Source organism: Miscanthus floridulus, chromosome 14 (genome assembly GCF_019320115.1).
Source record: "Miscanthus floridulus cultivar M001 chromosome 14, ASM1932011v1, whole genome shotgun sequence".
Taxonomy (NCBI): domain Eukaryota; kingdom Viridiplantae; phylum Streptophyta; class Magnoliopsida; order Poales; family Poaceae; genus Miscanthus; species Miscanthus floridulus.
This window is the reverse complement of record NC_089593.1, coordinates 91,970,421-92,029,551: the sequence shown is the minus strand read 5'-3', so window position 1 is coordinate 92,029,551 and position 59,131 is coordinate 91,970,421. Positions and strand designations below refer to the sequence as shown.

At 47.0% G+C, this 59,131-nt stretch overlaps 3 protein-coding genes and 1 pseudogene across 3 annotated transcripts; all 4 read left to right on the top strand.

The window, feature by feature from the left end:
• Positions 1–5,387: 5,387 nt before the first annotated feature.
• On the top strand, positions 5,388–5,744 carry LOC136504000 (uncharacterized). The gene has a single exon (XM_066498898.1). The coding sequence runs from the start codon at positions 5,388–5,390 to the stop codon at positions 5,742–5,744; it is 357 nt and encodes a 118-aa protein (XP_066354995.1).
• Positions 5,745–7,468: 1,724 nt separating this feature from the next.
• On the top strand, positions 7,469–8,227 carry LOC136505251 (thaumatin-like pathogenesis-related protein 4). The gene has a single exon (XM_066500401.1). The coding sequence runs from the start codon at positions 7,492–7,494 to the stop codon at positions 8,017–8,019; it is 528 nt and encodes a 175-aa protein (XP_066356498.1). The 5' UTR covers positions 7,469–7,491; the 3' UTR covers positions 8,020–8,227.
• Positions 8,228–18,937: 10,710 nt separating this feature from the next.
• LOC136505487 (thaumatin-like pathogenesis-related protein 4) lies at positions 18,938–19,861 on the top strand. The gene has a single exon (XM_066500646.1). The coding sequence runs from the start codon at positions 19,009–19,011 to the stop codon at positions 19,525–19,527; it is 519 nt and encodes a 172-aa protein (XP_066356743.1). The 5' UTR covers positions 18,938–19,008; the 3' UTR covers positions 19,528–19,861.
• Positions 19,862–35,436: 15,575 nt separating this feature from the next.
• Positions 35,437–47,718, top strand: LOC136503999 (uncharacterized; annotated as a pseudogene).
• The last annotated feature ends 11,413 nt before the right edge of the window (positions 47,719–59,131 follow it).

The following is a 59,131-nucleotide window of genomic DNA, read 5'->3' as shown; positions in this document are numbered from 1 at the left end:
GTTTCTGAAGGGACTTTTGTTCCAAGAAGACAAGTCCACTACGGACCTTTTAAAAGGGATCTAGTGGGTTTCTTGGCAGATAAAATTAGATGGATCAGGGTCTCCCATCGGCCCGAGGAAGTAAGCATTAGGGACAACAGCTGATGGAATCAAGATCTCGTTCTTCATTTCCTAGAAATCGGATAAAATAAATTCAAAAAGAGCAGAAATACGGGGTAACGGCTGACACCTAGAGAATGGAAACTGGAAACATACCTCAAGAACATGATCATAGGTCGCCATCACAGCCAGAGCAAGTTCAGATCTAGCAAAGATACCTCGAATAAACGGTTTGATGGAACGACGGATTTGCTAGGGTTTGGGTCCTCGATAACGGCGGCGGCGGCTGTTGAAGTTGGCTCCAGAAAATAGGGGAAAACAAAAAGGCAGAGTGCATCGAAAGAAGCACTATTGATGTTATGTGAGGCTCAGGCCGAAAAGTCAGGAGTTATGCGTATTTCTCGGATAAGGACGGTTGCGGCACGGTAAACCGATGATTCGGAATTTTGGGATAAAACCATTTTATCCCAAAATTGGGGTAATGTGTTTACACCAAAATTTGGGAGAAAGAACGTGGGAACTCGTAGGCTTTCAAGGTTGTGCCAGTCAAGAAAGATCGATGTCAGCCGATTCAAATACAACTCTAGAATCAGATATATATTAGGGTGACGTCAGCAGACAGCAATGACGAACTACGGTTGGCACCAGGAAATTACATGTCGGACTCTATAAAAAGGGAAAAATTAGAGTCCAAGTTATCTTAAATTAGGAATGTTTTCATTTTATGCCAAAGGTTGTAACAAATCGTGCTCGGGTAGCACTCGTGTTTAGGCTCCGGGTATAAATACCAAACCCCGGCTATTGTAAAGGGATCAACCAATCAATCAAATATAAGTCAATTACTTTTTTTGGCTCCGGCCACCCCTTAGGAGTAGCAGTAGAGTAGATCTCGGTGAGTTCTTCGGCAAGTATGGCTGCATCGATCCGGTCGACCTCCACTGCTTGTTGTAAGTACCGTCATGGTTTATACCTCTGTTCGTATGGCAGCATCGATCCGGTCGACCCCCACTACGGCTCTGGTATAAACTAGTTATCGACTCTTGCCTAATTCAAGTATGGCCTGTGTGATTCTGCCTCACACCCCACTGCTTGAATTGGATCAAGGTTAAGTTATCGGCTCTATCTTAGAGTGGCAGTCTTTGGTAGATTCATTAAGTTACCGATATTGCTTATTGCTTTCATTACTTATCTAATTACAGCAATATCACTCTGCCCGATTGAGATTGATCTGGATCGGCCTCATATCTTATTTAACTCATCGTTTACTAATCTAAAACTGATCTAATCTACATCTTAAGCGATGAGTTATGTTTTTATCGGCTGTTTTGCGTCAATCTTAATCGTGCATAGCGTGCGATTAAGGCATGTTCGATCTTGAGTAGATCTGTTGGTTAGCGAGAACTGTTTCATGGCCCGTCATCACGACCTGTGGGATTCTACCTCTCACCCCACTATTGGCACCGTGGAGTGGGGGTCGTTGGTTGATAGACCCGTTCCTGAGAAGACATGACCTTAAATGTGCGCTATGCCTGAATCGGTTGTTTAGCCGATATCGAATGCTTTCACGAATAGTTCATATCATGAGATCGTTGAAGTAGAGATAAGTTAAAAGATGTGTTAGCCCCATGATCTTGTTATTGTATTATGGCCTGCATGATTCTGCCTCATGCCCCACTGATATTAGTAATGAGTTAGGGTCGTCGAGTCTATTGTTGTTTCTACGGCCTGTATGATTCTGCCTCATGCTCCACTGGTCATGGCGATAGATGAGATCTAACATGTTCATTAGATTTATCTTTATTAAATGATTAAGTGATGTTGAATTATTTCTTTATATAAAAAGGAGTTCGGTTGCTCATAATCATTGGCTCGGTATGGACCGATCATCATTAATATCTTATTGCCATTGATTAATATTCATTTAAATGATGTTTATCCTGAATGATAACCAATTCTCCTCACATGACCCCATGAGCTCTGACTGACTTATTCTCATGAATATACTGGAATCGGCTATTTAGCCGATTTCCTTTCATATCGGCTCTCACAGCCATACATTCTGGACTGTCTGGCAACACCGGCAAGTTCCACCCTTAACTACAGATGAACTTTCTCTCCTTGTCAATTGCAGGGTCAACCACCCCTGCGCTGAAGCTAGGCGGATCCGCTCCATCGAGCGGACCCTTTTCGCTTGCTGCGTGTGTCCTCGGCACGGGACGAAATTCTGTGTCGACACTTTCACCAGAAGTATTCAGGGTATCATATTTCCACAGGGAACAGATGTATTTCTTCTAGCTAATTCGTCCAGGGATAACATAGAGATAGCTGATAAGGATAGAGAGGGATTCCTATGGGTTAGGATCTAAGGATAGATAAAATCTACTTTCACTTGTTTACTTTGGGCACCGGGTTGCAACTGGTCTGCCAGTCGATGTCGTCCTGTAGCTCTACGCCATACCCGAACATGGGGGATTACGAAGGACGGACAGGGCTATCACCACCTACCGCCTACCCCTCAACTAGAGGACATGAGGCAAACAAAGGTAGCATCTAGCCTAGACACCACATCTACGCTAGCGACTACTACTCTAGCATTGATCAGGGTTATTCGTCTTTATCAGGGCCCTCTACTAGAGTATCCACCACGAGGACGGACAACGAACCTGCAAACAAAAAAAAGCATAGCTTAACTAATCAAAAGACTTTTATAACCAAAGGAACCATGAACACTTACTAAAATACCCATCGAGGTACAAAGCTTGTGTTCATCGAGGTACAAGCGGGGAAGGTTACCGACAAGTCCGGCACTTCTTCCCCAAACTCTTCTCTCACATCTCTCCCTTCAACTTTTCTATAGCTAGCTAGGGCCTAAGCCCATGAGTGGTGTTGCTCTTCTCTTGCTCTTGTGCTCTTCTCTTGTGTGTTGTTGTTCAAATGAGGAGGAGGGAGCCTCCTTTTATAGGTGGAGAAGAGGGGGGGCATTTGGAAAATGCTTCATCGCCATATGAAAGGTACCAAACCGACCTCCAAGTATAGTGAACCTGGGCGACACCACCATACCGACATTGGGCAAGGCGGTAAGCACCAACCGACCAAGTCTCGGGCCAAACGGTTCGTTGGGCTGCCTCATGTGTTCTCCTGGACTTGGCCCATGGTGATGTCCTACGAAGATAAGGTGGTTTGGTTGGGATTTGGCCTTGTTCTCCATTCCTTTGGGCCCTGAGTCTGCTGGTAAATGGGCCATCTCCCCTTGGGCTTATGTAGGATGTCTATATTGTTGCATTTCTGGTATACTTTAGGTTGTTTTCCTATATAATCCTGACATGTCCTCCTGCAAATGAACAATCACCAAAACTTGTGGAATTGATTAGTTATAAGCCCTAATTCTAAGTTTGATGACCATTTGTGCAGATTTTATGTGAGAATTGGTAGTTAGAAATAGGAGTTAAGGACCGCCAACACTTAAGAGCTGTTGGACAGGTATTGACGAAGGCTGAACACTTAGTGAGAACCGCTGACTGATGAAGGCTGAGTTTCCTGGGGACTACTAACTAATGTACACTAATGTATTTTGGGATGGTGGAAATGTGTATACAACAAGACAAATATGTTCTATGGGAGAGGTAGGTTGGGAGGTAAGACATACTCACAGTGGTGGTGACCTGAATGTTAGTAACAAGAAAAAAATTCAATAAAAAGTGTTTTGAGTTAGGCTATTAAAGCCAAGCATGTATAGCCATTCAGACCATGCTTTTTATGCGGTGAAGGCCGCGACAACTTTCTTGGTAACATTGGTGACAGGTTGTATATGCGAAGGTTAAATTTTGAAATTTCCCATGAGGGGCAATGGTTAGTTTTTGAAATTTGCCATGAGAGGTGAAGGTCATATCAAGAATGTGACAAAATAAATCACAAGAGCAAAATCATTAGGCATTATAAGCTGGTGAGACTTTAAAACTGGTTTGAAATACTCACTGTGTAGGTTCGGTTGTCATCGGGTGTGTGGCTTTTGGGGGCATTTGGAGTTAAACCTCGATGCCTGTGAACCGCCCAGGTCCTCACCGAGTTCAGGCGCTTTGCGCCGTGGAGGTCGTTCCATACCCGTGAGCCTTTGGCTTGGGGTGACGAAGGGTCCTCTTTCCGCTGAAAAAAGCTGTGGTCGAATGTCGTGGCTCCGTTACTAGCCACTTTCGACTTAGGTTTTGAAATCTTTCTCAAGTGGGTATTTCCTCTTGGTTTAGTGGCATGTTCCTCGGGCTCTAGAAACACCCAAGAGAAACATTAAACTGATAAGTCATTAGAACACAGCTGCAAAGAGACAAGAATCGTGAGCCCTGAAAAGAGTTAGCAAAGATATAAAAATATCATGTCAGGTTTTCCAAAGGCCCAATACCGAAGCCTTCTTGAAATAATTATCCAATACCATGCTAGCAAAACTAATCGAAGGTTGATGAAACTGATCGAAGGCTGAGGCTATGAGAAAAATCTCAATTTCCAGCTTTGCTGACGAAGGTTGATGAAACTGATCGAAGGCTGAAGCTCCAAGAAAAATTTCAATATTTGGCTTCATTGACGAAAGCTGAGGAAACTGATCGAAGTGTGATGCTCTGAGAAAATCCCAAGTTCCGGATTCATTGACGAAAGCTGAGGAAACTGATCGAAGGCTGATGTTCCAAAAGAAATAATCCAATTTTCAGCTTCATTGACGAAGGCTGATGAAACTGATCGAAGGCTGAGGCTATGAGAAAAATCTCAATTTCGGCCAGCTTTGCTGACGATGGCTGATGAAACTGATCGAAGGCAGATGCTCCAAGAAAACAATTTTTGGCTTCACTGACCAAGGCTAATGAAACTGATCGAAGGCTGATGTCCCGAGCTCAGGAAGAAAACCCGAGTATCCGGGCTTCGCAGCTTCTAGCTTCTCAATCCATGGAGTCAGGGCCATGTTCTGAACAACATAGCTGCAACTAAGTAGTGAGCGTAGAGACTTGATATTCTTGAAACTGACTTATCTAACTGAAGGTGATGTTTCTGCCGCTCAAAGGTTTGCTAACACCCGAAGGTGCACTGGGTTGTTGAAGGTTGATTGTTCAAGACCCAGCCTTCGCATTTCCGGCCTTGTTTGTGAAAACCTGCACATGTCAAGTACAAAGCCAAAACTGTCAAATCTGTCAACACATAGGCTCCCACATCATCTCGGGCTCCTCGCGTCATTTCCCGGTGCAGAGGCTCCCGTTCCATATTGCGGTGCAAAGGCTCCCGCACCGTCTCGCGGGGCGGAGGCCACCATGTTGACTATTGGTGCCGAGGCTCCCACGCCGTCTCGCGGTGCAGAGGCTCCCGCGTCGGCCATTGGTGCGGAGGCTCCTGCGTTGGCTGTTGATGAAAAGGCTCCCGCACCGTCTCGCGGGGCTGAGGCTCCTGCGTCGGCTGTTGGTGTAGAGGCTCCCGCGCCGGATGTTGATGCAGAGGCTCCCACGTCAGCTCACGGTGTGAAGGCTCCCGTGTCGACTGTTGGTGCAAAGGCTCCTGCACCGTCTCGCGGTGTAGAGGCTCCTGTGTTGGCTCGCGATGTAGAGGCCCACGGTGCAGAGGCTCCTGCCTCATCTTGTGGTGCAGAGGCTCCCGCGTTGCCTCGTGATTGATCCCTCCTGCACAAAAGTCACAAAACAGGCCTCTGCAAGGCTTTGCTCGGGGGTTATCAAAGGTTTAAACCTTCACTCTCGAAAAATTTATTCACGCCGAGCATGGTGGGCGCCAATGTTGTGAAATGGGGATCCCGACAGAGAGTGAGAGTGAGAGAGGGGCGAGCTCGTTGTAGCTCGACACCTGGGGGCCGAAGGCTCCGCTCTGGTGTGGAGGCCTTCGACTAGCTGAGGCACGGGTACAAAAATCAATTTCACGCAACTACTCAGGCAATAATTAGGGTTTCGAATTAGACGCCATCTTCTCTTCAGGATGACTGACTTCTCCTTTTATATGGTACAGTTACATCATCTGTCGAGTATAGAAATGTCTGTAGGGCAACTAAGGCATATTTCGGTATATTCATATATACTGTACTCTTGTCTCCGGGGCATTAGAGTCTTTTTCTTTTGCATCCGCCTTTGTTGATGGGCCGTTGTCGAGCGTGGGCCTTCAGCCCATTATTCGTGGCACCACGGCCTTCGACTGATCTTCATATTCCCCTGGCCTCTGATTTTGCACCACGGCCTTCGACTGATCTTCATATTCCCCTGGCCTCTGATTTTGCAGCACGGCCTTCGACTGATCTTCATAGTGCCCCGGCCTGTGATTTTGTACCACGGCCTTTGACTGATCTTCATATTTCCCCGGCCTCTGATTTTGCACCACGGCTTTCGACTGATCTCAAGCTACTACACTAAATTCTATTGGTTTTCTCCAAGGGGCAGTTAGCCCATATTCCATATGAGCTCCCCCAACAGTAAATTCCACCCACCATACAACAATCTGGCAAATAATGAACCAAGCAGGCCGTCAAACGAATACAAAGCTACCAACATGGATAAATACCATGCATCCAGCGGGAACAATACACGATGCAGCAGTGTTTGGACCTTAATTATATGCACACCAATTTGCCATATTCTTGCACCCAATCAGGTAATTCACAAGATGTTGGTCTAATTTTCATTCACTTGTCAAGTTGTACACAATTTACAAGATGTTGGACTAATTTGCACCCACCTTCCGCAAGTTTGTGTAGTGTGGCTGCAATTTACTCCTTATGGTCATATATTTAGTGCTGGTTGTTCCTGATGTCAAATAGTGTGGCTATGATACAAACATATAAACGTCCTTCCTGAATTCAATCTTTTCAGTGAGGTAACTTAACATTGACTATTTCTAGCAAGTTCAATCCTGTAATGATTGTCGTGTTTTCAGAAATTGCAATATCACCACCGATATTGAGTTTTCGTTTTGAAATAAACTATGGCACACCAGGTAGGCCGCCTGAATTTTTGTTGCTGATAATAAAAATATAACTGCACAAGAACTGGAAAATCCCTGTCGATCTTTACGGAGAGGACGAATGCAGGAAACAAAATAAAGGAAACTGATGCATCTAAGAAACGTACAATCAGGAAAACACCACTAATTAAGCAGAAAATCTCTACGAAGATAAACAAAAGCTTCAAATCTTAAGTTCTTCAGAGTGGGAAAGAAGTTTCTTCATTCCATGGAGTAACAGTTTTGCCTTTTGCTTTGACCAATTGGATTACACTGCACACCTATGCGACCAAAGAAGTTTTCATCTAGATGTCTCAAAGCATAAATTGACTAGTCCACCCTGAACGCCTATAAATGCATGCCCCTGCCTCCCAACTCAACCCAAGCTTCATATAGCTCTAAGTCGCTCACTCATTATCAATGGCGTCCACTACTCGCGTGTCCTCGGTCCTCTTCCTCCTCGCCGCCTTCACTGCCGGTGCAAGCGCAGCCACCTTCACCATAAAGAACAATTGTGGTTACACAGTGTGGCCGGCAGGCATCCCTGTCGGCGGGGGCACGCAGCTGGACCCAGGCCAGACATGGACCGTCAACGTGCCCGCCGGCACCAGCGGCAGGTTCTGGGGCCGCACCGGCTGTTCCTTCAACGGTGGAAGCGGCCACTGCGACAGCGGCGACTGCGCTGGTGCACTCTCCTGCACGCTCTCCGGACAGCCGCCGGCAACGCTGGCCGAGTACACCATCGGTGGCACTGGCAACCCGCAGGATTACTACGACATCTCGGTTGTTGATGGCTACAACCAGCCAATGGCCTTCTCCTGCAGCACCGGCGTTGGGCTGGTGTGCACGTACCCTAGCTGCCCCGACGCGTACCAGTATCCGACCGATGATACCAAGACCCATTCATGCAGCGCCAACAGCAACTACCAGGTGACCTTCTGCCCGTGAAGCGGCAGATGGTGATCACGTCACAGCGCCACGCAACAGACAGTGCATAAGTATTAATGGAAAATCTAGAAGAATAATTTGATAATATATAAGATATATAATAAATCGTCCATGTGTGCATGTATACGGATATTATCACACACATGTTGTGTTTGTACTTGGCTATGAAGAACCTTCTTAATATATACATGTTTTCGGCAAATACTGATGTGGATATTCTATGTGTGCCATGAGCTTCCTAATTTCTTTTCTTTGATAATTGTTATGTTTGTTCATCAGCTAACTCCCGACATAATATGGCTTAAACTCCATAATAATGGTGTGGGTACCGCCTCGTGCATCCAGGGGGAGTTTAATCTATATTACTTGAGTTCCATGGGTATGATCTACAGTTATTGCTGAAAGTACTAACACTTCAAGTTGTATCATGGTCCATACGAGACTCTGCCCAAATGCTCTAATGTTTTCACTCTTGAGAGTCCATTTTCACTGCTAGCTAGATGCCAAAGAGGGAGAGTTTATAGACCCAAGTAAGAGCACTCCATGAGCAAAGGAGAAGAATTTGTGCAACAATTTATTCATCTTCATATGGATACAAATCATGGACCAATGCTTCAAGATTAAAAGGTGATCTATGAGTTGGAGGACAAGAGGAAGGAAATTAGGTGTTGCATGGTCCAACACGGTATAAGGTAAAAGGGGATGAGACCAAGCCTACAAATTATGAGGAGATTTAGTATCTCTATGCGGCTGAGGTGATCTATGGATCTTGTATTAACTATTTTGATTCATAAATGATCTTAACTACAAACTTTTTTATCTCATCGAGGACTACAACTTTAGTGTAGGGCATCTCTCCACCAAGGTCTTTTGAAAAGTTCAAAATTTTTAATTTAAAAAAATTAAATCATATTTTTAGGGCCCTAAATGATTTCAGAATAAAAATTCACCAACTACAAAGTTGTAGATATATGTTTAATTTGAGTTTGTTCTTTTACGTACCAATAGTGGTAGAAGGCATACATTATGGTTGTTTAATTTTATTTCTCACTCCTATGCCACAATTTAGACCTAGAATACATGCATGAACAAAATATTATCTTAGTGAACCACATACCAAATACAATAATGGAAATTCATTTAAAGTATATTAATACTTCAGGATGATAAATTATGCAGCATATGGGTCGCCCTGCAGTGCAACGATTCCATCTGCCTGGAAAGGCAACAGCAACAGCAACCACACTATTGTATCTTATTATCCTGAAGAGAGAGAGACACACACACACACACACACCAGCTCTACAATAGGAGTGAGAAATAAATAAAATAAGTTGGCAATAAGACGATACATAGTCAATCGTCAATGGTTTCAGGCATGCTTACTTGGCTCGACAAGCGTGCCGTGTTTGTAGTTGGCTATGAAAAACCTTCTGTATCTCAACATGTTTTCCTCAAATAAAGGTGAGGATTTTCGAGCTAGCTCTAGTATCTTATTAAATTAATAAAATGTGCATTGTATTTTCCAGCTAGCTCTACTACCTTGTTCAACGAGCATTATTGAAATACACGTTGCGCATATTACTAATCAAGATGAAGGCAAACAATTTCCCTGTAATTTTCTAGGAGATATATATGACATATGTATGTTGTCTATTTTGCTATTTTGTAAGCATACACCCCACAAGGAATATATGCTCACAACACAAGGTATATATGCAAGTGATATTGATAGCTTCGAAAAAAGTCATATTGGTTTGCGTTTTTGGATCAGGAACTATTTTTATTCATCTGTGCCATGCATTGGCTATATAGCTGGTCAACGCTACACATGTATGCCTTGGAATTCTACGTATCCTTGGAATTTCATTAGCAGGAAGTCTGGCATCGGTCGCCTGAAGAAAGTTTGGCAGCCTGAGATTACAAAATTCAATACAGATTAAAATTTGTTTCATTTGAATTATTATGTGCAAAATACAATTTGAAAATATTTTAAACCCGAATCATAGGATGCCATATAGTTAGTCATCCATTCATGCATGCATGGCGTGTTTGTACATGGCTATGACGAACCTTCTGTACCTAAACAAGTTTTCCACATATCAAGGTGTGTATTTTCAATAATGAGAGTCGCTGTTTCTTGTTCTGGATTGTTGACTTGGACTTCAAGTGCTTTACTGGTCTAGGCTTACACAAGTCTTCAAATATTTACCCGGTAAATTGCACAATTTGCTCGGCAGAAGGAAGAACATGTCTACAGCAGGGTACTTTTTGTAAAAAAAATTGTCCTAGTCAGTGCCTCTAGATGAATTGCTAGAACCACCTAAGCCCACCATTGAACTTAAACCCCTGCCTTCTGGTCTTAGATATGCTTTTCTCAACAATCGTCAGGATTCTCCTGTGATCATAAGTGATAAACTCTCTCAGGAAGAATCCCTACTCCTGCTAACTGTCTTAGAAAAGCATTGTTCTGCCTTTGGCTAGTCGCTCCAAGACCTTAAGGGTATTAGCCCTACTCTTTGCACTCATCGCATCCCTACTGATCTTAACTCTATACCTTCTAGGGAGCCCCAACGTAGGCTTAATAATGCGATGAGAGAGGTTGTTCAACGAGCATTATTGAAATACACGTTGCGCATATGACTAATCAAGATGACACTACTGGAGGCTGCGGCTTTGCCGAGTGTTTTTACACTCGGCAAAGAGCCCTTTGCACTCGGCAAAGGCTTTGCCGAGTGTAGCACTTGTCAAAGTCCGCTCGGTTAAAATTTTCTCGGCAAAGGGTCTTTGCCGAGTGCTTTTTATCGGGGCACTCGGCAAAATAAAAAAAATTTGCCGAGTGCTTGGGGCGGCACTCAGCAAAATATTTTTGGCCGCCGTTAACGGTTATTTTGCCGAGTGCCCGACCCAGCACTAAGCAAAAAAAATTTTATTTTTTTAAAAAATTACTTTGCCGAGTGCCCCAGCCCAGGCACTCGGCAAAGTTTTTTTTTATTTTTTTTAAAAAATTACTTTGCCGAGTGCCCCAGCCCAGGCACTCGGCAAAGTTTTTTTTATTTTTTTTTAAATTACTTGGCCGAGTGCCCCTGTCCAGGCACTCAGCAAAGTTTTTTTTATTTTTTTTAAATAATTTCTTTGCCGAGTGCCCCTGTTTAGGCACTCGGCAAAGAATTTCTGATTTTTTAAAAAAAATAAAAAAAAAACTTTCAGGGCCCAAAACTGCCAGCAGGGATGTTCCAACAAAACAGCAAGTTTCTAGGATTTCTATATACTCGTTTCTTTTTTTTCTATTATTTTTGTTTCAAATTTATAATAAAAAAATGCTGTGCAATGGAAACAATCTAAAGAAGAGGTGGATGGTTCAGATAATGATATATGTTATACACATTCAATGTAGATCAAAAATGAGTCAGTATGAACATCTAACTGTATGTAAAAGTAGAGCACTATGACCTTTGTGTCTTAGATGGATTGCTTAAACCATTAAATTTCCAGCTGACACTGATATAGATAATTTTTTGGGTAATAGCCATTGTGCAGAGCAATGCGTGAATTTTGAAATAGAAGAACCAATATGACAGAAAGAAGCAATCATACCTTACATTTTGTAAGAACTTTTAAGTAATTAGATATACCAATTTATTGTCATTCGAGTATTCAAAAGTTCTCATCCCCATGCTGCAATTTAGTTTGATTTCCAAAGATCTGCAGCTATAACCTGTAAGGTGGGAACACTGTATGCTGGGGAGTATGCTGGTAGCTCCCAAGCAAATTGCAACGAAATCAACCTATGTCCCTAAAACCTATGTAGTTTGCTCATATTAAGTGGAAAGTGGTGAAGAGAAGTCACTCATTATATTCTATCAGTTTAACTTCAAAAACAAGTGACTAAAATGGATGCACAGTATGGAGAAGATATGAACGTTAACATTTTTTCATGGAAAGCATAAGTGTAGTCGTAGACCAAAAAATGACAAATATAACTGAAAACCAGTTTACACAAATACGAAGATAGATAATACTGCATAAAGATTGTTTAGGTGCTATGCCTGTGATCAAGTCACATGAATAAAATCAGTTTTTCTTTAGCTATATTCTGTAACACTATTGGGTCACATGGTAGTGAGCCACTACTACAACTTGGTAGCATTGCAGCTGCAGAGTCACTCAGAAGTTAGAACAAATCGCACTTGTAACTATTGATCTCAAGCTACCTCAATGTCGAATCAATCTATCAATATTTAGAGCCCAGTACATATGAACACATCTTGTTCACTTGCATTTTATAAAACGGGCATATATCATTGTATACATTGTGTGCGGAGTAGTAGTACATATTTGGCTCAGATTTGCCCCATTGTAATCACATAGCCTCTAAATTGGTTGCTTGTATATGGTATGCAAGCCATCCTAGTTTAGTGGCTCACAAGTATGGGGACATTTCATCATCATTGCCGCTGCCTCAGCATACAAAGTTTCACATCATTGCATATGCCATTGCCTCAGTACAATTGGTTTAGAAGTTTGAACAAATTCATCATTGCAAATGCCACAAATTCAGTTAGCAGATAGAGAAGCAAGTAGTAGTAGTAAGCAACTTAAAATTTGGCATTTGCTCAGAAAAAATTGGCATCATAGGCACTGGCATTTGCTCAGAACAAATTAGCATCATAGGCAATGGCATATGCTAAGCATTCCAAATATTGGCATCACAGGCAGCAATGGAAGCTAACTGAGCTTAGCAATGGAAATCCAAAATTCCAAAAATTGCATAACATTAGCTAGGGTTCGTCATCTACATCACCAACCAACAGGAGTAGTAATAGTAGATATCAGTATGCAGTAGTAGTAGGAATTCAGTGAGTAGTAGATAGCAGTACAAATAGTAGGAAATAGCAGTAGGGTAGTAGAGAGCAACAGCCAGCCAACACCATTAGTAGTAGTACTAGTAGTAGAGACTAGATAGAGTAGTAGAAATAGGAGCTAATAGCATATATCAGTAGTTGTAGCAGTAGGCAGATTAAATGCATAAACATGTTTGTTTGTAAATAATTGCTCTCAAAATAGCGGGTTGCTGCACCAAGCAGCCTTCCAACGCTTGTTGGTGATCACTGATCCTTGACTAATGTGACAGCCCTTCTTACCAAAATAACAGGTTCTAGATCAAAAATTAAGTGCCTAGAAAAATAGCAATATAACCAGGAAAATAAGTTACTGAAGATTAGTACAAAACAGGTTATATGCTCATAGGATTAACCAACTGATCAACTAATAAGCAGTTCAAATTAATAGATAAATTGCTAGGCAAATAATTAAACAGTGCTGAAAATAATCAACACTCTAGAATCCGGCTGTCACGTTGTCTCACTACACCGCTTTGTATCATCGAGCAACAAATTAGTCCGCCCAATAGTGCAATCACACCCAAGTTATAGAAACTAGCAGATTGCACATTAAAAAAATAATAGAGGCATCATAGGCAGCTATAGAATTAATCATAGGCATCACATAGGCAACAAGAAAAGGGGATCCAAAACCTGCAGGGAGGAAGAAAAGGGGATCCAAAACCTGCTAGGGTCCGGGCTCCCTGCGCGGAGGAGGAAGAAGACGGACGGAGGGACGCCGAGCAGGAGGAAGACGGCGTGGGGAAGGAAGAAGACGGTGCGGACGGAGGTACGCCGGGGAGGAAGAAGATGGCACGGGGGAGGAAGACGACAGCGCGGACGGAGGGACACGGCCGCCACTGCCGGAAATGAACGGCCGGCACCAGCCAGCCACCTCTGGGCGGCTGAGGCGAGGGGGGCCCGGCCGCGGGGAGCTGCCGGGGCGAGGCGCGGCCGGCGACGGGGGTGGGCGCGGCGGGCGCGGTCGCGGGCGAGGCCGGCGGAGGGCGCGGCAGCGGCGGGGGTGGGCGCGGCGGCGGCTGGGGTGGGCACGGGGGAGCGGGCGGCTGGCTTAGGGTTGGGCCGCACGGGGGTTGGGCCGGTGGACTTGTAGTGCCCGGTTTTTTTTTTTTGAAAATCATCTTTGCCGAGTGCCCCCCATGGCACTCGGCAAATTTTTTTTTTATTTTGGGCCCAAATTTTTTCTAGGGCCTTGTGACAGTATTTCAAACTCTATTTTAAAATTTGGGGCAATTTTGACTTTTTTTATATATTTCATTAGTTTATTTTGTTTCGTCGAATTTTTCGGGATATTTCAAATTTCAACTACAGGTACATGGAATAATGGACTTTGGTCATCCAAAAATTGATACTCATGATATTTAGGGTATGTTTAGGCCGTATCCAGGAACTCACATGAAATCTCGAGCTTCTCGTTGACGTAACATGTCGAGGTACTTGCCGAAAATGTGATTTTAAATTATATAAAATGCAAACGAAGTCCGAAAATCATGAAACTTATCGAGGCGTCGTGTTATCGCATGTGGAGGCTGTGGTAAATAATTGAGAAGGTTTCGAGCAAGTTGTGACATCGGATACAAAAAAACCCAGACATCTCCACATGTGATCATTGTGAAACGAAGTGATCACATGTGGAGATGTCTGGGTTTTGGCATCCGACGTCACAACATGCTCGAAACCTTTACAATTTTTACCACAGCCTCCACATGTGATAACACGACGCCTCGACAAGTTTCGTGATTTTCGGACTTCGTTTGCATTTTATATAATTTAAAATCACATTTCCAGCAAGTACCTCGACATGTTACGTCAACGAGATGCTCGAGATTTCATGTGACTTCCTGGATACGGCCTAAACATACCCTAAATATCATGAGTATCAATTTTTGGATGACCAAAGTCCATTATTCCATGTACCTGCGGTTCAAATTTGCAATATCCCAAACAATTAGACGAAACAAAATAAACTAATGAAATATATCAAAAAAAGTCAAAATTGCCCCGAATTTTAAAATAGAGTTTGAAATACTGTCACAAGGCCCCAGAAAAAATTTGGGCCCAAAATAAAAAAAAAATTGCCGAGTGCCTGACGCTAGCACTCGGCAAAATAAGTTTTAAAAAATTAAAAAAAAAATTACCGAGTGCGCAAGGCTTATGCTCGGCAAAATAAGTTTTTAAAAATAATAAAAAAAAATTGCCGAGTGCCATCCGTTAGGCACTCGGCAAAATCTGACGGCACTTTTGCCGAGTGCCGCGGCACTCGGCAAATCCCAGATTTGCCGAGAGCCAGGCTTTGCCGAGTGCCTGGCACTCGGTAAAGCCACCTTTGCCGAGTGCTTTATTTTGCCGAGTGCGGCACTCGGCAAAATATTTCTTTGCCGAGTGCCCCGATAAAAAGCACTCGGCAAAGTCTCAGGCACTCGGCAAAGTACAGTTTTCCAGTAGCGTGAAGGCAAACAATTTCCCTGTAATTTTCTAGGAGACAAATATGACATATGTATGTTGTCTATTGTGCTATTTTGTAAGCATACACACCACAAGGAATATATGCGCACAACACAAGGTATATATGCAAGTGAAATCGATAGCTTCGAAAAAAGTCATATTGGTTTGCGTTTTTGGATCAGGAACTATTTTTATTCATCTGTGCCATGCATTGGCTATATAGCTGGTCAACACTACACATGTATGCCTTGGAATTCCACGTATCCTTGGAATTTCATTAGCAGGAAGTCTGGCATCGGTCGCCTGAAGAAAGTTTGGCAGCCTGAGATTGCAAAATTCAATACAGATTAAAATTTGTTTCATTTGAATTATTATGTGCAAAATACATTTTGAAAATATTTTAAACCCGAATCATATGATGCCATATAGTTAGTCATCCATTCGTGCATGCATGGCGTGTTTGTACCTGGATATGACTAACCTTCTGTACCTAAACAAGTTTTCCACATATCAAGGTGTGTATTTTCAATAATGAGAGTCGCTGTTTCACATGTTCTGGATTGTTGACTTGGACTTCAAGTGCTTTACTGGTCTAGGCTTACACAAGTCTTCAAATATTTACCCTGTAAATTGCACAATTTGCTCGGCCGAAGGAAGAACATGTCTATAGCAGGGTACTTTTTGTAAAAAAAAATTATCCTAGTCAGCGCCTCTAGATGAATTGCTAGAACCACCTAAGCCCACCATTGAACTTAAATCCCTGCCTTCTGGTCTTAGATATGCTTTTCTCAACAATGGTCAGGATTCTCCTGTGATCATAAGTGGTAAACTCTCTCAGGAAGAATCCCTACGCCTGCTAACTGTCTTAGAAAAAGCATTGTTCTGCCTTTGGCTAGTCGCTCCAAGACCTTAAGGGTATTAGCCCTACTCTTTGCACTCATCGCATCCCCTACTGATCTTAACTCTATACCTTCTAGGGAGCCCCAGCGTAGGCTTAATAATGCGATGAGAGAGGTTGTTCAACGAGCATTACTGAAATACACGTTGCGCATATGACTAATCAAGATGAAGGCAAACAATTTCCCAGTAATTTTCTAGGAGATAAATATGACATATGTATGTTGTCTATTGTGCTATTTTGTAAGCATACACACCACAAGGAATATATGCGCACAACACAAGGTATATATGCAAGTGATATCGATAGCTTCGAAAAAAGTCATATTGGTTTGCGTTTTTGGATCAGGAACTATTTTTATTCATCTGTGCCATGCATTGGCTATATAGCTGGTCAACACTACACATGTATGCCTTGGAATTCCACGTATCCTTGGAATTTCATTAGCAGGAAGTCTGGCATCGGTCGCCTGAAGAAAGTTTGGCAGCCTGAGATTGCAAAATTCAATACAGATTAAAATTTGTTTCATTTGAATTATTATGTGCAAAATACATTTTGAAAATATTTTAAACCCGAATCATATGATGCCATATAGTTAGTCATCCATTCATGCATGCATGGCGTGTTTGTACCTGGCTATGACGAACCTTCTGTACCTAAACAAGTTTTCCACATATCAAGGTGTGTATTTTCAATAATGAGAGTCTCTGTTTCTCATGTTCTGGATTGTTGACTTGGACTTCAAGTCTTCAAGTGCTTTACTGGTCCAGGCTTACACAAGTCTTCAAATATTTACCTGGTAAATTGCACTATTTGCTCGGCCGAAGGAAGAACATGTCTATAGCAGGGTACTTTTTGTTAGGATAATAGGCAATTTCCATGTCATTTTAATTCCATAAATTAACAGCATGATGATGACATATAAAGAATTATTAGTCATTGAAATCATGATATCGATTATATCCATGATGAAACTACATGCTAGATCATATATCATGTGAAACATATGAAGATCATGAAACATAACAAAGAGAAACATATGGAAAGATATATATATCATATCTGCAACAAGCATAAAGCTACATACTAAACAACAGGACTGTAAATGGGAAACACATACGTAGAGCATATATCTAGCAGGAACAGGCATAAGATATCTTATGAACTGACATGACTGAACATATGAAACAAACTGATGAACTACTGAAACATGTAGAACGTAAAACAGAGAGAAGATAAAACGATCATACCCTCCCATCCGCAATTCCGAAGTTCCAGCAACTTCCCTCGACATGCCGTACGAGAAGAAGGTGTTCCCTCCATCAGCGATCGGGAAGAAGACGACGTATGGTGACGGCGGCTCTTCGGGCAGTCGCGTAGATGCTCCCCAAAAACCTAATTGCCGATCCCCCGTGCAAGGTCCCGAACGACAAGGGCTTCGGAGGCACCTGCCCTCTCGCTCCTCCGTGCGCGCAGAGTTACGAGATGAGGAAAGCCATCAAGCAACTGAATCAATCTTCCGGAATGCGTGTGTTCTCTCTTTAACTGGAGTTGGAAGACTCGCAGGGAATTCGGAGAGGCATGCGCTGGAAAGACAGAGAGACCCCGGGATATCAGGAGTCAGGCCGGCTTTTTGTTGAAACTCCCGTGGTTAGTGGGTGCTAAAAAGTTAACACACCACGCCACGGCCCGGCCGGCGGCGGCGGCGGCGCGCGCGCGCGTGTGGCACGCCTTTGTCCGTTTCTCAACTTCCCAAATTAAACGGATTAATTTCAATCATTTAAGTTGAGTCAACGTCCTTTTAACTTTCAATCCGGTACAAATAATAATACCCATAATTACAAGTCATAGAGTTATTGATTTATTAAATATATAAATGGGCCTAGCCCATAATAAATCCAACACTTTTTGTAAAAAAATTATCCTAGTTAGCGCCTCCCAAAGGTGTATGGACCTGTGGTGCACCACTTAACAAGTTCAGAAGGTCGGATTTCGATATTGAGAGTTCATGAATCTAAGTGGCACGATGATAAAAGTTTAAGGGCCCCCAGTGTATTTAACTCGTAAAACAATAATTACGAAGGAATAGGGAAATCCTTGTCAATTTTTAGAGACAGGGGAGGAAAGCAGGAAACAATAGATAGAAAACTGATTCCAAAAAGGAATCAGGAAAACGGCCACTTAGCAGAAAATATATGAAAATAAACAAAATCTTCTAAGCCTCAAACTTTCAGATCTTCAGGGTATGAAAAGAAGTTGCTGCATTCTACGGAGTAACAAAGTTTTGCATTACCAGTTGGATTATATTGCAACACCTATATATTTTTTTAGACCAGAGGCATAAGCCCTGCTTTTACTGAAACTATAGAGAGTGGCTGCTGGGAAAACAGCCTAGCACATCTTAAACTCTCCTCTCTTAAACGATGAACCACAAACGCTAAACTCTCCTCTCTTAAACTGCACCGCCCCAGCTCCCAAAAGGAAACCAGCCACGAATAGTGCTCCTTAGAAAAGAGAAATTACAATTGAGGCCTTTTTTAGTTAAACACCTAACTATATATGCGACCAAAGAAGTTCCATCTCCATTATCTGAAAACAGAAAACCTCAATTGACTTGTCCACCCTTCGTTCTACCGGAACGCCAATAAATCCACGCCCATGCCCCCCAGCTCTACTCATACGCTTCATCGCTCTCACCCACCAGGAGAAAATTGCAGCAGCACATAATTGACAACTACATCCATGGCGTCCACTTCCATGTCCTCGGTTCTCTTCCTCCTCGTCGCAACCTTCGCCGCCAGTGCCAGCGCGGCCACCTTCACCGTCAAAAACAACTGCAGTTCCACGGTGTGGCCGGCAGCCATCCCGGTCGGCGGAGGCACGCAGCTAGAGCCAGGACAGACGTGGACCGTCGATGTTCTCCCCGGCACCACCGGCAGGTTCTGGGGCCGCACCGGCTGTTCCTTCGTGGGAGGAAGCGGCCACTGCAACACCGGCGACTGCGCTGGCGCCCTCAACTGCACCGTGTCCGGGCAGCCACCCACGACGCTGGCCGAGTTCAGCATCGGCGGTACCGAGGATTTCTACGACATCTCCGTGATTGACGGCTACAACCTGCCCATGGCCTTCTCCTGCAGCACCGGCGCTGGCCTGGTGTGCACGAGCCCCACCTGCCCGGAGGCGTACCGGTTTCCGGACGACGATTCCAAGACCCCTGGGTGCAGCGGCAACAGCAACTACCAGCTCACCTTCTGTCCATGATGAGGATTGAGGCGGCGGGCGGATGGTGGTCACGTTAAGGATATTCATGTGGAGTCTCTGAGGAACACGAAGGTTCAACATTGTTATTATTTCTACCCACCATCTTCGTAGGAGTGGAAAAGAAAATATAATAAGTGGATACATAGAAACTTTCTAAATAAATTTGAAAACGTATTTAGGGAATAAAGTTGTGTATTTTTTAATAAAAAGTGTGCCATGATGAGTTATATAGAAAAAAGTTAGTAAGAACATTTATGGTGCAACAAACGTGGACACCTGCCCCGGATTCACAGCACATGTACATATCCATGTATCTCACAAAGTAGGCTACTGTTTAAATTTAGGAGGAATAGTTTTTTTTGCCTGAATAATTTTCCACCGATGCCAGCGAAGCCGGGAATGGAGGGTGCAGAATACCTAGTACATGGGACGACCCTTGAACGTCACAGAAGTACATGATAAGATGGAAAAAGGAGAGGGATTACAACACTTGATAGAAACAAGAACACAACAACTGGTTCAGCTGAGAAAATTGGCTATTTGCCATTGCAAAGAATGGGCTTCGCAAAATTACCATCCAAAAGATTGACTTCGCAAAATTGTCAACCTAAACATGTATACTTTGTTTTTGTTGCCATAATCCCTATTTAGCTTCTTTGTTTCTTTTTTTTTTGTTGTCCTCCACGCGAAAAGACATTACTGCCCTTTTGTTCATATCCCAATCAAATGGCCTGCATGCTACTGTAGGAGCTACTGTGCATGCATTTGGTTAGTTTTTTTTTTAAAAACAATCAGGTGGGCAATATAATTAGAATATATGCACGCATATGTCTGTCACACAAATTCATAAATGGGGAGTAAAATGAGCTCATATCCGAATCCATATGCTGAGTATAAACGAGTTCATCTCACACATCCATAATTTGAGCCTAAATGAGTTCATCTCACAAATCTATAATTTAAGCCTAAACGAGTTCATCCAATATGCGGCGAGATTGCTCCAAGTTCCTCCGTGGTCATGCCGATGGCTGCCGTGGTCGCGGCGAGTGTGGGTGACGGCGTGGCAGCGCTGAGCAAGGTGGCGTGGCGGCGGCGAGCGCGCAGGTAATCATAAATAGTCCCTCTTCACGTCAATTAGGCAGAAGGGCAGTAATGTCTTTTTACGTGGAAGGGATTCCAAAAAATACAAGCAAAGGAGGGGATTGTGGCAACAAAATCAAGGTACACATGTTTAGGCTGACAATTTGGCGAAGTCATTCTTTTGGATGGCAATTTTGCAAAGCCCATTCTTTACAATGGCAAATAGCAAATTTTCTCGGTTTAGCTACCAGCTCAGCCTACGGACCGAAGCGAGTGCAGGCACTACGTACCTGGCATGTGCCACCACCAAGGACAAACTCTGAAGAACTCTTAACCACATGCAGCTGTAAGGTATTTAGAAGGAATAGTTGCAAAGAAAAACATGTCCATATGCATGTGTTCTTTACTACAATATCAATAACATTTCAGAAGAATGCGTACTGTCGATCTGTTCAAGGTGTTCTTGATTGCTGACTACTTCAATATAAAAAATTTAAAGTACTTACACTTCCTCTAGTATCTTGTAAATTAACTTATATATGCATGTGCCCAAAAGAATGTTCATTAAATAATAAGACTATTAAGATGAGGTGAGAAAAGGATATATATTTGCAAAACTATAAACACTGTTCCGAGGGATATCAATCACGAGTGGTACCTTTATCAGCTATCGATCTTCATCTAGCTGAGCATGTAGAGTGGCTTTTGTGGTACCCGGTTCCCGACTACCATCGAGTCGGTAGTCAACCCTCTTGCAGGGTATCTGATTGTTTAGCCAAATCGCTATCCAAATTCCACACCAACGTAGATTTGGCTAGAGACTCTCATGGGTGTGCATATGAGAGTGTTGACGAAATCCTTATTCTAGAACAGATCCAGCCATAACTAGCATCAGGGGTAGTCAGCCATACCATGTTTAGCCCGAAAAATTGTGGAAGACCTCTCTGCTATAAAGAAAATAAATGTTTTTTCATAGGGGGAGTATGCTTGTGACCAAGTGGATGGTGTAAAGGAGTAACTAGGTGGGACCCTAGACTACAGAGTCATTCTTTGTGGGTCAAATTTTGAAAGCTGTAAGGTCAATTTAAAGAATGCTTTGCAGGCGAAAGATATTGATCAGATTAAAGAATGCCAAAGTCATATAGGTCTGCGCTTTGGATCGGATCAGACTAATATATGTCTTGTAATGTACGTGCCCAGAATAGCCGGTCAACAGAGTACACATGCATGCATTGGAATTCCACATACATTGGGAATTCCATGAACACGGATACGAATTTGGTCTGTCTGTGGAAGAAAGTTTGGCTGGGTGAGAGAGCGACAGTATTGCAGCAGGAGACTGATCACTGAATTTTTATATAAATATATGTTTCATAGGATTTGGGCTCAGGCCTCTCACAATGATAATGTCTTGGAGCTAGTAGAGAACAGACCTTTGATCCTCGGCCAAAATGGACTCTAGTCTCGAAATTTTGTGCGCCCGGGACTAGAGATACCTTTAGTCCCGGTTGGTGGCTCCAACCGGGACTAAAGGTCCCTGCCCAACGGCTACTGCGCCAGACAGAGGTGGCAGGGACCTTTAGTCCCGGTTGGAGCCACCAACCGGGACTAAAGGTATACTTTTACTCCCGGTTGGTGGCTCCAATCGGGAGTAAAGGTCTACTCCCGGGCCGTGGCTGCGCCCGGGGTTGGAAAGTTACCTTTAGTCCCGGTTGGAGCCACCAACCGGGACTAAAGGTCCCTCCTTTATATATCCCGGCCATCTCCTTTCTCCCCGAGCCCGAGCTCATCACATTTTGAAGCTCACTGCAGTAGTGTTCTTGCTTCCTCCCTCACTCCATTGTTCCTCCATCCATTCTTCGATTCCTCCGTCGATTTCTTCGATTTCTCCGTCGATTCTTCAGTTGTAAAGGTTACCAATCTCATACTCTCATTTTTCACCATTGTCTTATCTCATGTTGTTCACTATATATATATGGTTCTTTATTGTGGTTTTTTTCATTTGTAATCAATTTGAGCTCAAAATCACTTCAAGCTTGCATATTTACATGAAAGAAGGTTAAAGTAGCTAGTTGAACTTGCGGACCGTGTTCATCTCGGCGACCATACTTTTTATTTTAACTTTTTATGAAATGAAAAACTTAGAAAATAGTTAGAAAATTATAGAAAATCCGTACTAGTTGAACTTGCGGACCGTGTTCAGCTCGGCGAGCATGTTCTCTGTCGAGCGGTAACGGACATCAAGGAGGAGCTTTGATTCTACGAGGGAGAGCGACAACGGTCGTGGAAGACCGTGTTCCCTTCCTCGTAGAATCGGAGCTCTTCCTTGACCAAGTACGGTGCTGTCCGTTGGAGAAATGCTCACCGAGATGATCACGTAAGCAAGTTCAACTAGTACGGATGGTTATTTATTCACATGTCCCGATATCGTCGTAGTAGTCTGTCAATCACCGTACTTTTTATTTTAACTTTTTATGAAATGAAAAACTTAGAAAATAGTTAGAAAATTATAGAAAATCCGTACTAGTTGAACTAGCGGACCGTGTTCATTTCGGCGAGCATGTTCTCTGCCGAGCGGTAACGAACGTCAAGGAGGAGCTTTGATTCAACGAGGGAGAGCGGCAACGGTCGTGGAAAACCGTGTTTCCTTCCTCGTAGAATTGGAGCTCTTCCGTGGCCAAGTACGGTGCCGTCCGGTGGAGAAATGCTCGCCGAGATGATCACGTAAGCAAGTTCAACTAGTACGGATGGTTATTTATTAAAACATGTTTTTGAGCTATAGTGTATTAAAAAATGAGTGTAGAGATATAGATAATTTTATAGCTTCTTAATTTTATTTGTTTATAAAATGAGAAATTTATAGTGTATTAAAAAATGAGTTTAGAGAGTAGATGGCAACTGCTTCCGGGTCCTCGGCCTCTCATGGGTTTCCAAAGCGACTTAGGCCGGGCCTTCCTCTCATTCAATGTGGAAACATGAGAACCGAGGGGGCCGAATAAAATGAAATTTGTGCACCACTGTGGTTACCTTGTACGGGACCGGCTCCCGATTAGTACCCGTGAATAGAAGAAGAAGACCAATGCTCCTCATATCAGTTTTGTCTCCGATCGTGACAAGGCGTTAATTTGGAAAGATGTCTTAAGGTACATTTCACGCTCCAAACAGATGGTTATGATGATATAATAGATGGTGATGAATTGAAGGAGCGAGTTAGGGATTGGGCAATGAAGAAGATGGCCACCCAGTTTCAGACTTGGAAGAAACACCTATACACGACGTATGTCAAGAAGAACATAGCACCAGATTTTGCTGTCCCAGGCCCGATCTCAAAGCAGAGGCCCTATTGGGATGAGTTTGTACAGTACAAGACTTCGGAAGAGGGTGTGAGTCGGGTGATAAAGAACCAACGTAATGCCCAATAGAAGACATACCACCATAACTTGGGATCAGGTGGCTACCCGACTGCCATTAAGAAGTGGAACAAAATGGAAGTAGACCTTCTTGCCAAGGGTATTAGACCAGAATCACTCGAGTGGGGAGAACGTGCAAAGAATTGGTTTTTCGCTCATGGGGGAACACTAGACCAGAAGATAGGGAAGTGCGTTTATGGCGCAAGACTGCAAGAAGCAGCAGAAAGATTGTTTTATGCTCAGAGAGCTACTGCTAGTGGTGCGTTCAGGCTCAACAGAGAGAAGGATGAGCTGACATACGCCATCGGGACTATTGAACATGGTGGCCGAACTAGAGGCAAAGGAAGTGTCTCGTGGGAGCATGGATTCCCTCAGGACAGACCTTCCTACAAAAGTCGCCAGAGAAAGAAGAAAGAAGAGGCACAGCGGCTCCAGAGGTTGGAGGAAGCGGTGCGTGAAGCACAGGAGCGGGAAAAAAACCTTGAAGCGAGAATGCAGGAGGAAATCAGAAGGCAAGTGCAAATAGCAGTGAGTGCAAGCAAGCAGGCATCAGAGCCAGGAATCAATATTAGCCAATCTGTTCAGTTGAAAAGCAGTTGCGCTTCCACGGAGATACCAAATCAAGGGGACACAGGACTGCGCTTCCCTGTGGATGACGTCACTGAACCTTGTACAACGTGTGAGCTACACATTCCGAAGGAGAATTCCACAATCAAGGTGGCTATCGGTCTTGTTAATCCTATCGACCGAACCAAGACACCAAGGATTCATGGGAATATAATCCAAGAAGGATATGCTACCATCTCGGTAGATAAAGCTGAAAAAGGTTTTAGTGATTTGCCTCTTGACATTCCTGGAGGTGATGGTGAGAAGACTCTAGGAGAAGCGAAGAAGACATTCATTCTATGGCGCAAGCGCTACATCATCATTCCAGGGATGTCGGCTCCACCACCTCCTGAACTACCTCACCATAGGTACGTGCGGATGAAAACACTACATCATTAATTTGTATTGGCTTAAATAATTAACAATCTGCTCATAATAATATGTCATTCCTTTTTTTGTAGCAGATCCTCCCCCAACCTAAATCCAATTGTTCAATCGCCAGATCATCATAGTGCTCTGTACGATGACATTGTGTTGGAAGACGAGGCTGCATCCACACCATCTCCAAGGAGGTCTCCAACGCCGTAGCCGCCACCTCCAAGGAGGTCTCCAACGCCGCTGCCAACACCTCCAAGGAGGTCTCCAACGCCTCCCCCGCCCCCGCCTACCAAGAAGCCTAGCAAGAGGCCAGCCCCTCAAACGAAGAACCAGTCCCCGCCTACAAAGAAAGCCACCGTGAAACTAAGGGTTATTCCCAAAATAATATCTGAAGAGAAGGAAGAAGGAACTGATGCATATAAAAAAGACATGTCTAGATTCTATGACAATCTTAAAATGAATCAAGAAGCAAGGAGAAACCCGGAGAAACCGTACTTCTTCATAGCTCCAGATATTCTAAGAAAAAATGTGACTTCTTACCAGCAACAACAGCGGGAATCTCGTAAGCCGTCCAAATCAATGTTATCGGACTATGACCGCACTCTCACCAAGTCAATTGAGGCGGCATAGAAAAAGAAGCGGGCAGGGAAAGGAGTTGCCCAACTCGGACAACAAGCGCACCAATCAATCCCCCCGCTAGTTGTTGGTAATGAATATGGTTCGAATTTAGGATTAATGCATCAGGCAAACATACCTCCGGATGTCGATTTGGATCACCTTGGTGAATTTATTGATGAGACTGGTCTCGACCTTTACCAGATGTTTGGTGATGGAAACATTGAGAGTGCGGCGGAGGTTGATATTTGGAAGAAAAAATTTGTACTAGGCCAGAGTCTATACAACCCTCAAGCCTTATCTGATCTGGGGACGCAAATGTACCTGCTAAACAAGTGGTACATGCAGGCGTCTACCAGTGGAGACTTCTACGTTGGTGTCAGAATTAGAGACGAACATTGGTTCCGTGGCGATGATGTTATGTATGTTGACTTTGCAAAATTTCATCAACTATGCCACCTGACCTCTCTGGACAAAGTTATCATTAGCTGCTATTGCCTGTAAGTAATAATTCTTCCGATCTATTATTAAACTCATCATATGTGTGTATATGCATATAAATTATCCTAACAAGTACTATATATATGTAGATTTACAATGACAGAGCTCAGAAAGGAAGGCTGCAATGAAATTGGTTTTGTTGATCCCCATATAGTATTCAAAGACCCAATTACTCCAAAGACTAATTGGAAGAATGAGTCAGAGAGTAACCTCATGAACTTCTTAGTGAACCAACGCCACAAGAAGGATATACTCTTTCCCTATAACTTCAAGTGAGTGTTAATCATGTCGATCATCCTTAATGGCTCATATGTTGATTCTAGTTAATTAATGAGTATTATGCGTTATATCCTATAAACACATGCAGCAATCACTAGATATTGATGGACATCGATCTGGTGAAAAGTCACTTGATAATCTATGACTCGATGAGAAAACCACAACAAGACTACCAAGATATGATAGATATTATCCAGAGGTAATTTCGGGATCTCTAGCAACTATATATACACACAAACATGATGATTAACTATATCGATGATGTGGCAAATTTTTTATTGGGCAGTGTTTGGAAAACCTTTATTGAGAAGCAACACATGGAAAAATGCAAAGCGCCACTGAATGTAATCCCTTTGAAAGTAAGTCCCCTGAATCGCATCATCTTTATTAATTAAACATATAGCTTTCACCGGATCACCAGATTGGATGACAAATCTTTTTCTCGTAAAGTGGTGTCTGAGGCAGGAACAGGGGAACAACTACTGTGGTTACTATGTTTGCAAGTTTATCAAGGTGGTCTCCCAAAGAACTCCTACAGAGAGACTCAAAGTACGTTAAAAATACACTATATATTCATTTAATTATTATTATTGATTGTGTTACTATGTCTTTATATATATATGTACATATATTAATTTATTTTCCTTTAATTCAAACCTGTAGACTCGATGGTCGGAGGAAAAGGTCATACGGCAAGACCAAATCAAAGCAATTCAAGAGTCTATAGCCGGATTTTTTAATGAGCAGGTCATCGATTCCAAGGGCGAGTTCTACTTCGACCCAACACTGCCATTGAAGCCAAGCTAGAGGATGAGAGGAAACTTGTTATGTCACAACAACTGTAATGCAATCTTTTGTAATATATGCACATGAAATAATATAATGTAAAATACACATATGCATGCATGCATGTAAATATATATATGATGCATGCATGCATATATATATATATATATATATATATATATATATATATATATATATATATATATATATATATATATATATATATTTCTATTTCTATGCTTGAATTGTGTGATTTAATACGTTCATTGTGCTTGAACCGAAACAAACTATACGCGCGTATAAATGTATAATTAGCAGCGTACAATACGACTTCGAAAACCTATTTTGAAAAGAAAACAAAAAAATGAAAAGAAAAGAAAAAAGAAAAAAACCTTTAGTCCCGGTTGGTGTTACCCACCGGGACTAAAGGTCCTCCTTTAGTCCCGGTTCCTGACCCGGGACTAAAGGACCCCCCTTTAGTCCCGGATGATTGCTCCCGGGTGGGGAACCGGGGCTAGAGGGGGTTCCCCACCGGGAGTAAAGCTCGGTTCTCTACCAGTGAGAGGCAGGTTATCTGCGAACCCACAAATAGATTTAGTTTTTGCGGGTTATGCACGTAGCCCATAAAATGAAGCCTATTGCAGGGGTTTTTTTTTATGCGAAGCACAGAGGGGAGAGCTTGCCGGCCTGGATATATTGATTAATCATCAACGGTCTTGTTTCTAGGGAACGAGGCAAAAACCATAGTCATCTGGTTAATTTTGGAAAACCGGACTAAAACCAATATAACAACCCCAGCATAAGGGCTAGACTGTGGCGTGTCCACAAATACATCAAAGAAAAGAGAGAAAGAAAATTATAACACCAAAGCATAGGGACTCTTCGACGGTGCCTTCAGGGAGGTGGATGACACAACAACATATGTAGTCATCGTCAGCCAAGCAACAAGAGACGACGCCGTGGAAGCTTGACAAGGCTTTCACCCGAGCCTTGTGCCAAGTGGTTGAAAGAGTCAACCATGCGGAAGCAGTGCAAGAGGTTCTTCAGTGACGCCTTCAAGAAGGAGATCCTTGTCGCTAGCCCAAACTAATCTGAGCTGAACTTTCGCTCAGAACCTTTGCTAGTGCTCAACGGCAGTGCCAGTCGCCGCCACACTTTCGTGGAGCTGTTCGGACTTGCCCGCGACGATGGGAGGCGCCACCGGCAGTGCCAGTTGCCGCCACGCTAGCGGAGCCGTTCGGACTCGCTCGTGTCGATGGGAGGCGCGCACCGGCAATGCAAGTCGCCGCCACACCTTGTGGAGCTATTCAGACTCGCGCGCGATGATGGGAGGTACGCACCGGCAGTGCTAGTCGCTGCCACACCTCGCGGAGCCGTTCGGACTCACCCGCGACGATGGGAGGTGCGCACCGACAATCGTCGCTCCATTGTTGAACCCTACGCCCAACGCCTCAACCACTTACATCGCTGAGCGGACGGTGTCGAGCCGAGAGTTGGTGAGGCCGTGGGGCAAATCCACCAGTGTAGCGCGCCGGTGACGGGGGAGCTCATCGCGGACCCTCGGTGCCGCTGCAGCTTCCCGGCACAGCCCAGCACGTGCGCCTTGGCCAGCAGCTCCATTGCGCGTGGGGAAGGACTGGTTGCGGGCGCGCCGCCTGGCCGACCGCCATCGAGCCTGACCTGCCTGCCACAGATCCAGCATAGGAGAGGTCAGATACGGCTCAGGGGGCCGGGATCCGCCTCCTCGTGTGCCCTGACCATGGCCGCTGGAGAAAAAATGGTGTGGAGGAGGGAAGAGGAGGGGGGATTGGGGGGTGGTGGTGCTCGCCACTGGACATTGAGGAAGCGGAGCTGCACCTCGACGAGCACTTCGGCAGCTACGCAGAGGAACCCGAGCCACCGCACCTACACCTGGAAGAGGACCTGAGCATGTCGATTTGCTTCAAGGAGAGTCGGATCCGGTCGAAGCGGAGTTGGATCTGCCACCTAATGCCGTCGAGAGCCACCGTTTCGGCCGCGGAAGTCGCGGCGACGCCCCACACGGAGCAGCTCGCGACACCTGGGCGAGTGCCTTGCCGCTGCCGTCCTAGGGGGCTGCGTGGGCTTCTCGGGAGCACCCTCTGGCAGCGGCGAGGGGAAGAGAGGGGACGGTGGTTGGCGGCAGCAGCTAGGGTTGCTGCCGCCCGAGCCGCCCGTGCAGAGGGCGACGTGAGCGCTTATTGCATGTTCGCGGATAACTCATCTTGCATCCCTAGGTACTATTCCCGTTTCTGATAGTCTTATCACTGATGGGAATCCCTAAGTACTTCATTTAGTGGTATTCTCGTTTTACAATTGAGCAAGCGTTGGCTATTTTGATTTGTTATAAGAATCGGTTAGCCCATAGATCAGAGCCTCACATTTATGAACGATTTATATATTGCACTTCACGTCATTGCAGTAACATATATTGCAAACCATCAGCCCACTGATCAGAACACCATGATTATATTTATTCAACACCATTACATCAACAATTATTTTCCCTCCATTAATGATAGACCTTTAGAAAGATTATGGACGGCCTTGCATCAATGCTGTTCGAGGCTGTGGCTATGGTGGGCAATGAGGGGTGCATGCGGGGCACTCAGCCTGACAATCATCCCTTGTCCAGTAGCAAATATCATTCCCATCGTGCAAACAGCAATAGCAGTCACGGTTCCCATCACATGTATAGTTAGCACAGAATGTAATAGTGAACTTGGTCTCAGGAGGTACCGATGTGTTCCTGACCAAAAAAACCTTTTAATTTCTTGTTGGTAGGACTATTTTGGTAGGTTTGTTTATCTCCAGTCTTAGAGAGCGCCGGACTACCTATTGGAGATTTTTTTTTCCATCAGTACATCAGGAGACAATACACACACACATACAAGTTAACCAAAAGACAAGATGTTGATGTAAACTTACAAGGGAAAGGAAGGCACACAAAAAGAACGAAGGACAAGATTGCCATCACATACAAAAGGTTGGCACAACAGCTCTTCATGTTGTATCTCTTTGTATTTTTCAATCAGACTTAACCTTATGTTTGGAGGGTTACACAGTTGAACTTTATAGCAAAATAATGTAGTCTAAATAAGTGCCATGGTTAAGAAGACCTCTGATATATAGAAAGAGGTAAATTCTCGCCTATTAATGTATAATAGATATATCATATATATAGTTGTATTTCACACTTTGTGAAGTTGGCAGTTATTAAAGTATCATTTGCTCTCTGATAGCAATGATCGCTATAGCCTCAAATAGATTGTATAATTCTATATTTCAGTTTAAGGAACTGCAAAATTGGTAGTCATTAACCTTTGCCAAATTTATGTGCTGGAATTGAGGATCCATTAGGTCTACTACTTTTAGTTATTGGTACATACAACATGGTAGCAATCAATTTTGGATGACTTCTCACATCTTCTACTATTTTTATTTTTAAGATATTTTACAATGCTTGAAAGTAATAATAGCCATTCATTAGTCTAGATCGATCGAATGGCCAAAATTAGAGAGGTACCTATTAGGAGGAGAACCTAAGTTGTGGACCAGAACCTTAAATTTGTGTGCCAAGAACTACATCCAAAATTAGGTAGAGGGGTAAATATGTACTTTCATCTACACGTTTAGTTATTCTAAGAGAGTAATTAGCGCATCTGTAACTCTTCCATCCCAACACTGTCGCCATCATGTCGCACGGCCGCGACCTCTCGCCGGTACCTACACCGAGACCGGCGCCCACCTCCTGCACTCGCTGCTAGTGCCACCACGGCCACCACATCTCTCTAACTGCTCACCTCACTACTTTTTTGTTTTTCTAGATACATGCTTCTGATACGTATCTAGATATACATTATATGTGAGTACAAATCAAAGTACACATATATAGAAACACCAAAACGCTTTATCATTTAGAATAGAGGAAATAGTTCTCAATGCTATCTGTAACTTTGTAGGTGACGATTTTAAGGTCTGAAGTCGTTTAAAGTCCTAAATATCCAATTTATGTTGTTAGATTTTGAAACTCAAAATTTAGAATTTTCAAGCTGACTTTGGAATTTCGATGTTGACAACTTGACATATGTTATTATACATCAAACTTCTAGTTAAGTGAACTACAAATTTCTACTACCTGACAAGTTTTTCATTTGAAATTTGAGCCCTAACTTTTAGTTTTGAAAATCTCAGATCTTGAGTTTCAAAAATTTTAAAAAGCTTGGGTGGAGATACACCCTATACCAAAGTTATTTAGTGTTCGGCAATATCTATAATTTTGCAGTTATTTTTTTCATTTGAGAGGTTCTAGGCGTCTATAAGACCGTGAAGGAGGCCCTCCGAGAGCCGATATCAATTAGTTTCTGGGTTTACAAAAGTTAATTCGAGTTGGATATTCTCTACCTAATATTAAAGAGCCATGCGTTTGTTCCTATCCACTTTTTCCTTTCAGAATTATCCTTACCTTCGAACCTCAATTTCCCATGTTCACTCGCCGTTACCTTTGTATTGCTCCATAACTCTTTTTTTTTTGTTTTTTTCTGTTTAAATTAATGTTTGTGTTCTTTGTTTTTCCCATGTTGAAGAAAATGTGGAAATAGCTAGAAAGATTTTTTTTTCGGACGGGAACAAAGTAAATAGCTAGGAAGATGCATAATAAAAATCTACTCCAGATCCGTATCTGTTTTTTGTTCAGTCTTTTTGGTCTTGGTTCCATTCTCTTTTTTTTAACCTTTTTCTTAGTCATTTGTTTTCGTTTCTTTTTTAATAATGTCGTTTTTTCCATTCCAGTCTTTTGTTCAAACCTTTTGTCGTCAGGACTTCCTTGCCGCCAGTTCTGTTACACTTTTTTTTTATTTGTCTTTTTTTGGTGCGTTTCTGTTTTGCTTCAGATGTGGAACCCTGCTCGATCGACCTCTCATATACATGTACACTATTTCAAGATTATGAATACTACACAGAATAATAGCCAAAGCATTGCACAAAGTGATGTGTTTCACCATATAAACATTAGCAAAGAGAGGTCAGATGATCCATAACCCTGTTAAACGTACGAGGCCTAACTAAACTCAAGCAAAGCAACTCTCCGGAAAGAACTGGAAAAAACTGGGTGTCAAGTTTTGCAACGACCCAATCTAAAGGGAGGGTAACACGAAACAGGAAAAACATGGTGTCATTTTAACAACGAACCATACCCAATCTAGAGGAAGAGTAACAACAAACATGCAAGTGATCGATGACATACTTAACATAGCAAATAATCTCCTTGCATCAACAATGTTTTGCAGGTCAAATAACAGAACATTGAGAAGGTTTAAGAAACAACTACCATGCAAAGGAACAAATGTCAAATGTCAGCTGATTTAACAGGAAGCAGGTCCTAGTAGAAATATTATGAATGAGCAGAACAGTTTTCACTACAACAGTGTGAAAAGATGGCGAGAATCAGCACTTCATGGAACAATGATCAACTCAACACTTCTTTTATGTTTCTCCAGGTAGAAGCATTTAGCTAGTGATTCTGGAAGATCCATTCAAAGCAACGCACAAAATTAAGCTTGTTCCTTAGTTGAATCCTTTTTCTGCATACTTCATGCGATTGAATCTAACTCGCTCTAACTGAACCTGCGTAAGGAAAAGCATAATGTAAATTTGTATAGCTCATCACAGTAGACATAAAGCAAAAAAGCAATATATGCGGAGACCAAACTGCAATTGCACTGATCATCCTTCTTCTAACAGAAACACGTAAAAGGTTTATGCCTAAAAATGAACTCTACTGGTAGTGTGGACTAGGCAAACATTGCATAGCGATTAGGTGCCTTCATTGAAATAATTGTCAAGGCATCATATAGTAGTGCCGGTAATATAGAGAAAGCTGCCATTGCAAAACATCGACCGAAAGAGTAAATTAGAGTCCATGCAAAAATGTTAGATTCAATTGACCCTAGATTGAGTTTTTTTCTGTGCCAGAGAATGCTAAAATATATGCAATCAACAAGAATATGAACTTGCTTCCTCCTGTAGGTACATTATGGAAGCAGAAGGCGATAGAAGATTATGGAAAATGAGTCTTGATGCGAGTTCCTTATCCTGAGAGAAGTGAAAGCACTAGCTCAGAGCGCTGGCTTAAAGTATCACTGGCAATTGCCTTTCGTGTTGCATGCCTTATTATCAGCTAAAGGAGCTTAAGTTTCGAAGAGGGGGAAACTGAGGATTATAAGTTTGCTGTCAAATTATTAGTTCAAAAAAGCAGGGCCATGTGGTGAACTGGTGTATGGTGCCAGACAAAAAGAGGACAAAGAGCAGTTTCGAAACAACCAATGCTGAATTGCTGATAGTGGCCACTTCAATAATATCAGAGAAGATTATAAGAACAAATTTGGAGGGATCTCTAATAAACAGAGTTTCCTTTTTATGAGCATTGAAATGAATGACTTAAGATAAGTTGATTTAGCTGCTAGAAAGTCCACTGGGCTTGTTCTCAACGGGTGTGTTTGGTTCCTTGGCTATCCCCTAACCAGGCTTGCTGGAGCCAACTTAAGCCTGTTTGGTTGGCTGAATAACGCTCCTAGCCAAGCCACCCAAGGGGACTTAGCCTGGCTACCAGAAAACACAGAGGTTGGTCGTTTTTGCGGAGCCAAGCCAAAGCCAGCATCGGACGCGAGTTCTGTCACCTCCCGTCCTCCCGACGGCGCCATGGTCGAGCCGCATCGCTCCTCATCCCCGTGGCCTCCGGCGCCGCACAAGTGTGGATCCCCTTCGACATCGACCTCCCCGTCGTCCCCTTTGGTGCCGGCGGCCCCCGCGGCGGGCTTTCGCTTCCCCGCCGCTGTTTGCTCGGTCACGCTGGGAAGGACGAGCCGACCGCGCCGCGACGCTTTTCCACGAGCGCAAATGAGCTGGGCCAGGACCATCATAATTGCTGCTTCTTCCTCGTCTGCTCCTTTGCATCCACCGTCCACCTCGCCCGCCGCCAGCATCACGCTGTCAAGACGCCACGCACAGTCCTCCTCCCACTCCACGCTGACACTCGCCAGCATCTCCCTGTCCTCAATGTCGATCTTGGACTTGCGCAGCATTGCCGAGAGGATCTTGTCCTTGTGGTCCGTGTCTCGCCGCAGCCACGAAGAGATCGGTGGCCGTGGAGCCGTCTTGTCGCAGCGCTACAACGCAGCCCAGAGCTTGGCCTCCGCCGTGTCAGCGAGGCGCGTGGCGTGCTCCATCACCTCCTTGTCGGCGCGCTCCCGCAGCTGCTCCACACCGCCGAGCTCGAGGCGGTGCTGGCTGAGGTCGCCGGGCTCGCGCTCGAGGAGGCCGCCGACGATCCTATGCGTGGTTTGGCGGCAAGCCACCGGAGCGGAAACGGTAGAAGATGCAAAGTCACAAAGTTGTCCCGATGCAGGAGAAGAACCAAGGGGAGATAAAAGTAAAGCAAAAAAAGAAAATAAATAAATTATAACTGACACGTGGGTCTCATATATTTGGCATCTCCCCCAATAATATAAAAAATAATAGTGGGCCACCCCAATACCAACTTATTAGGGGATTTATATTGGTGAGCTACTGGAGATACTCTTGGCCAATGCAACGTAATGAACCATACATGCATGCAGTAATACACCACTCCCTTAGTGCACGGAAAAACAACTCTATTCTTGTTCTTATTAAGTAACATATATATACCACACTCGTGAATTAAATCGAAATAGCCTCTTATTTTCTAGGCATTGATTTAAAAATATAACAGATCAGAGATTTAAAATTACTCCCTGCGTCTCAAATCATTGGTCGTTTCGTCTTTTGTACATATATGTTACTCACCTAGATATGCTATATTTACCACATAGTAAAAACTATATGTAGAAAAAAAATCAAAATGACCTATAATTTGCAACCGACGAGAGAGCAGTATCAACAGTTGAGGAGAATTCAAATGATGTAAACGCTAGCCACACAGTGTGATCATCGCGCTGCTGATCCATTAACACAAAGCAGAATAACTAGGCGATGAGCAAAGAATAAAGAAAGATTGTTAGCAGCCAACAGCACGCAAAGGGTATTCCTTCCAGGAACAAAGTGTAAAGCATCCAAAGTCTGCCCAGACACACACACACTGGAAAACTTGTATTCTCATCAAGAGCATCGTTTTCTATTGGACAGGAAGCCGAGCTCTTCTGGTAACATTAGCAGATAGAGTTCAGAAGACAGGAGCGCAACTCTGGGGGCAAGGGCACGAGAGAAGGCTGAGCTAGGAAAAAAGAAGCAGCAGAAAATACGGTATGTGATGTTTCACGAAAACTAATTTGTATTAACTATCTGTGAAAGAGTGGTGATTGTCTAGTATCTAGTATTATAATTTTTAAGCCACAAAAACTAGCACTGCCGTGATAAACAAAATAGCACAGATATATATACTCGGTTTGGTCTACTTGCATTGTTGCATCGACCTGTACGTTCTTAGGCCGACCCCTGTTTATAATAGATAGCGAGGCAACTGAACCTACTTGCTTGCCTGAAACATATATAAATTCTAGTGACTATATATGGAAAATGGGCATTCACAAACTATTATATTTATTTTAGTCTTACAGTTACACATAATATTAATTAATAATAAGAAAGAAATGGCAAACGGGCCATGGATGTAGTCGTTGCTTGGATTTGGCTAATTCAGCAAATCCAAAACAGAAGTCATGGATACAGGGTGTTTCCTCCACTCTTCCTTACTTTTTTTCCTCTCAACTTGCCACCTTGGGCATGACGATTTGGTGGAAGGTGCAGACCAGTGGGTAGGAGAGGGAGCCTTGTAGGTCCACCTCTAAATCCAAACCATGAATGTAATGTTAGTTTTTCTATTTAGGAAATATATGTGTAGAAAACTGTCAAGCAAAACACTACTGGCCAGCGCTAACTATGTATCAGTAAACTGTAAAGTAGCAATTCATAAGCTATGAACTGGGAATAGCCTCAGTTGGTTGGAGTCCATTGCATTGCCAATTTGGATCTTATGTCTTCTTTATTAGGATGTAAAGGTCGATTACGTATTTCTAGATTAGTCTATTCTTTTACTCCCTTCATGAGCAAAAACTGTAGCTAAATCGGGAGCCTAGCTTTTATGACACATGTACATGTCTTCTTCTTCCTCTAAGGTGGGCTACCGTCGAATGGGCAATAATATAATATGGGTCGGCAACACTTGGGAAATGCAACATATATATGTATATATATTGCACCAGTTCAATCTTCAAAGTATTTGTGGCCGGTTCAATTAAAACAGTCCAAAGCTATTAAAAGAGGCTCAGTAGTACTAGGAATATTCTGCGAAGGAAACATATGCATCTTCAGTCATATGATTGTGTTTTGTGCAACGAGGCCTCTTGAGGAAATGGTAGAGCATCTTTTCTTGCACTGCAGCTTTGCCAGAGATTGCTGGAATCTGGTAGGTATTCAAGTGCCTACTGCAGCTCAACCTTTGGAAATCCTTGAGAGTTTCAAAACACAGCTTGGTGTATCTTTCTTCATATGGAGATCATAGTACTAATGTGCTGGAGCGTTTGGACTGTTAGAAACAATCTTATCTTCAGAAATGAGGCTGTCAGTTTGGACCGCTGCAAGCTTTGCTTCCTTAGTGTCTTCGGCCTAGTTATCCTTCGTGTGAAGAAAAAGTACTTCCCTTCAATCGTTTTATGGCTAGAGCATCTTGTGTAATCTGCCTTATTTTCTTCCTCACCTTCTTTGTTTCTTGAACCTGCTCTGTTGCCCTTTTGTACTCCCTTTGTACTCCTTTGTTTGTTTCCTGTTTTTTAATTAATATATGCTCCAGTAGGGACCAGCCTCTGATCCCTCCTGTTCTCTCTCTCTCTCAAAAAAAACTGGTTTTCACGATCGAATCAGTTAACCAATGATCTTGCCGATTCGATTAATCGTCCAATCCTAATACTATGGATACAGAGTGAAACTCAACTCTGGAGGGCAAGCTAGGCGTGACAAGGCTGGCGCACCCGGGGAAGCTCAGCTAAGCTAGCAGGAAAACAGAAGCAACAGAAAATATGGTACGTCATATTTCACAAAAACTAATTTTATATGTAAAATTGATTATTTCGCATCAAATATTATTATTTTGTAATCCATAAAAGACTAGCTTTGTCGTATTTTAAAAAAATCACTGATATATACTCGGTTTGTTCCACTTGCATTGACCAGTTCTTAGGCCTATCACTGTTCTTATAGATAAATAGTAGAGGCAACTGGATCTACTTTCAAACATATAATTTAGTAGAAAAAAGACTGTTTAACCCCCTTAACTATTGGTGGGTTGTCTACTTCACCCCTTCATCTATGAAACTAGTTATTCTACCCTTCAAACTATTGAAAACCATCTAAATAACCCTCTAGGCTGTTTTAAAGATAATTTTCCTGACGTGGCATATTAAAAAGTCTATATAACCCCCTAACATATCAAGGATTGACTGCATAACTTCGTTCTACAAAACGTGATAATGTAGCCTTTTAGTATATCTAATAATATTCAAATGACCCCCTGTTGATCGTGTAGGACCGTTTGACACCGTATCCCACCACACTGGCCTAAGTACTTATGCTTACACGCAGGCCCATTTGTTGACTCCACCTCTCTACTCTTTCTAGGCTGGCCCACTGCCTAACAAGTAGCATGTGACATCTTGTCTCATGCTCCACCTCCCAGCACTCATCAATGCCATTGAGCTCAAGCACCACGTCTGCAACCTCGTCATCCGGCCCCTCCCACGTCCTCCATTTGGTTGTCATTCAGTTTTTTATGTAGCCACAGGAGGAGAAAATGATCAAGGGCGAGATGTGGGAGGGGCCAGATGACGAAGGGTGTAGGTGCAATGCATGAGCTCAATGCCCTTGTGAAGTGCAGTGAGGTAGAGCAGGAGACTTTTCAATAGTTTAAGGATGACATGTAGACTTCTTCATATGCCGCACCAACAAAACCACTTTCAAAACCGCCTTAGACGGCTATTCAAACGGCTTTCAATAGTTTTACTGGTGAAGCGATGAAATAGATAACTACAAATAAGTTGGGGGATTAAGTAGACTTTTTCCTAGTTTATTAGCTATGAAAAGTGGGCATTCACGAAGTATTATATTTACTTTAGTCTTGGAGTCGTAATTAACATTGAGGAGGGAGCCTCCCAGGTCCACTTCTAACTCCAACCATTAGCGTGATGTTAATTATTTTTCTATATATTTAGAAACTAAATATTGTAAAAAACTGTGAAGCAAAACAGTACTAGCCTGATAATAACTATATATCACAAAACCATGGAGTAGCAATTCATAACCTATGAACTGAGAATAGCCTCATTTGGTTGGAGGCGTGTGCCTGTCATCTCATAGCTAGGCTTGAGTCCATTGCATCACCGATTTCGATCTTATTATGTCTTCTTTATTAGAATACAAAGGTTGAGTACACAATTATAGAGATTTGTCTAATCTTTTCCCCGAGCAAAATTTGTAGCTAAATCAGAAAGCCTAGCTTTTATGACACACATCTACTTGTTCTTCCAAGGTGGGCCACCGCCGAATGGGGAATATGAGTCAGCAACACATGGGAAATGCAGCATCAGAAGAAAGCCTTTTGCATCAGCTGAGAGATATGTGGAAGAGTCCTAGGGGCACAGTGCTCCAAATCGAGGCATTAGCGTTGGTGGCCATTGCACTCTCTTTCTTCCTTGCTGCATTTGGGTATTGCCGCCGCTGGCCCAAGAGTTGGATCATCCAGAAGGGTTTCCTGGCTGCAAATGCATTGTTTCTGTCCCTCGGGACATACAGCATTGGCCTAATGCAATCTTCACGGGTGAAGAGCGAGATGTACCCGATATGGGCGGTATCCTTACTAGCTCTCCTTTGCTGCGTCGACTCAGCTGCTGCGTCTGGGCTCGACAACAAAAACCAGCTCTGGAAGATGTTGTATCAACTTTGTCTCTACTTTGGATATGTCCTGCTAATGAGCATCACAACCATCTCTAGCCATATTGGTAATGTAGCCATCTGTGTGTTAGCTGCCGTGACTTTCATGAAGGGATTTCATAGGTCAATGGCACTTGTTCTGCCAAGCTCTATGCGGAACATGATCAGAGAGATTCCGGCACATAGGATTAGAAAATGTTCTTTTGGAGATGCTGATGAAGAAAAAGACTTAATTGTTGATAGGAAGCTTGACGTAATTATTGGATATCGTCCGGAGGTTGACATGGGTGATATAGCTTCCATGAGTTGCGAAGAAGGCATTAGTAAGATTGTAGAATCAGCCCTTGATGCCTGCAAGGATGTGTGCCTCTCCTTCTCTCTGTCTCATTTGTTGCACCGGCGTTTCCTTGGGTTAAGCAGCGGCATTACACCAGCGGTGGCCGACGGCACAAAGCCCTTGGTTAAAAACTACGAGCGGGCCTACAAGGTGGCTGAGATTGAGTTGGCTTTCCTATACATCTTGTACACCAGCAACACGTTCCTCCATTACTATGAGGCGAAGAATGCTAGCGTCTGGGCATTTGCTTCGGTTGTCGGCATATGTTTCGTAGGGGCAGTGGCCGCCATACCTGGCACGAGGATGACCCGCCGTGCTGCTCCTGCGGGCACCATATTTGTGAACACCATAACAGCGGACTATGTTATTACTGGAGTAATACTGGTGTCTCTAGCTCTACTACAGGTGGTGCAGATGCTACGCTGCTGAACCTCAAATTGGTCCAGAGTTTCCTTTGCCTGTGATTGGGTCAGCAAGACTCTGGACAAAAGTAATCATCATACGGCGAGCAATATAAAAGAAGAAAAGAGAATTAAAGCCGACGATGTGAGCTGGGGAATGAAACTGAGAGCATATCTTCTCAAGATCAATTGGTATGACGACAAATACTACCTATGGCAAAATAAGCTCGGGCAACATTCAGTGATTGAAGAATCCGGTTCCATCAGGGTGGGTTTCTGGGGATTTCTGGGTCACCACCGCTGCCACCAGGTATTCTACAATCGGATATTCTGTTGCGGATTTCTGGTGAATTTTTGCGGCTGTATTCCTTTCTGCACCCAAATGGTGGCGGTGTGCTTATTCCTGGAGCAAATTGTCGGGAAATGTTGTTCGCATCTAAAGTCCCTTGTAAAGAGGTGTTTGGGACTGCTTGGACTACAGTACATAAGACTAGAGCTCCAGGAAATGTTGAAGGGCGGCTCCAGGAGTCCCCGTGACCTGCACTGTGACGATGTGAAAACATCCATTGGTTGTTTTATTCTTGACAAGATGAGGTCCGATGAAGTGAGTGGCTGGGCATCCTCCGAAGAGGAAAATAGACAAAGAGGTTGCCAGCAGCTTCCAGACTTCTCTGTCAAGGTAGCTGTTCAGCCATCGTCTGAGGCTACCGATAGGAATGAGATGATATACGTGTCTTGTATTCTCATGTGGCACATTGCAACATGCTACTGCGAACTGCACGACCAAGTTCATGTTGTAGACGAAGACAACAAGGATCGTGGCGTGGCCACGGCTCTGTCCAAATACTGCGCATACCTGGTGGCTTCAGCACCGCGCATACTCCCTGGCCGCTTCGAGACTACAAAATGGGTATACGCTCAAGTTAGGGAAGTGGTGATTGGCTGGACGACCGGAACAGGAGACAAGTTACGGGCAATGGACAGTTGCGACACGGATGATATTACACTTAATCCATCTGAGGGTGTTGGATACTGGGTCTATGCCCTGGGTGTCAAGCTGGGGAAGGGACTAACTAATCAAGAAATGGCTCCAGCTGATCGGTGGAAGTTGCTGGTAGATTTCTGGGTGAAGGCATTGGTGTACGCCGCGCCATCGGACGACGTGGAGGAGCACATGCAGTACCTCTCGCAAGGTGGCGAGCTCATCACCCATCTCTGGGCGATGCTCTATCATGCCGGCATCCAGAAGTGGCAGCTGAATCCGCAACGACACGTCAAGATGGGGTGGGATTTCATCTTTCGGATTCGCTCCTGGAATGACCTCGCGCATCACATGGTACGTACTAGATCCCGGCCGGTCTACTTTATTGCTTTGTCATTTCTTTTTTCTCATGCATTACTCTCTGTATATCGGCTATCTATTTGCACTCATAAATATATTTGCTAAGGTTCTATTCAAAATATGTGTATAATTTTGGCAAAAATAAAAAGAAAACTTTCCTTTTTCGACGGGTTAAGGTAAAATTTTCTATATTATTGTCAAAATTCTTCATATGGATCCAAATGACGCCCTAGAGTCATGCCATTCTCGGCAAAAAAATCTTCCTACGCCGGTCCACACATCCTATATAGAACTCCACCTAAAACCTGAATTCCACCGAACTCATTTCCTTTCCTAGCACCCATGCTCAAAGACCCCCTAATATAATTAACGCCATCTCAGCCCCCATATGTCTGATGCTCCGATCCACCATTGTGACTTGTGTTGTTTATATTTCTTCATTGTTATATGCAATTATGATCTATCATCTATGATGAATTACTAGAGATAGTTCCTAGCAAATCATGAAAAATTTCCTATGGATAAACCTTAAGTTTGCTGAGGCCTGATAAATTTATTTACTGGTATTATAAACACCTTGTTAGGGAAAAAACAAGCAACCGGTGAATGATGGTCACCCATCAGAGGTCTGGTTTGACAATGCCAGCAACGGCGCCCTACAAGATGGCGCTTCCTCGAGTAGGCCTCCGCCGTCCCCTGGAAATGCTCACACAACATCCGCACTTCGTCTACCTACTACTTGATCGAGGAGTATACTCCAGAGATCAAGTCGAGGAGTATATATATATCCAGGAACAAACGCCAAGGGACATGGACGCCGTGTAAAATGAGTTGCTCACCCCATCCTCCTTGCCATGTGGCTTATTTATTATGTCTTATCGCGCCCGCACGTTTCATTATGGGGTGAGTGGCTTGTTTATGCAGCAATGCTTTTTGCTGCTGTGTCTGCGTGCCACTATATATGCTTGCTGAGAGTGATTTGTATGTTTCCCTTCCTTTCCTCATATATGTATAAACTGACTCCTGTGTGTATTTTACTTTCCAGGCCTTCTATTAATAATGGAAGTAGAGAATAAATTTGCATCATCCTCCGCCCATATAGATTGCTTTTCTGTTGCCATGTAAATGCAGCCTCTATTTGTGTGGGATTATTTGCCTGGTGTTGTAAGTTTGACAGATCTGCTAGCTAGCTCTTCCCGTGCACAACCTTTATTCTAACCATGTGCTTGTTATGAACCTTCACTACCAATTCGCAATTACAGCAGTACTGATACAATTTGGGGGAAGAATCAGAGGGAGTTTAGACTGGGAATAGCAAGGAATCGGGAGAGACAGCAAGAACAGGTACAGGAGTCGGACAGAGGAGGAAGACGAGTCGAGTTCAGTATATTCTTTTCGATGTCCGTTCCCGTGTCGCTTCGGTCCTTTATTGTCTTGCTCCTGTTCCAACGGAAGCACTTGGAAAGCCCATCTCGTGGCGCAGCTGGAAGCCCACGATCCATCGCCCCAGTCCATGACAGTGCTTTGGCGATGCACGCTTCTCCAATCAAGCTGATTTTTTTTTACGAAAGTCAAGCTGATTTGGGAAGGCAGCCTATGATTTTGCTTGCCATGCAGCAGGAATCCACGCGAGGGAGATAACACATCATATATATACAGCCGCGGGGCAACTGCAGTTGCCGGCGGGAGCACATACACACAACATTGTTAATCTGGAGAATGTATGTGTATATCATTATTGTCGTTCAGAACAAATAATACTGAGAGGCCGATTTTTATAGCATGCAACATTAATTTGATTGTAGCCTTGCCACACATCATCACACATTCACACTTTAATAATAGTTTAACATATGCAGTGGCCTATCAATTAATATATAAATCCGAGTTTCACACTTCACGCAGCAGTGGATTGACCCGCAAACAGACTTGGTACTTTTCCATGTAGTTCATACACACCGCAATATAATAGTGTAACGACAAAGTTCTTGACATCAGACTTCATGCCGCGCCAAGCAAAGAGCTTCTTGAGTTTACTGAAGGTGACAGGGAAGCCGGAGTGGCCACCCACTGCACTTGTATGGAGCACGGATATCAGTCGTTGTTGGAGCTCTGTATTTGATCCAATCTAGATTCTATCTCTCAGGCGTAGGACACCATCAGTCAAGGTGTAAGGCAGCCGAGAGTCAGGAGCCAGCAACAATTCTTGAATGAGTTTGAGAGCAGAAGGGTCCTTATCATAGCCAGACCCGACATCAGACAACCAGGCTGGTGTGGAAGAGAAGAGTGTGTTGAAACTAGCGGCTTCGATCTGCGTGGCGGAGACCGAGGCCTCCGCCCGTCGGACGGTCGGCCTCGGGCGGAGGCTCGGGATACGAATGATAAGGGGGAGAGTGGAGAGTAAGGGAATGACACGGAAAACTATGGTTTCATTAACTCGTTCACCCACCGACCTCCACGGTTACAAGTGTCCCCTATTTATAGGACTCAACTACCACATAACAGAATTTATTACAATGCCCCTCAACTGCTACAGTACATTCCTGGAATATTCTGCCGCTAGCCTCTTGTTCGCGGGGCAATCCTGCCATACCGTCTCCAAGTAATGGGCTTCCATGAGCAGTCGGCCCACTGTAGCTTGGTCTTCGGCCCAAAGGCCTGGGTCCCCGGTGCTGGCCTTCATCTCCCGGGGCGCGCCGCTGCCTCGGCGGGTCTCCGCCGGACGGTCGGAGACGTTATCCGCGGGGCTCCGCGCGGGGGCCAGGGTTCTCACCGCTGGCCTCCGCGTTCAGGGGTGCGCCGTTGCCTTGGAGAATCTTTGCCGGTCCGGGCGGAGCCATCACCCGCAGGTCTCCGCCCGGCCGCTGGCCTCCGCCTTCAGGGGCGCGCCGTCGCCTTGGAGAGTCTCCGCCGGTCTGGGCGGAGACATCATCCGTAGGTCTCCGCCCGGCCGCGCAGGGGCCATGCTGGCGCACTTGCACGGACCGTGAGCGCCCACGCTTGAGTACCTGCGCACACTTAGGCAAGATTGTTTGTTTGATTAGTTTAGAGATAAGGCGGCTTCCGCCCGTAATACCGGAGACGCCCGCCTGAGCGGTCGGCGGGATGCGTGCCTGGCCTTGGCGGAGTCCGCGATGAAAAGGAGATTCAGCACCCCTCGAGCATAGCCGGGAAATTTCCTTTAGTCAACGCCGGGTCTCCGCCCTAAGACGGTCGAAGACGCCTTGGCGACACCCCGCTGCCGGGGGCCTTCGCCACCCACCAAAGCCATGTTACAATAGTTCCCCCTTTTGAGACCATGGTTCGCTGGAGCGTGCCGTGAGCTCAAAACGCCTTAGCCGAAGGCGTCCGCGGGGGCAGAGGCCGCCTTCGGTGTCTTCGAGCGAGGCCCCGCTACTTCCCCCCTGGCCCGCTCTAGCGTAGCCGTTGGTCTCGTCGAGAGTAGCCGTTGAGCGGCAAATCTAGCCGTTGCCCTACATTGCGGCTGTTTCCGTTGTGTCAATGTCCGTTGCATTCCCTGTGACTTTTCGGAGGTGACCGTTGTGCAGCAGGCGAATCTTCCGGAGATGACCGTTGTGTGGCGGGAGTCAGACCGCCTGCCCGCTGCCTATATAAGGGTGCTTTTGGCGGCGGGGTCCCCCCACACACCGCTCACTCGCTTTCATTGCGTTCGAGAAATCGCTCTATGTCCTCTTCGCTTTCGCCTCTTGCTGCCCTCGCGCGTTCCGTCTCTCTGTTCGCGTCTCGCGCTTAGGTTGCTGTCGCGGTGGCTTTCCTTTCTGCTTCCGCCCAAACTCGCCGGCCCGCCTTCTCCGGACCCTACCGCCACCTTCTCGGCGTTAGGGCCGTCGGCTGGGGTGCACGCTTTGAGGAGTGCATGCTTGCCTCTGCCTCCGCGTTGGAGTTGGAAAAGCTGGTGGAGGAGGATTTGGGGAGTGTCTCTGCGTCTATCAAAGACCTGATCGCCGCGGACTCCGGAGACATGGCGATAAAGTCTTGGGACTTTGGCCCGTCCTCTATTACTGAGGAGGCAATCGCGGAGATGCTGAAGGAGTCATGTTTTCCTTCTTCCAGGGTGAAAATCCCTCCACCGGGTCAGACTGTTCCAGAGCCGGAGGAAGGATACGTGGTGGTCTTTCGGGACTTCTTCACCTGCGGCCTCCGGTTTCCTTACATTCCCTTCCTTCGCCGGGTGTTAGAGACCTTTAATGTTCAGCTCCATCATCTGACTCCCATTGCTTTCCTGACACTTAGCAAATTCTGCTGGGCGTGCATCTCTTACGATGCCGAGCCGGATGTGGACACCTTTTGCACGTACTATGAACTGTAGAAGCAGCCGAAGAAGAAGAAGGAGGTGCGAGATGGCAAGAAGGTGGAAGTGACCTATCAGTACGGTAGTTGCACTTTCATGTCTAAGAGGAACCAAGGCGTGGACCGCCTGGAGATCTCTTTTTGCCAGAAGGGCAAGTGGGACCGCGGCTGGCTCGAGCAATGGTTCTACGTGAAGACTTACGGGGTCCGCAGCACAACTGAGGATGGCGAGGAGGTCTCGGAGTATCCATTGACTTCTCGGATGGAGGAGATGGGGCCACACACGCGCGTGGATCCACCGGAGGAGGTGTCTCCGACGCGGGAGGCCTGTGATCAGGCTTTTGCGGCAGCATGCCGCTACTCTGGTGGCTGCGATCTGGTGGAGGAGATCATGGCCTCCAACTACTGGCCCTTGGGCAAAAACAACCTAGCTTTTCAGCTGGAACAGGTCAAGGTTCCTGTTTTTGGCCCGGAGGCCGGGATTCCGTTCCCCCGCTTCGGTCGGTCTTTGGGGGAGGGGGTGACAGAGGACAGTTTCATCTCCGAAGTCGAGGAGGCCGCCATAGGGTTGGTTGGCAAGATTTCTGAGCGTGAATACACGTCTCGGATGGCCGTGGCAGGCACCAAGCCGTGGCTCAATCGAGTTTTTGAGGAGGTCGGGATCATCTACCGGGAGCGCGAGGTTCCTGCTGAGGTCCTGGCCTCGATTGAGAAGAAGAAGAAGAAGGCCTACGCAAAGAATGTTACAGCGGAGGCCGAGTCTAAAAAGAGGAAGGGCGCCGTTGGCTCTCGGGCGCCTATGAAAAAGAAGAGGAAAAGCGGAGCCCCGTTGATCACGCCGGCCTTGTCTTCTGCTAGCAGTGCAGGCGCTGCCTCCGCCGGCAGCAAAGACGTTGAGAGCTCCTCCGCCCCGTCAGTGGATGCTCGAGTTGCGAGCGGAGGGGATCACGGCTCTCCCATAGCTCCGGTGTGCCCGATGAGCGGCGCTGTGAGCGGTGTCGGGCGTCCGGAGACCGGCGTTGTCCTAGCGCGCTCCTCGCATGGTGCTACGAGCGTCGGCGAATGGCCGGAGGATAGCGCCGCCGAGCCTATGCCCGACGTTCTTGGCGGGCTGTGCTCAAGCTCTGAAGAGGACATGGAGGCCATCCTGTGGCATGTTCCTTCGTCCTCTACCACTGTCGTGCCTTCGCCCGTACCGGCGGCCGACGTAGGGCGGCTGGAGGCCGCTCTTGCTGTGGAGGCTCCGGCGGCTCGGCCTTCTTCGAGTCCTCCGCCCACCGGGCCACTGGCTGAGGAAGTCTGCCCCTTTGGGCCTTTGCCACACGATATGGCGGAGACTTCTACTCAGAGGGCGCGGCAAGCTGCCCTGCCTGGGCTCTTTATGAGTAAGTTTGTTTGGTGCACATCCTTATGTTTATTGTCTTCGCCCAGTTCATTCCTTTGCGTATTGTGCTAAGTGCCAATACTATGCATCTGCTGCTTTGCAGGTGATGTCATGGCTGGACTTCTCACCCTAGAGGAGCGAGCAGCTGCCGCTGGTGCTAGGTTCGGTCTGGGGCAACCGGGGCTGACGGCGCCGGGTCTGAGTAAGTAAAAATGTTTTCATTTTGATCATCATCTGGCCTGTTTGTGATCTGCCCTCTAACCTAAGCTATTGTTGTTGTTTTTTTTTACGTAGGCTCCTTCGACACTTCTATCTCAGGTTGGGAGGAGTGTTATCTTGCCGTTCTTGGAGACGTCGGAGGTGGTCTTTGGCTGTTGGTGCGTTTAACGTGAGATTTGCTTTTCTCACCACATCGTTTCTTGTTTGTTTGTTCTTCTTTGAACAGATCGCTTCAAGCAGCATCTGAGGGATATGGATTTCTTCCAGCTTCTTCACGTTCACCTAGAACACCAGAGCCTGGTGCGTCTCCGGTGGTTTTGCCCCTTTCCTTGTTTTATTGTTTTTTGTGTACGCTCGTTTCTAGACTTATTCTTGATTCCATTGCTGATCGCTTTGGGGTTTTTTTGTCGTAGGGGTATCACACGGGTGTTGTTATGGAAGAGCGCTGCACCCGCGAGGTCTCCGACTATGACGCCGCGATCGAAGCGCTCAAGGTGGAAATCGAGCGCCTGGAAGGCGAAAAGGGAGTCTGTCGGACTCTCTCACGGCTCTCCGCCTGTCTCTGATGGAGAAGGAGCGAGAAAAGGATGGCTTGAGGGTCAATCTCTCCAAGGCCCGGGAGGTGGAGGTTTTGTCTGCCGAGCAGGCCCGTAGGGCGAATGAGCTGGCCGAGGGTCTCCGGCGAGAGCTTGCCTCTGAGAAGGAGTCTACAGCAGTGGTGAGGGAGCAGCTTTCTCTAACGATGAGGCATTTGGACTCGATCAAAGGAGTCCTTGCTGCGACCGTTGGTCACTACCGGGCCACCGTCGCCGAGCTTGGAGGCGAGACCTCCGCTCCTCCGGAAGAAGGCAGCGTGGTTCATTAACTCGTTCACCCACCGACCTCCACGGTTACAAGTGTCCCCTATTTATAGGACTCAACTACCACATAACAGAATTTATTACAATGCCCCTCAACTGCTACAGTACATTCCTGGAATATTCTGCCGCTAGCCTCTTGTTCGCGGGGCAATCCTGCCATACCGTCTCTAAGTAATGGGCTTCCATGAGTAGTCGGCCCACTGTAGCTTGGTCTTCGACCCAAAGGCCTGGGTCCCCGGTGCTGGCCTTCATCTCTCGGGGCGCGCCGCTGCCTCGGCGGGTCTCCACCAGACGGTCGGAGACGTTATTCACGGGTCTCCGCCTGGCCACGCGGGGGCTAGGGTTTTCGCCGCTGGCCTCCGCGTTCAGGGGCGCGCCATTGCCTTGGAGAATCTTTGCCGGTCCGGGCGGAGGCATCACCCGTAGGTCTCCGCCCGGCCGCTGGCCTCCGCCTTCAGGGGCGCGCCGTCGCCTTGGAGCGTCTCCGCTGGTCCGGGTGGAGACATCATCCGTAGGTCTCCGCCCGGCCGCGCAGGGGCCATGCTGGCGCGCTTGCGTGGACCGCGAGCGCCCACGCTTGAGTACCTACGCACACTTAGGCAAGATCGTTTGTTTGATTAGTTTAGAGATAGGGCAGCCTCCACCCGTAATACCGGAGACGCCCGCCTGAGCGGTCGGCAGGATGCGTGCCTGGCCTTGGCGGAGTCCGCGATGAAAAGGAGATTTAGCACCCCTCGAGCATAGCCGGGAAATTTCCTTTAGTCAGCGCCAGGTCTCCGCCCTAAGACGGTCGAAGATGCCTTGGCGACACCCCGCTGCTGGGGGCCTTCGCCACCCACCAAAGCCATGTTACAATAGTTCCCCCCTTTTGAGACCATGGTTCGCCAGAGCGTGCCGTGAGCTCAAAACGCCTTAGCCGAAGGCATCCGCGGGGGCAGAGGCCGCCTTTGGTGTCTTCGAGCGAGGCCCCGCTACTTCCCCCCTAGCCCGCTCTAGCGTAGCCGTTGGTCTCGTCGAGAGTAGCCATTGGGCGGCAAATCTAGCCGTTGCCCTACATTGCGGCCGTTTCCACTGTGTCAATGTCCGTTGCATTCCCTGCGACTTTTTCGGAGGTGACCGTTGTGCAGCGGGCGAATCTTCCGGAGATGACCGTTGTGTGGCGGGAGTCAGACCGCCTGCCCGCTGCCTATATAAGGGTGCTTTTGGCGGCGGGGTCCCCCCACACACCGCTCACTCACTTTCATTGCGTTCGAGAAATCGCTCTCTGCCCTCTTCACTTTCGCCTCTTGCTGCCCTCGCACGTTCCGTCTCTCTGTTCGTGTCTCGCGCTTAGGTTGCTGTCGCGGTGGCTTTCCTTTCTACCTCCGCCCAAACTCGCCGGCCCACCTTCTCCAGACCCTACCGCCACCTTCTCGGCGTTAGGGCCGTCGGCTGGGGTGCATGCTTTGAGGAGTGCATGCTTGCCTCTGCCTCCACGTTGGAGTTGGAAAAGCTGGTGGAGGAGGATTTGGGGAGTGTCTCTGCGTCTATCGAAGACCTGATCGCCACAGACTCCGGAGACATGGCGATAAAGTCTTGGGACTTCGGCCCGTCCTCTATTACTAAGGAGGCAATCGCGGAGATGCTGAAGGAGTCATGTTTTCCTTCTTCTAGGGTGGAAATCCCTCCGCCGGGTCAGACTATTCTGGAGCCAGAGGAAGGATACGCGGTCGTCTTTCGGGACTTCTTCACCTGCGGCCTCCGGTTTCCTTACATTCCCTTCCTTCGCCGGGTGTTGGAGACCTTCAATGTTCAGCTCCATCATCTGACTCCCATTGCTTTCCTGACACTTAGCAAATTCTGCTGGGCATGCGTCTCTTACGGTGCCGAGTCAGATGTGGACACCTTTTGCACATACTATGAACTGCAGAAGCAGCCAAAGAAGAAGAAGGAGGTGCAAGATGGCAAGAAGGTGGAAGTGGCCTATTAGTACGGTAGTTGCACTTTCATGTCTAAGAGGAACCAAGGCATAGACCGCCTGGAGATCTCTTTTTGCCAGAAGGGCAAGTGGGACCGCGGCTGGCTCGAGCAATGGTTCTATGTGAAGACTTACGGGGTCCACAGCACAACTGAGGATGGCGAGGAGGTCTCGGAGTATCCATTGACTTCTCGGATGGAGGAGATGGTGCCACACACGTGCATGGATCTGCCAGAGGAGGTTTCTCCAACGCGGGAGGCCTATGATCAGGCTTTTGCGGTAGCGTGAAGCTACTCTGGTGGCCGTGATCTGGTGGAGGAGATCATGGCCTCCAACTACTGGCCCTTGGGCAAAAACAACCTAGCTTTTCAGCTGGAACAGGTCAAGGTTCCCGTTTTCGGCCCGGAGGCCGGGATTCCGTTCCCCCGCTTCGGTCGGTCTTTGGGGGAGGGGGTGACGGAGGACAGTTTCGTCTCCGAAGTCGAGGAGGCCGCCATAGGGTTGGTTGGCAAGATTTCTGAGCGTGAATACACGTCTCCGATGGCCGTGGCAGGCACAATGCCATGGCTCAATCGAGTTTTTGAGGAGGTCGGGATCATCTACTGGGAGCGCGAGGTTCCTGTTGAGGTCCTGGCCTCGATTGAGAAGAAGAAGAAGAAGGCCTACGCAAAGAATGTTACAGCGGAGGCCGAGTCTAAAAAGAGGAAGGGCGCCATCGGCTCTCGAGCACCTATGAAAAAGAAGAAGAAAAGCAGAGCCTCGTTGATCGCGCTGGCCTTGTCTTCTGCTGGCAGTGCGGGCGCTGCCTCCGCCGATAGCAAAGATGTTGAGAGCTCCTTCGCCCCGTTAGCGGACGCTCGAGTTGTGAGCGGAGGGGATCGCGGCTCTCCCGTAGCTCTGGTGTGCCCGACGAGCGGGGCTGTGAGCGGTGTCGGGCGTCCGAAGACCGGCGTTGTCCTGGCGCACTCCTCGCATGGTGCTACGAGCATCGGCGAATGGCCAGAGGATAGCGCCACCGAGCCTATGCCTGACATTCTTGGCGGGCTATGCTCAAGCTCTGAAGAGGACACGGAGGCCATCCTGCGGCATGTTCCTTCATCCTCTACCACTGTCGCACCTTCGCCCATACCGGCGGTCGACGTAGGGCGGCTGGAGGCCGCTCTTGCTGAGGAGGCTCCGGCGGCTCGGCCTTCTTCGAGCCCTCCGCCCGCCGGGCCGCTGGCTGAGGAAGTCCGCCCCTTTGGGCCTTCACCACACGATACGGTGGAGACTTCTGCTCAGAGGGCGCGGCAAGCTGCCCTGCCTAGGCTCTTTATGAGTAAGTTTGTTTGGTGCACATCCTTATGTTTATTGTATTCGCCCAGTTCATTCCTTTGCATATTGTGCTAAGTGCCAATACTATGCATCTGCTGCTTTGCAGGTGATGTCATGGCTGGACTTCTCACCCTAGAGGAGAGAGCAGCTATCGCTGGTGCTAGGTTCGGTCCGGGGCAACCGGGGCTGACGGCGCCGGGTCCGAGTAAGTAAAAATGTTTTCATTTTGATCATCATCTGGCCTGTTTGTGATCTACCCTCTAACCTAAGCTGTTGTTGTTTTTTTTTACATAGGCTCCTCCGACACTTCTATCTCAGGTTGGGAGGAGTGTTATCTTGCCATTCTTGGAGACGTCGGAGGTGGTCTTTGGCTGTTGGTGCGTTTAACGTGAGATTTGCTTTTCTCACCTCATCGTTTCTTGTTTGTTTGTTCTTCTTTGAACAGATCGCTTCAAGTAGCGTCTGAGGGATATGGATTTCTTCTAGCTTCTTCACGTTCACCTGGAACACCAGAGCCTGGTGCGTCTCCGGCGGTTTTGCCCCTTTCCTTGTTTTATTGTTTTTTGTGTATGCTCGTTTCTAGACTTATTCTTGATTCCATTACTGATCGCTTTGGGTTTTTTTTGTCGCAGGGGTATCACACGGGTGTTGTTATGGAAGAGCGCTGCACCCACGAGGTCTCCGACTGTGACGCCGCGATCGAAGCGCTCAAGGTGGAAATCGAGCGCCTGGAAGGCAAAAAGGGAGTCTGTCGGACTCTCTCACGGCTCTCCGCCTGTCTCTGATGGAGAAGGAGCAAGAAAAGGATGGCTTGAGGGTCGATCTCGCCAAGGTCCGGGAGGCGGAGGTTTTGTCCGCTGAGCAGGCCCGTAGGGCGAATGAGCTAGCCGAGGGTCTCCGGCGAGAGCTTGCCTCTGAGAAGGAGTCTGCAGCAGTGGTGAGGGAGCAGCTTTCTCTGACGACGAGGCATTTGGACTCAGTCAAAGGAGTCCATGCTGCGACCGTTGGTCACTACCGGGCCACCGTTGCCGAGCTTGGAGGCGAGACCTCCGCTCCTCCGGAAGAAGACAGCGTGGTTCATTAACTCATTCACCCACCTACCTCCACGGTTACAAGTGTCCCCTATTTATAGGACTCAACTACCACATAACAGAATTTATTACAATGCCCCTCAACTGCTATAGTACATTCCTGGAATATTCTGCCGCTAGCCTCTTGTTCACGGGGCAATCCTGCCATACCGTCTCCAAGTAATGGGCTTCCATGAGCAGTTGGCCCACTGTAGCTTGGTCTTCGGCCCAAAGGCCTAGGTCCCCGGCGCTGGCCTTCATCTCCCAGGGCGCGCCGCTGCCACGGTGGGTCTCCACCAGATGGTCGGAGATGTTATTCGCGGGTCTCCGCCCGGCCATGCGGGGGCCAGGGTTTTCGCCGCTGGCCTCCGCGTTCAGGGGCGCGCCGTTGCCTTGGAGAATCTTTGCCGGTCCGGGCGGAGGCATCACCCATAGGTCTCCGCCCGACCGCTGGCCTCCGCCTTCAGGGGCGCGCCGTCACCTTGGAGAGTCTCCGTCGGTCCGGGCGGAGACATCATCCATAGGTCTCCGCCCGGCCACGCAGTGGCCATGCTGGCGTGCTTGCGTGGACCGCGAGCGCCCATGCTTGAGTACCTATGCACACCTAGGCAAGATCGTTTGTTTGATTAGTTTAGAGATAGGGCGGCCTCCGCCCGTAATACCAGAGACGCCCGCCTGAGCGGTCGGCGGGATGCGTGCCTGGCCTTGGCGGAGTCCGCGATGAAAAGGAGATTCAGCACCCCTCGAGCATAGCTAGGAAATTTCCTTTAGTCAGCGCCGGGTCTCCGCCCTAAGACGGTCGAAGATGCCTTGGCGACACCCCGCTGCCGGGGGCCTTCGCCACCCATCAAATCCATGTTACAATAGTTCCCCCCTTTTGAGACCATGGTTCGCCAGAGCGTGCCGTGAGCTCAAAACGCCTTAGCCGAAGGCGTCCGCGGGGGCGGATGCCGCCTTCGGTGTCTTCGAGCGAGGCCCCGCTACTTCCCCCCTAGCCCGCTCTGGCGTAGCCGTTGGTCTCATCGAGAGTAGCCGTTGGGCGGCAAATCTAGCCGTTGCCCTACATTGCGGCCGTTTCCGCTGTGTCAATGTCCGTTGCATTCCCTACGACTTTTTCGGAGGTGACCGTTGTGCAGCGGGCGAATCTTCCGGAGATGACCGTTGTGTGGCGGGAGTCAGACCGCCTGCCCGCTGCCTATATAAGGGTGCTTTTGGCGGCGGGGTCCCCCCACACACCGCTCACTCGCTTTCATTGTGTTCGAGAAATCGCTCTCTGCCCTCTTCACTTTCGCCTCTTGTTGCCCTCGCGCGTTCCATCTCTCTGTTCGCGTCTCACGCTTAGGTTGCTGTCGCGGTGGCTTTCCTTTCTGCCTCCGCCCAAACTCGCCGGCCCGCCTTCTCCAGACCCTACCGCCACCTTCTCGGTGTTAGGGCCATCGGCTGGGGTGCACGCTTTGAGGAGTGCATGCTTGCCTCTGCCTCCGCGTTGGAGTTGGAAAAGCTGGTGGAGGAGGATTTGGGGAGTGTCTCTGCGTCTATCGAAGACCTGATCGCCACGGACTCCGGAGACATGGCGATAAAGTCTTGGGACTTCGGCCCGTCCTCTATTACTGAGGAGGCAATCGCGGAGATGCTGAAGGAGTCATGTTTTCCTTCTTCCAGGGTGAAAATCCCTCCACCGGGTCAGACTGTTCCGGAGCCAGAGGAAGGATACGCGGTGGTCTTTCGGGACTTCTTCGCCTGTGGCCTCCGGTTTCCTTACATTCCCTTCCTTCGCTGGGTGTTGGAGACCTTCAATGTTCAGCTCCATCATCTGACTCCCATTGCTTTCCTGACACTTAGCAAATTCTGCTGGGCGTGCGTCTCTTACGGTGCCGAGTCGGATGTGGACACCTTTTGCACATACTATGAACTGCAGAAGTAGCCGAAGAAGAAGAAGGAGGTGCGAGATGGCAAGAAGGTGGAAGTGACCTATCAGTACGGTAGTTGCACTTTCATGTCTAAGAGGAACCAAGGCGTGGACCGCCTGGAGATCTCTTTTTGCCAGAAGGGCAAGTGGGACCGCGGCTGGCTCGAGCAATGGTTCTACGTGAAGACTTACGGGGTCCGCAGCACAACTAAGGATGGCGAGGAGATCTCGGAGTATCCATTGACTTCTCGGATGGAGGAGATGGCGCCACACACGCGCATGGATCTACCGGAGGAGGTGTCTCCGACGCGAGAGGCCTATGATCAGGCTTTTGCGGTAGCGTGCCGCTACTCTGGTGGCCGCGATCTGGTGGAGGAGATCATGGCCTCCAACTACTGGCCCTTGGGCAAAAACAACCTAGCTTTTCAGCTGGAACAGGTCAAGGTTCCCGTTTTCGGCCCAGAGGCCAGGATTCCGTTCCCCCGCTTCGGTCGGTCTTTCAGGGAGGGGGTGACGGAGGATAGTTTCGTCTCCGAAGTCAAGGAGGCCGCCATAGGGTTGGTTGGCAAGATTTCTGAGCATGAATACACGTCTCGGATGGCCGTGGCAGGCACAATGCCATGGCTCAATTGAGTTTTTGAGGAGGTCGGGATCATCTACCGGGAGCGCGAGGTTCCTGCTGAGGTCCTGGCCTCGATTGAGAAGAAGAAGAAGAAGGCCTACGCAAAGAATGTTACAGCAGAGGCCGAGTCTAAAAAGAGGAAGGGCGCCGTCGGCTCTCGAGCGCCTATGAAAAAGAAGAAGAAAAGCGGAGCCCCGTTGATCGCGCCGGCCTTGTCTTCTGCTGGCAGTGCGGGCGCTGCCTCCGCCGGCAGCGAAGACGTTGAGAGCTCCTTCGCCCCATCAGTGGACGCTCGAGTTGCGAGCGGAGGGGATCGCGGCTCTCCCGTAGCTCCAGTGTGCCCGACGAGTGGGGCTATGAGCGGTGTCGGGCGTTCGGAGACCGGCGTTGTCCTGGCGCGCTCCTCGCATGGTGCTACGAGCGTCAGCGAATGGCCAGAGGATAGCGCCGCCGAGCCTATGCCCGACGTTCTTGGCGGGCTGTGGTCAAGCTCTGAAGAGGACACGGAGGCCATCCTACGGCATGTTCCTTCATCCTCTACCACTGTTGCACCTTCGCCCGTACCAGCGGCCGACGTAGGGCGGCTGGAGGCCGCTCTTGCTGAGGAGGCTCCAGCGGCTCGGCCTTCTTCGAGCCCTCCGCCCGCCGGGCCGCTGGCTGAGGAAGTCCACCCCTTTGGGCCTTCGCCACACGATGTGGTGGAGACTTCTGCTCAGAGGGTGCGGCAAGCTGCCCTACCTGGGCTCTTTATGAGTAAGTTTGTTTGGTGCACATCCTTATGTTTATTGTCTTCGCCTAGTTCATTCCTTTGCGTATTGTGCTAAGTGCCAATACTATGCATCTGCTGCTTTGCAGGTGATGTCATGGCTGGACTTCTCACCCCAGAGGAGCGAGCAGCTGCCGCTGGTGCTAGGTTCGGTCTAGGGCAACCGGGGCTAACGGCGCCGGGTCCGAGTAAGTAAAAATGTTTTCATTTTGATCATCATCTGGCCTGTTTGTGATCTGCCCTCTAACCTAAGCTATTGTTGTTGTTGTTGTTTTTACGTAGGCTCCTCCGACACTTCTATCTCAGGTCGGGTGGAGTGTTATCTTGCCGTTCTTGGAGACGTCGGAGGTGGTCTTTGGCTGTTGGTGCGTTTAACGTGAGATTTACTTTTTTCACCTCATCGTTTCTTGTTTGTTTGTTCTTCTTTGAACAGATCGCTTCAAGCAGTGTCTGAGGGATATGGATTTCTTCCAGCTTCTTCGCGTTCACCTGGAACACCAAAGCCTGGTGCGTCTCCGGGTGTTTTGCCCCTTTCCTTGTTTTATTGTATTTTGTGTACGCTCGTTTCTAGACTTGTTCTTGATTCCATTGCTGATCGCTTTGGGGTTTTTTTGTCGCAGGGGTATCACACGGGTGTTGTTATGGAAGAGCGCTGCACCCGCGAGGTCTCCGACCGTGACGCCGCGATCGAAGTGCTCAAGGTGGAAATTGAGCGCCTAGAAGGCGAAAAGGGAGTCTGTCGGACTCTCTCACGACTCTCCGCCTGTCTCTGATGGAGAAGGAGCGAGAAAAGGATGGCTTGAGGGTCGATCTCACCAAGGCCCGGGAGGCGGAGGTTTTGTCCACCGAGCAGGCCCGTAGGGCGAATGTGCTGGCCGAGGGTCTTTGGCGAGAGCTTGCCTTTGAGAAGGAGTCCACAGCAGCGGTGAGGGAGCAGCTTTCTCTAATGATGAGGCATTTGGACTCGGTCAAAGGAGTCCTTGCTGCGAACCGTTGGTCACTACCGGGCCACCATCGCTGAGCTTGGAGGCGAGACCTCCGCTCCTCCAGAAGAAGACAGCGTGTACGCCCTCGCCTCCTGGCTAAAGCGTCATCTTGCGAAGCTCCGTGGTCTGATCAACGGTTGCACGGACTACGGGGCGCTAGCGGGAGTGGTGAACTATGCCAAACTTTTGGCACGCGGCGGGTGTATGCAAACCGAAAGTATTCCGAAGGGGGCGCTGCCTGGTCCGGAGGAGCTCGGTGAGACCTCTCTTGGTTTGCGAAAAACCTTGAGAAATTTCATCGGGCACTTTTGGGCTCCATTTGGGAGATCTGCTGCCCGGAAACTGGCGGAGGACAAGAGGGCGAAGGTACTTATAGTCTTTGTAGTCGCCCTTTTTTCTTTTTTTTTTGATGTTGCGGAGGCTTTCGTTGCTTTTGCCCCTGACATTCTAGCCTACATTGCAGGATGCGCAGAAGGGTCTTGCGGGCAGGCCTCCGTCGGTTCCACGCTCGGCGACTGCGGTTGGTGCCTCTGCCGCTGGTGGCGCTCCGGGTGGATCTACGATCGGCGGAGGCGGTGGTCGGAGGCCGTAGGCGCCGTGCCCGCCCATAGCTGATGCGAGCTCCACCCCAGGGACTTCCGCTGCGGCTGATGCGCCGGAGGTCTAGGCTCTTTGTAGCATTTAGTTGTTCTAGCGTGTACCTCGCAGTCCAACTGGGCTTTTGTGAATAAAGTTTATTTTGTTCTGAATGGTTTTGTGGAAAATTTTAACCTTGTGCAGGTTCCGAATTGGGAGCCTGCGCAAGACATTGTTCCTTTGACTCTCTACAACGACGGTATTTACGTGAGCAGAGAGCTTTGGGAGTATTGGCATTCAGCCTTCCCCGCAGCATTGCGCATGACGTATTTGAGTCGGTTAGGTTTGACATAGATGACGAGCGCGCTGGGTTTACTCGCGCGCTCGCTTGGCGCGAACCTGCGCCACAGTAGTTAGGATTTTATTTCAAGTTGGTGTCCTGTAAGAATGTTTCTCGACGCTTTATGGAATACAAGACAGGTTCACTTTCTTGATTGTTTGTGCGGTGGCTTGAGCCCGTCGTGGTAGTTTACATATCTCGTCTAGTCCCGAGCTCGCGCGCCGTTGTCCTTTGCTTGGGCGATCAAGCGCGATACAGAGGTGGTGGCCAGGACCTTCGCCCCATTTTTTCTCATTTTCTGTGTTTGCTTGATGGCCGGGGTAGAAGTCTCCGCAGCTTTTTGACCGGCGGAGGCGTACTTGAAGTCGGCCTGGCGAGGTTTGCCGATTCATCGTTTGATCCGTCTGGGGGTTTGGCGTAGCTTGTGCAGACGGCGGAGACTCTAGATATTTCTTTAGCTAGGTGTTTTAGCTGTCTGTAGGTGTGGGTCTCCGACGCTACACACCCATGGGACATGGTTGATCTTTGGAGATGGCTGGTTAGGTCTCCGGCGTCAGGGGGATGTTACGAGTTTTCGTGCGATATCCCCCTGCTCCCGTAGGCCTTTGCTGTTCATCACCATGCCGTAGGCCCTCTCTCTTTTCCCACTGTCTCCAACTGTCTACCGTTGCCTCCGATTTTACGAGTTTTCGTACAATATCTATGACCAATTTGGATATCTAAGGAGACCCCTGCCTCCATGGCTATTGCTATGGCTTTTGCCTGCACTATGCCTTGCTCCCCCCTTGCGCCCTTGCGCCTTATGCTGACTGAGTTTCTTAAGGGCATGGGGGGAATCTGTTTTTATAGTGGGGTGGTGGCTTTTGGGCGTTAACATTTTTGTACGTTGTTAGGTGGAACGTATCTTGGCTTTAATGGCCTGTATGTTGCCTGAATTATTCATTCTCCTTGAGATTTTTGAAGTAAAGAGGCCTAGCGCCGCAGTGGTGGTAGTGTTTTGTCAGGCACTTTCTGTTTTTCCTGTTTTGGATAGTGGAGACCTTTTTCCTAGTTCTGGCGCCACAAATTTGTTTCCCCTGACACTAGGTTTTTTTTTGCTAAGGTCGGAGGCCTGTTCCACCGAGGTTGTTGCCTTGATGCCTGACTTTGGTCAGGTCTTTGTCAAGGGTCGAAGGCCTTTTTGGCCAAAGATTTTTGCCTTGATGCCTGACTTTGGTCAGGTCTTTGTCAAGGGTTGGAGGCCTTTTTGGCCAAAGATTTTTGCCTTGATGCCTGACTTTGGTCAGGTCTTTGTCAAGGGTTGGAGGACTTTTTGGCCAAAGATTTTTGCCTTGATGCCTAACTTTGGTCAGGTCTTTGTCAAGGGCGAAGGCCTGTTTGGCTATAGAGGTCGTTTCAAATTGCCCTTGCCTATGGCTGGCGCTTTGAAAGGACATGTGGTTTTTGTTTACCGAATATTGCGGCGCCAGAGCTGGCCGCTTTCTGTTTTTGGGTTCTTTGTGGCATTCTTTTGGGGAATTAACTCTTTATACTTGTAGAGGATTTTTACATTGAGCCTGCCTTGTTAAAAACCTCACCT

What these genes read in the sequence shown, in the direction of transcription:
- LOC136504000 (XM_066498898.1), top strand. Translation starts at nt 5,388, where the DNA reads ATGTTGACTATTGGTGCCGAGGCTCCCACGCCGTCTCGCGGTGCAGAG.
- LOC136505251 (XM_066500401.1), top strand. Translation starts at nt 7,492, where the DNA reads ATGGCGTCCACTACTCGCGTGTCCTCGGTCCTCTTCCTCCTCGCCGCC.
- LOC136505487 (XM_066500646.1), top strand. Translation starts at nt 19,009, where the DNA reads ATGGCGTCCACTTCCATGTCCTCGGTTCTCTTCCTCCTCGTCGCAACC.